Genomic DNA, 72089 nt, shown 5'->3' on the forward strand with positions numbered 1-72089 from the left:
TAATTATACTGTGCGCACACACACACACGCGCACAGCACACACACACACACTTAAAACCACCTGCCTGACATTGTGTAGGTCCCCCTCGTGCCGCCAAAACAGCTCTAACTCGCATCTCAGAATAGAACTCTCTACAGTATAGAGTATATATCGAAGTATATCATATCAGAGCAGTTATCTGTGTTACCGTAGACTTTGTCAGTTCAAACTAGTCTAGCCATTTTCTGTTGACCTCTCTCATCAACAAAGCGCTTCCGTTCACAGAACTGCCATTCATTGGATGTTTTTTTAATTATTATATTGCACCATTCTGAGTAAATTCTAGAGACTCAAACCAGCCCATCTGGCACCAACAATCATGTCACAGTCTAAATCAGAGATCATTTTTTCCCCCATTCTGATGGTTGATGTGAACATTAACTGAAGCTCCTAACATTGTGAGATGGTTCACATCCTTGACTAAAGGGGGTGAAAAAAAACAATCTGCCTAAATTATTGTTGAATGCAATTTTTCCACACTTGTAACAAAGAAAATAATATATTTTCTTAATCTTCTGTCATTGCTGTCCTTGCTGCAATCAAAAAAGTATTTGAAATGACTTATCACCTCACTTATCAAAAGTTAAGCCTTTCAAAGATATACCTCGGTGTTACAAAAATGATTAAAAACCTATTTTTAAATCTGTATCTGCATGATTTTATGCACTGCTGCCACATGATTGGCTGATTAGATAAATCACAAGGATGTTTGTTGGTGCCAGACAGGTTGGTTTGCGTATTTCTGTAACTGCTGATCTCCTGGGATTTTCACACACAACAGTCTCAAGAATTAATGGTGCCAAAAACAAAAAAACATCCAGTGATGTGGCAGTTCTGAGGATTGAAACACTATGTTGATGAGAGAGGTCAACAGAGAATGGCCAGACGGTTTCAAACTGACAAAATCTATGGTTACTCAGATAACCGCTCAGTACAATTGTGGTGAGAAGAATAGCATCTCAGAATGCCATTCTGAGATGCAGGTCGATGCTGTTTTGGCGGCACGAGGAGGACCTACACAATATTAGGCAAGTGGTTTTAATGTAGCCCATCGGTGCACGCATGCACGTTAGGCTAGTGTACTTAACGTACATCAGTAAGTCAGACCAGTCTATAAAAAGTTTGTCAGGAACAGTCAGGCCAGTCTACATAATGTACGTCAGGAACAGTTTATGTCAGGAACAGTCAGGCTAGTCTAAATAAAATGTATGTCAGGAACAGTCAGGCCAGTCTAAATAAAATGTATGTCAGGAACAGTCAGGCCAGTCTAAATAAAATGTATGTCAGGAACAGTCAGGCCAGTCTAAATAAAATGTATGTCAGGAACAGTCAGGCCAGTCTACATAATGTATGCCAGGAACAGTCAGGCCAGTCTACATAATGTATGCCAGGAACAGTCAGGTCAGTCTACATAATGTATGCCAGGAACAGTCAGGCCAGTCTACATAATGTATGCCAGGAACAGTCAGGTCAGTCTACATAATGTATGTCAGGAACAGTCAGGCCAGTCTACATAATGTACGTCGGGAACAGTCAGGCTAGTCTACATTATGTACATCAGGCTTGTCTACATAATGCACGTCAGGAAGAGTTAGGCCAGTCTACACAAAGTATGTCAGTCTAACCAAGTTGCACTCTCCCTTAAGTTTTCTTAGGTCTAAATATATATCTCTTCATTGGTTTGGATGGCAACAGTCATGTGGTCCAATTAAACACCCCAAAAATTTGCCAAACTTAATTTGAACACAACATTTTTACTTACCGATATAATTTGAAAAGGACTTCATGTCTTTTCTAGACAGCTATTCTTCAATCAGTACTTCTGGTGGTCTGTAACAAATTGTGGGGCCAAGTGTTTCTGGAGGGCCTCTGTATTTGCATTTTAGCACAGTGCCATCTACTGGGCAGTTTCTTTAAACACAATACTTTTTTAAACATCAATTTCAAGTCCTCCTCACCAATGTTCACAAAGTAACTACTCTTTAATGTCTTTATTAATTTAGAATTATTGCATGAAGCAATAGACATCTGATTAATCTGCTTTAGACTTTAGTTTAACAGTCATCAAAGTTGAGCTTATGTGTGATAAAAAAAACAACACCACAAGTGAATAGTAGTGAATTTTATTTTTAATCAACTTCATTTCAGACACTGTACTGCTTCATCTGATCTTCATACAGCTGCACTGTTAAATGGCAGCTGGACTGTAAACATGATGGAGTAGTTTATGGCACGCTGTATGACTAACAAAAGCATTGTCGTTCAAAATATTCCTTTGATTTTTATACATTAATTATTAAAAAATAGTGACACTTTTTTTCCTGCATATTAGCTGATTGGACAATAGGACATTTAAACATATGTAGCTACTGTTATCTGCTAATAACACACTGTTTATATTAAAGCTATCGAGACGCTTAAGTCGGAGGATGTGATTCAGTTTAATCACACGTCTCCTTAAAGACATGCAGCAACCAGGTGTTCTAGTTTCTAATCTTATTTCCCTTTTAGACTTTCAATGTATCATGACTATATGACTAAATGTACGTGGTTTAGATATAAGCAAGACATATTAAATACAGAGATTTTGAATGTTTTAGTGTTTTTTCACAGTTTTAAATGACTTAGCAACACAGCAAATGAAAGCTAGGTAATTTAAGTTATTGACTACAACTTGAGTTTATAGCAAGACAGTAATTCAGTTTTACATTCTTGCATACACAAGATCACACACCCCCCCCCCAAAAGAAACAAACAAAACAACAACAACAACAGCAGCAACGCACACAAACCCACCCACATTTACAGGAATGCATTTACATTAACAAATATGAAAACTTCTTTTGATTCCGTTCTATTCAGTTCTGACCCCGCAGTAAATTGAAGTTAACCGTTAACTAGCTTTCATCATTACATGGTCATATGTTCTGGTAGTACATAAGAAATATCATCCCAAGGATGGCGGTATAAACCCTGTTTTAACCTCTTCTGATCCAGATAATGACCTGGAAAAAAGAGAAATGGTTGTTTTCCTTCATCACTGAACTCTCAGACAGATATCACATACAAAACACTACAAAAACACTTATTTTATATCATGCTAATTATAATCCACTTATAGACTGACCCAAACCCTAAAATACTTTGCAATTTTTATAATAATATTAAAAACATTATTTGATATACAAATCATTTTCTCGAATGAGGTGTCCCTGTAGGTCCCAAAGGGAGGTTTTGTCATACTTGGCTAATGTCCGGGGATGAATGTTACTTAAGAGCATAGTACACACATACCTATGAATCCCATGCTGCGACCCAAGACAAATATTCCATTCAGTGCTCCAATCTCCACAAACTCATCTGCCTCATCACTGTACATGAGAAACAGAGCAAGTGAGCGAGCGAGAGATAAGTGTTGTTTACTAAATAAGTGAGGACTCATTTATTAGATTTTGTTGCAGTAAAGGTCTGGAATCTTCACTCCTGTTTTACTGACCGTGTGAAGCCGCCACAGGTCCTCAGCAGATCCACAAATGCCACTCCAATAAAACCATCAACGTTTAGGATAAGGTTTGGTTTCTGAGGGAGACATTTTACATGGTGTAATACAATAGTGAAACAGTAGTACTGCAGTAAAGCCTGATAAAACAGATGTTCATAGACATTCCATCAGCAAAACACAGAGGTGTTTGTACCTTTGAGGTGGTGATTTTCTCAACCTCCAGAGCATAGTCGAGCAGCTGAGTGGCAGGGAAATTCTGTTTCACAAAGTCTTTCAGGATCTGCACTCGCATGTCGGGATTATTGATCTGAGAAACAAAATCGATCAATCAGCAAAGTTAGAAAACCAAAAATGTAAGGAACACTGCAAAATTTCTCACATGTTTGCAATATTTGAAAAGTATGTAACTTCTATGCCACTAGTGTCACCAAACAGAATTGCAAAAATAAACAGGCTTCTCGAATACTCCACCTGCCTACCACTGGTCAACCAATAGATAGCCACGCCCTAAACTCACACCATGGGGTCAAGGCATGAACCAGACTCGAATCCATGTTTTCTGCATGGGCATCACAGAGGCTCAATGTGTGCCAACCAGTTGCCCATAGCTCCGACTAATGAGTGTGTGTACTTACTGATTTCACCCTGTGTCCGATGCCCATAATGAGTTTGCCATCTTTCTTCATTTTGTTGACAAACTCCATTGGCAGCATGCCACTGTCAAATGCCTTACTGAACTGCTTGGCAGCAGCATCCAGAGCACCCCCAAACCGGTCCCCCTAAACACACACACAGGGCCAGCAATTTAAACTATGCTCTTTTTATACAAAACATATGTTGAAACAGCCTGTATGCAAGTAAAACTGCATCATTCTTACTATGGTGAGGAGTCCAGAGGTGAGGCTGGAGATCAAGTCTTTGCCAGCACGTGCACACACTATAGTGTTATGAGCTCCAGACACAGCTGGGCCATGATCAGCTGTCACCATCAGACACATCTCAATGAACTGACATGCATAACGCGGCAGCCTGTGACCATACAAACACACATGAAAATCCTAAAAGACTAAAGAAATGTAACAGGTGTTAGTAAACTGGTAAAAATACATTTACATGGTAGTATATGACACTTCTATGCATCTTGGCAGTATAATTTGTTGTACTGCCTTTAATTTATGAATTTAAAATGACTGCATTGTATCAATAAGAATCACTTAATAACTCTCAAGTAAAACATCCAAACACATTATGGTAACAAGCATTTGGAAGGAGTTTCTCACATACATCCATCATATCGCTTCTGAAGACACTGATTTAAAATCACTGAAATCTTGTGGATTACTTTTATGCTGCCTTTATGTGCTTTTAGGAGCTTCAAAGTTTTGGCCTTTATTCACTTGCATTGTATGGACATACAGAGCTGAAATATTCAGGAGATGAAAGAAAGTCATACATATCTGGGATGGCATGAGGAGTAAATGATGAGAGAATTAAAATTTTTAGGTGAACTATTCCTTGTCCTACAATATTAATTTTTCCGTATGTAAAACTACATTTCTTATTTTTCTTTTTGATTTAGAGGAGATATTTTCACCAAAAGAGTGAAAGTGAGAAGAAATTATAGAGGATTTGAAAATGCAAACAGTGTGGAAATGCACACACCTCCTTTGGAACCAGAGCAGACCGAGGGTTCCTCCCAGTCCCATCTCAGACTTGAACACCTCAGTAATGGGCATACCAGCATAAATGAGCTCCTGCCCCCTTTCATCACAGATACTAGTCATGAAGGACGCCGGTTTACGGATCAGACCTAGCTCCTACAGAGGTAGAAACACATACAGATCATGTTTAACCAGCAGTAAGACCATTATAAGTGAGGATTTTTCTGCCAAATGCATAATACTTCATACTCACACGAGCCCAGGAGTAATCCATTGGCACTGTGGGCGGAGGGACCTCTGTGGCAGGCACAATCACACCTTTGGTGACCAGATTATCATAAACAGATCTACAAGATATAGAAAGATTATGTGGCCATTAATTACCATATGCTGCTGCCATAAATAACTCCTCAATATTCCCCAAAACTCCACTTCTGTGTGAGTATGACTGTCAAAGTGCCACGACTTACTTGATGACATCACCCAGTTCATCAAAGCTCTTAGGCACACAAGCTCCAGCCTCTTCAAGAGCTATGTTTTTAGCAACTGCAGTTTCAGATGCCTGGTTGGCACAAGCTCCAGCATGGCCAAACTGGACCTAAACACACAAACCATGCCAACAAACAGCCAAAATATTAACTGGACTGGATAGTTTGAAAGGGTTGGTTTAGAAAAATTTGTTCTCTTATCTCAATTAGTCATTAAATGGACACACATCAGCATTAAGCCTCTCATCAGAAGTAATGCAATAGCTCCATTTGTCATGTCATTAGATATCACAAAGTCATACACACCTCAGAGGAGAACAGGGTGGCACAGGTTCCAATACACCAGCAGACTACAGGTTTGGTGATTCTGCCCTCTTTAATACCCTTACAAATCTTGTACTCTTCATTTCCTCCAATCTAACAAAAAAAGAAAGTGTCTGAGAGAGACTGATGCAGAGAAGACCTATAAGAATCAGTGTATTCCACAAACTAATTTCATTTATGAAATGAGATACATAGTAACTAGTAACAGTAACTAACCTATGACACCTACAGACAAGTCTGCTAAACCTATGATGTGAACTTGATTAATGTTATGGCTACCTAATTATTGTTTGCACAAAGGCAGATCAAGAATATTTTTGTAACAATGACACCTTGCATTCAATCTTGCATATGACTATAATTACTTATTACTCATTTGGTAACAAGGTCTTCACTTCTGACTTTGACTGAAGTTAGATTGTTATCTTCAGTTAATCTCTTCAACGGACTCTGAATTATTTATTTTCCATTATCCATATTGAGGTCCAAGCTGTTTTCCACTACAAGACTTTAAGTGGCTGAATAAATGGTTCACTCACCTCTCCAAGCACAACGATCATCTTCACTCCTGGTGTGTCCTGATACCTCAAAACGTGATCCATAAACACAGAGCCTGGATACCTACAGGAGAGACATTGGGTTTAAACTCAAAATCACTGATTTTAAATTAAGTTTAATTATTTCATAATTCCAAAGACGCAAACACACCTGTCTCCTCCAATGGCAACTCCTTCATAGACTCCGTCAGTAGTGCGTGAGATGATGTTGTTGAGCTCATTGGACATTCCTCCAGAGCGAGACACATAGGCAACACTGCCTGGCCTGTACAGCTTAGAAGCCAAGATGTTATCAAGCATTCCACCAGTGTTACCAATCTTAAAACAGCCCGGTTTAATACCACCAACCTGCAACACACACATATACAGTACATTCAGTCTCCAGTGTTTCATGTGATTAATAAGCTATTTAAATGAGGACATATCATAGATAGACAGAAAGACAGACAGAGTCCTGTTTTACATTAATTCGATCCATCATCTATCTATAAATCCATCTACAGTTTCCATCCATCTATAATTTCCATCCATCCATCCATCCATCCATCCATCCATCCAATTTCCATCAATACATCCATCTACAGTTTCCATCCATCTATCTATCTATCCTTCAATACATTCATCCACATACATACACTATCCATCCATCTATTTGAGGACATCTCTAAATGTCCCCAAAGGGATATTGTCAAATTTACCTAACTTCTGTAATGTACACACGTTGAGTCTTACAGTCTTACCGTTGCAGGGCCAATAATGGTGACTCCCTTCTCATCTGCCATTTTGATGATCTTGCGAGTCATTGCCTCTGGGATCCCCTCAGCTATGATCGCTATGGTGCGGATCTGCACATAAATACAAAAAGGTCAACAAACAGATCACAATGGTTTTTCAAAGCTAATTTAGACCAGTGTTTCTCAACCTTTTTTCTGCCACGGCACTTTTTGACTAAAAAAATTCTACGGCACACCACTATACCACATAGGCTAACCATAGTCAATATTTTTCCTTTTCAATGACTTTTCTATGTTTTCTGTCTGTCTTAGTAGCGCGTTTACTTTTAATGTTTGAAATTCGGCTGTGCAAAAACATTTAATAGAAAAAAAAACAAACCATATAGGTAGGCTATACTGTGTGAGGTCACAGATGACAAGAGCGCTAAATGGGTAATGAAAAAAAACAACAGATTTGCTTCTTTTCTCATTTGCCACAATAAATTACAGGGATGCAAAAGAAAAAGGAGAAAAAGGTAAGACTACCACTGGTCCACGGACATTTATTCTGGGGATATGTTTTTAAGAATAAGCTAAAAGCACCAATTCCAGCTATTTTAGTGATTTACGTTTATATTTTTGCAGAATTAGCTGCAAAATAGAGTATTTTGGTTAGGCTTGCTTCCGTTTCACAAATCTGTTCAATTTTATTAACTGATTAGTTCTGTGACCCCTTCTGGAAATGTCACTAGGTGGCAACAAATGAGCATCTTATGTGCTATGAGTGAGTCAGTGAATCATTTTGAGTCATTCATGACCGAAATCTACCAAAACACTTTATAGTGTTTAAGCATTAAAAGAAAAGCAGATCTATAGTCTTCCTTCAGTCTGAGCATTATTTTTCATCCAAAAAGACAACAATAATAGTGTTACCTTCTCCTTTATTAAAACTTGCAAGGCTACAAATCTACTCACTTCAGTATAAGAATTATAAACACATCAGATCTACAGTATCATTTTCCTGCAGTAGCCTATTTAAACTGCAGAGCATAGCTTTTATCAGAAAAGACCACAATAATCACTGGTGTCTTATGGATTACTTTTATGCTGCTCCCTATATGTGCTTTTTGGAGCTTAAAAGTTTTGGCCTCCATTTACTTGCATTGTATGGACCTACAGAGCTGAAATATTCTTATATACTATATTTGTGTTCAGCAGATGAAAAAAAGTCATACATATCTGGGCTGGCATGTATTTTGAGTTTCAATAATGTTCTTTCGTCTTTGTAAAGCGCATTTCACATGAGTTGAGTCGAGGTGTAAACGCTCCGTTCAACACCAGCATCAAGCACCGCATTGCGCTCCACATGACAAGAGTTGCAGAAAGTGAATAAAACGAGTTACGAGTTTGCCACTTAAAGTGGGAGGTGTGCACAATAAACATTGAAAACATGTATTTGGAAGAGAGAAAAAAAGGCTTACAGTTGCTTTGATAGCAGAAATTAATAAAAGGACTCATTTATGTTGAGGTTGAAGCGTTTTCTTGGTGAATTTAAATTAGTTCAATAACTGGGGTCTCTGATATTCGTAAATGATAAGGTAATATTTAATTAAAAGAAATTATGAGACTCTTCACTTCAATGTCTCTTCACAAATCTGGACAGTTTTTAAATATTTTTTGTTGCTCTCAAAGACATTATGTGTGTGAAAAACTCTTTGGCGTAAAGTCACTTCATAGACTTCAATGTCACGAGAAAGACCCTTAATAAATATAAATAATAATATAAATAAAATATAAGCGTATAAATATCACTCACTTTTGCACATTAATCATTGCTCTTCACAATCACAAGTGACCGATTATGGTTTCAAAACAGCACATTTCTCCAAAAGGTCTGGAGTTTTATATTAATAATTTTATATTATTTTTTCATGCATTTATTTATTTTGTGGAATTTTATAATCTTTCACAGCACACTAGTGTGCTAAGGCAGAGTGGTTAGGAAACACTGATTTAGACTGTTTCCATGTCTATGCTAATCACAGACCTGTGTGTAATGCATGGTCTCCAGAGTGCTGTCGTAGGCAGAACGGAGGGAGGCGAAGTTGATGAGCACATCCACCTCTGGATGTTTCTTCATGGCATCAGCCATGTTTTTATAGACTGGCAGCAGGATCTCCTTATGACCCCAGTAAAACTTCTGCTTATGGTCTCCACTGATTAAAAAGATAAAAGACGTCCAGTATGTATAAATTTGTGATGGGTCTTCAATGGATGATTTACCATATCAATAGGACAGGATGGCCAATGTTGATATAAATATGCAATTGTGATATACCACAATTAAACAATAGAAAAGACATAAACAAAATTACTGAAATGTAATGTTTATTTAAATTACTGACAAGTACATTGACAAGGCTATTGGTAGATTAAATATAGGCCAGTTGATTGTCCTGGCTTATACGTCTATAACTAGACAAAGTGTTTTGTTCAAGACCACAATACTAAAAGAGAAATCAGGCCTCAATAACTTTGTGTGTAGATTGCCCCTAATTGACTCAAACCTTCAGCTATATAACAGGTTCTTTCTTTCAGACAGAACTCTATATAATGCCAGTTATCCATGCAAGATTGTGTCAGACTACTTTAAATTTACTGGGCAAGACTCACGTGAAGGGGTAAACCATGGCTGCTACTGACGGCTCCTCACGGGAGCACACGTAATCAAAATCCAGCATGCCCTGCACAGCACGTGTCTGCATCCCCCACACTATGGCCTTGGTGTGGTTACTGAACAGAGTGGTGCTTTTGACTACAGAGACAAAGATAGAAAGAGATAAAAAGTTAGATATTTCAGAAAAGTACTGTATGAAATGTAATAGATCAGATGTCAGTCTCTGCTGCTTAATATGTTCAGAATAGCCCTGAACACACTGAATGACCTATGCATCATAAGGATTTTAATATAGTGTTATTAATCTGTAATAAACCACTCGAAAAAAGCAATCATGCAAAAAAGTGGCAAAACAAAACAACACGATAGCTGATATAAAACAAATATATCAACAATCAACTAAATGTTCCCAGATAAAGGCATGAGGGTACAGAATGTTCATTATATCAGCCTTATAATACTCTACAATTCATGTGACCAGAGCTAAAGGCTTTTAAACTCAGTAAGGCCAATAGCTTTTTGGAGTTAATTTGAAGAACTTTCAATCTTAATTTAGAGACAGAACTATCAGTTTTCTAAATCTCATTTGTTGATCATTAAATCTTCCATCATTGGCCTGTAGAGGGAGTCCACACAAAATAAATCTTATCAGTTTTTACTGTTATGCATCTTCTTATGAGTGTTACTAACCTGCTGGAACTCCAGGTCGAGTCTTTTGAGCTGAAGAGCTTTCTGCTCCAGTCTTGACTTCAGAGAAAGAAGCAGATCTTGTGGAGGCGGGAGTCTGAAAGGGCCAGATTCAAAGAGAAGGTGAGAGACATAAAAAGAAAGAGAATACTCATTTTAGGAGGCCAAATGCAGAAGAGCATTTTTTTTACTACGTGCTAATTTAGGAATGCATATTTGAGAGTGCGATCCAGAACGCAGATAAAGCCCAGACATAAACAAATAGTGAATCAACGGTAAAGGGATAGTTCACCCGAAAATTAAAATCCTGTCATTGTTTACTCCCCCTCTTGTTGTTCCAATCCCATATGGCTTACTTGCTTCTGTGAAACACAAAAGGAGATGTTCGACACTTCATTGGTATCAGTTGCCATTGACTTTCATTGCATCATACACTCACCTAAAGGATTATTAGGAACACCTGTTCAATTTCTCATTAATGCAATTATCTAATCAACCAATCACATGGCAGTTGCTTCAATGCATTTAGGGGTGTGGTCCTGGTCAAGACAATCTCCTGAACTCCAAACTGAATTTCAGAATGGGAAAGAAAGGTGATTTAAGCAATTTTGAGCGTGGCATGGTTGTTGGTGCCAGACGGGCCGGTCTGAGTATTTCATAATCTGCTCAGTTACTGGGATTTTCACGCACAACCATTTCTAGGGTTTACAAAGAATGGTGTGAAAAGGGAAAAACATCCAGTATGCAGCAGTCCTGTGGGCGAAAATGCCTGGTTGATGCTAGAGGTCAGAGGAGAATGGGCCGACTGATTCAAGCTGATAGAAGAGCAACTTTGCCTGAAATAACCACTCGTTACAACCGAGGTATGCAGCAAAGCATTTGTGAAGCCACAACACGCACAACCTTGAGGCGGATGGGCTACAACAGCAGAAGACCCCACCGGGTACCACTCATCTCCACTACAAATAGGAAAGTGAGGCTACAATTTGCAAGAGCTCACCAAAATTGGACAGTTGAAGACTGGAAAAATGTTGCCTGGTCTGATGAGTCTCGATTTCTGTTGAGACATTCAGATGGTAGAGTCAGAATTTGGCGTAAACAGAATGAGAACATGGATCCATCATGCCTTGTTACCACTGTGCAGGCTGCTGGTGGTGGTGTAATGGTGTGGGGGATGTTTTCTTGGCACACTTTAGGCCCCTTAGTGCCAATTGGGTATCGTTTAAATGCCACGGCCTACCTGAGCATTGTTTCTGACTATGTCCATCCCTTTATGGCCACCATGTACCCATCCTCTGATGGCTACTTCCAGCAGGATAATGCACCATGTCACAAAGCTCGAATCATTTTAAATTGGTTTCTTGAACATGACAATGAGTTCACTGTACTAAAATGGCCCCCACAGTCACCAGATCTCAACCCAATAGAGCATCTTTAGGATGTGGTGGAACGGGAGCTTCGTGCCCTGGATGTGCATCCCACAAATCTCCATCAACTGCAAGATGCTATCCTATCAATATGGGCCAACATTTCTAAAGAATGCTTTCAGCACCTTGTTGAATCAATGCCACGTAGAATTAAGGCAGTTCTGAAGGCGAAAGGGGGTCAAACACAGTATTAGTATGGTGTTTCTAATAATCCTTTAGGTGAGTGTATATCCATACAATGAAATTTAATGGTGTCTGAGTCACCATTTGTGTTCCACAGAAAGTTCAACAGAACTGGAGCAGCATTAGTCTAGAGTACATTGAAATCATTTTCATATTTGGGTAAACTATTCCTTTGAATGCTACATTTACCAGGATGTGTTTCTGTCATTCAATGCGGTGACACTTAGACATGCTCTTTAAAATTTGCTCTCTAAACACTATACAAATAAGGAAGAGGAGAAAAAGGAATTTATTTCACTGAAAGACCAGGATCATCTAAATGGCATGCTTGAGGTTAGGAGAGGTTTTAATGCAAGTAAACTCAAAGTAAGACTGCTACGTGCACACACAAACAATCACTCACTGTGGCACCGCTGCTAGAGTTGAGAAGGAAGTTGGCAGTGTGGGCGGCACCGCGAGGCTGTGTGGCGATTGGTCGGTGACCTAGTGCCATTCCGACAATAGCGGTCATGTGGGTCTCAGTGCCAAACACATGAATGGGGATCCCAGTGGTCTTTCCTACACGCACGCACAAACACACACACACACACAAACAAAAGAAAAAAGAAAAAAAAGAAAAAAGGCATTTCAATGACTCCTCGTACACTAACAAAGTTACACACAATGTGCACATGAACACACTCACCAACTTCCCCCATCACTCTTAAACCTTCCTGGTAGTTTGGGCCGCCTCGTCGGACAAATATCGTAACCTCATGCTCTTTCAGAGGGTTCTGGTAATCTTTGATAGCCCTGACAATACCCTAATGCATGCAAAAAAAGTTACTCAAAACACCAAGCACATAACTATCAAATATAAAAGCTTAGTTTGAATGTCTAACTGATCCAACCTTGAATGTTGCTGCCACATTAGTGAAGTTGGCAATGCTGCCTCCAATGATCAGGACTTTACCTATACAACAAAAATGAAGAATGAACACTGTTTGAGACACAGATGCAACTTGCTATTTCAAACATGTGCACATGCTGGTGGACATACCATCGGGGTGTTTCTCGCGGGTCATGAGGGAGAGGATGGTTTTGGCGTAGTCGTAGGTCTGCTGCTCACTTGGAGCCCCTGAATACTCGCCATAATTGGCTAGTTCAGTGACTCCACCCAGATCACAGATTGTGTCACTATAAGTGAGAACAATGTATTATGTTCAAGTGTGGACTTGTATACAGAAAGACTTGCTAGTCAGCTGCAGGTGATATTAGAGGGAGGGACATTCTCAATCTAGAGAATTTTGATTGGATAAAAATCTGTAGTGCAATAAGAGTAATAGTTTTCTTTTTGTCCATATTACCAGAAGAGAAAGATTGTACATTTTAAATGTTTTGACGACTTTAAAGTTTAGTTCACCCAAAAATGAAAATTTTCTCATTTACTCACCCTCATTACATCCCAAGTATGTATGACTTTCTTCAGGGGAACACATTGGAAGAAAAATATATACACGTTTGGTTCAAGGAATGTAAGAAACTCTTACATCAACGGAAGATCGCTTTTGCACTGATGTTTCCGGCCAAACTGAGAATAAACACCAAGGACGGTAGCAAAGTTTTTACATGTCCCAAACTGGCACTCTCTTTATATTAGTGGACTGACTCGCTGTTCAGTAACTCCATTGTCTGAGGAAGCTGGGAGCCATTTTTGCATTGGCTCGTCCTACCGGCTGGAGTTTGTTTTGTGGAATAACACTGCTTCGGGACAGTTGTGGAGGAATCTGTTCAATATTTGTGCTTCTGCCACCTGGAGTTTGTTTTTGTGGAATATTTTTAAGGGACATTAGAATGATTATGTCATCTACTGTACTCATAACATTCAGCTCACTGGTCTCTCGGAGGGAACTGAACAGATTTATATCACTTTGAATTTGTTTTGTGGAGGAACACACCTTCCAGACACTTCAGTGAATGAATCTACTTCTTTGTGTTTGTTCTGCCTGTTGGCTGGGGTCTGTTTTACAAAGTATTTTGCCTCACAAAATTTGTGCAAAAGCACCAGACTTGAGCAATCCATCAGCAAAGTTGTCACGTGACTCTCGTGGGCGTACATGGACTTTGAGTATAGTGGGATCGATGCCGGTTGGCACTGTCGTGTGCGGGGGTTAATGCGTACGTTTTTCTTTTTTCTGTTCGTTTAGTTCAGGGGGAAGTTCGGGGATTGATTGTTGCACTAATGGGGAATGGGTCTGTATTATCTGGTTTTTGACACCCAATTTATTTATTTTTTATTATATAAAAATATCAAATGTTAATATGAGTGGATTGTCTCTCTCCACATGTAATGTGAATGGGATGGGGCACCCCATAAAAAGAAGGAAGGTTATTTCTCAAGCGTAACAAATATGATATAGTGTTTCTTCAAGAAACACATCTTTCCCCGCAGGATGCTGAACAATTTGGCAAGATATGGGGTGGACATATTTTCTTTAGTGCTGGCTTAAGTAAGAGTATGGGAGTCATTATACTGATAAATAAATATCTACAAATCAATTGTCTTAAACAGTGTAAAGATAAATTAAGAAGGGTCATTGCTGTTTTAGGAGAAATAAAGGGGCAAAGTCTGATTTTGGTTCATATTTACGCACTTAACGCTAATGATCAGGGCTTTTTTTAATAGATCTTGAAGGGATGTTACAAGCCGCTGGCACCCCTCATGATATAATATTCGGAGGATACATTAATCTATTGATGACTCAGTCCTTGGTCATAGTGAAGCAAAAGTGTGCAAGCCCCTAGAGTAACATTGACGGTTCACATGATGTGAAAAATGTGTAAAAGATATTTGGAGACTTTTGAACCCATCTGGTATGGACTATACATAATCATCAATTCATAAGATTTATTCTAGAATAGATTATATGTCTAAATCCCCCATTTCATCGGTTGTTGATTGCTCAGTTGGAAACATCTTGGTGTCAGATCACGCCCTGGTGTGCTTGGAGGTGTTGCAACATATGGAGAAAAAGAGATCATTTAGTTGGCGCTTTAATGTATTCCTTTTGCAAAATCCTGATTTCCAACAAATGTTAAAGGCTGAAATTAATGTCTATATGGAGACCAACTGGTCCTCAGTGGGCATGGCTTGGGAGGCACTTAAGGTTGTTCTTAGTGGTCGGATCATACAGTATGCCGCTTTCATCAAAAAATCCAAAGCACAAGAACTCGTGGAATTGAAAGGGAATATTAAAAGTGCCGAAGCATAGCTGAAGTGCCAAATGTCATCTGATGGCCTCAGAGAATTGACCCGATTGAAATACAGATAATAATATTTTGTTGCGGAAGGTTGTGTTTTGGCTATTCAGGGCAAAACAGTCATATTTTGAGTCTGGGACAAAGTAGCTTTTGGCTAGATATATAAAATTATTTTTCTACCATTCCCTCAGTGATATCTGCTGGTGGTGAAATTTTTACCATTGATAATTTAGCCATTGATAATGCCTTTAAAGTATTCTATCTTGATTTTTATAGTTCCAAAACTTCGTCTACTGATGTGGAACCATTAGAACTTCCTAAATTGACGACTGAGCCAAAAAAAAATCTCTTGATTCTGAGATAACCTTAGAGGAGATTGACGAGATAATTAAGGCCTTACCTACAGGCAAGGCTCCGAGGCCAGATGGTTTTGCCGCTGAATTTTTTAGATCTTATGCTACAGAATTATCTCCACTTTTGTAAGAAGTTTATACAGAATCATTAAAGAACTGAAATCTTCCGCCAAACCATGACACAAGCCTGGATCAGTCAGATTATTAAAAAGGACAAAGATCAAGCGAGTGTAAAAAGTTATGATATCTCTTATACAAATAGATTAGGTGCGGTTTATTCGGGGCTGTTGCTCTTCTGATAACATTAGGCGTTTCATCAATATCATGTGGTCAGTCTCCGGTCACTGCCATCTCACTTGATAGCATTTGATATGGTAGAATGGGATTCTCTTTTTAAGATTTTGGAAATATACGGGTTCAGGAATACTTTTATTGGATGGATTAAGTTACTTCATAGACACCCTGTAGCAGTGGTACAAACAAATGGATTTCAGATTATTTTACTCTGGATAGGGGCACTCGGCAGGGTTGCCCTCTTTCTCCATTATTATCATGAAATTATTATTATTATTATTATTATTATCATTTGGAGTGGTGGTGGCATAGTGGACTAAAGCACATAACTGTTAATCAGAAGGTCACTGGTTCGATCCCCACAGCCACCACCATTGTGTCCTTGAGCAAGACACTTAATCCAGGTTGCTCTGGGGGGATTGTCCCTGTAATAAGTGCACTGTAAGTCGCTTTGGATAAAAGCGTCTGCCAAATGCATAAATGTACATGTAAATCTGAAACCATTAGCAGCCACGATAAGAAAGGAGGATGATTTTCCAGGAGTGGTGGCGGGAGCTATGGCGCATAAGCTTTTGCTTTTCGCAGATAATAGTTTTTATCCTTGCCTTGCCTCCACAGAATTATTAATTCCTTTTCCAAGCTCAAGATACAAAGTCAATTGGTCTAAATCTGAAGCTTTGGCTTTAACAGCATACTGCCCAGTAACAGCTTTCCAGCCGGGCACCTTCCAGTGGCCCAAACAGGAATTAAATATTTGGGTATTTTATTCCCAGCCAATTTGTCTGATTAATTTAGTTAATTTTGAAAAAAAACTTGAGAATTTGAGTCATCATTTTGGGATTCCCAGATCTCAGTTTTATAGGTATTTACAGCTGCGCCACATGCTTTGTACAGTTTTTGGGAGTGGCAGTGGTTTTGTGATTCTTTGCCCTACTCTCTGAGGAAAGAACACAATGACACACACACATAAACAAAAACTAATTAGTCTCCAAATTGTCTCTCTCGCTCTATCTCCTCCCTAAATCTACAGACCGGGAAAGAAGCATAAGTGAATGATAACCCTCCAGATAATAATATATCAGGCATGGATGGGTAATGTGATTTCACAATCACAGTAAAGAGACATGCAGTCTGGCTCACACAGGTATCTGCTCCATCTCAGAGTCGTTGGTTGACAACAGTTCTGCACATTACCTCAATCTGTCTCTTACAATAATTTTCCTATTCCAAGCTACTCATAATATTTAGGAGCTATATTTCATGCGTCTCTCAGAATATAATTTATTCTTGATATTATCAGTTTAAACTGAGATTATTCAAGTCATATGTAATCTAGAGACACAATTTTGATTGGTACCTGTACACGACAGAAGCTCCGCCCCCTGCCACCATAGTCCAGATCCGTCCACGTGGGTTCAAAAGAGTGAGTTTGAGGCTGGCACCACTCTTAGCATCTAAATCTGCAATGTATGCCTCCTAAAGGAACATTTAAAAAAAAAAAAACATTTATGCTAGGCCAAGTAAGTGTATGGTATGCACACAATTTGCTAATCTTTTTACTTTAAAACCTTTTTACTTTTGAAAAAAAAAATTCCCAATTGTGCTAAAATTACAATAGCTACTAAATGTATTGTTACTACATTAAAATAACACAAAATATCTTTTGGATCTCTTTCAAATAGTGCAAGTTTTCAGAAGCTTTGTCTTTTTAATTCAGTCCTTTTTTGAAGACTCTGGTGGTCATACAAAGTCAGTTTTATTATAGCAAACATCCGTATATACTGTAGGTTTAATATTTTAGAGGTAAATATGGATAACATTGTTATTTTTTGCAAGGGTTTGACGTAGCTAGATAAGCACCCAAAAATGTCAAAAAGGATTAATTCTGTTTACTGTGCATCATTTCTCAAGGCACCGTTAATGAAAATGCCAAGTGGAAGAAACCTTAAGAGTGTGTTTTCCAAATATTTCATTAAAGAAAAAAAAAGAAAACAAAATCCCGTCTTTTACTCAACTGCATGATGGTCCAGACCAAACCAAAAAATGTCGTTGGGGACTGGGGCTGTCAAGCTCCAAAAAAGGTCAAAAATTTCCATAAATTAGTCCATGTAAAAGTGGTCCTTATCTACTTTCATTGAATGGAAAAGAGCAGCTTGGATATTAGCTAAATAACTTGTTTTGTTTTTCACAGATTATTTAAATAAAATAGGTTTGGAACATGACAGTGAGGAGATAATGACAATTTATTTTTGGGTGAACTTTCACTTTAAACCAACAAGCTTCCCTGTCAAACAAATCTGGATAAACAACCAGTTAGAAAAGAAAAACAGTTGTATCTGTTGTTTATGTATAAACTATGATTTTATTCAAGCTAAAATCAGTCTGTAAAAATATAAAAATGAAACAAGTGAGTGTGCAACCAATGAAACTAGTTGGAGCACCATAAATATTTGTCAACATGTGTGACTATTAAGAAGAAGACTAAAAAAACCCACAATGAGTAAGGATAAGAGATGATTCACTCTGCCTTAACGGACTCATCACTGTAATACAGTTCAAAGTCACTAAACACATGTACACCATGATGCCATAAATGATTAATGAAGGACTGCCTCCAATTAATTATTAAATCATATTCTTTTCAAGAGAAAGTGAAAGTAAGCAAACACAGCAGAATCAGAGTGGTACAAGCTTTTTCTGAGGAGTCAGCTAAAAGGAGAAAGTGATTAAGTCTGGCTTTCTTTTCTTTTCCTCTTCAGAATGAATGAATGATCGGATGGCATCTTTCATTGAAAATGTGAAATAGTAAACAGATGCCTCAAAATGTTTCTGGACACTGAAGCCACACTTAAGTATAATGTCTTTCCGTTGCACAAGATATTTATTAAATATTTATTTAAATATAGCACAAACACACTTAAAGCAAAACATTAAAAAGACCTTGGTTAAGATTAACTGTAAAATTAGTTAGTTCTGAGAAAAGGTCCATAATTTTATTGCCAATGTATATATTTTAAAGTGTGGCTAAAATGTCCAAATAATTTTTAGTGCCTTTCTATGCATCTGCATGTCATGGATAGTCTATTGATCATGAGCTCTTTACCTCAGGATAGGCCTCTCTTCCAAAGGGAGGGGGAAAATCCACATCACCCCATTTGGCCTTACACAAGTAATCAGCTGTAGCATCGATTTTAGCAGCCATGTCCAACACAAACACTCCATTTTTTGTGACCACTGACAAAAAGAAAGAGAGTGTTCATTCATGCAACTTACGTTACCATTTCCATTGATTGCGCAGAGGTATAAGAGACTTTTTGTGCTACAAATTGAATATTAATACAGCAAAAGCACTGCATTTCCTCAATAAAACATGAATATATGGCAAGGATACTGCATGTTCACACTGGGATGACTTAGCAACTGGTACATGTGTGTGTATACAGAGAAAAACATAAAAAGGAAGCTCAGTTCACAACACCGCAACAGATGCTGCAGGGTACACAAGAGATTCTTAATTAGTGCCTCATAGTCGCCATCAAACAGCATTCATGTTAATTAATTAGCAATCCATTACCTTAATGTCTCCTCAAAAATATTCTATGATGTTTTTCACATCAGGTTGGATCATAGCAAGACTATTAACACCCCATGAAATCGCTTGACAAGCGCAGTTTTCGTTCTTTAGGCAGATTTATAATTGGTGTCGAACTTATGCTGTAGCTCTCGGTAGTGATTAACACGGTGCATTGTATTTATCGTTCTGCATTGGTGTGTTTGCGTTGTTCTGCGAGTGCACAGCCGTGTGCTAGTATATTGAGAGAAAATACCTGCATTTCTGAAATAATTATACATTTTATAAATAAACGTCAATAAAAGCAATGCAATTTGAGAATTCAAAAGCATTTATTAAATTAGGTAGCATTAAAACCAAGTTAAAAGTATTTGAACATGTTGAGATTTAAGTGCATATAATTTATTATACATGTTGTCTGCAATGTAAACAGAAAATAAATCAGGCATATACGGAATGCTTGCTCGAGTTGCTTAAATAAATATTTAGTCGTACTTTGACACTCTGTTCTGAAAAAAAACCAGAAATAATTTAAATAACATTATTTAATTACATTAAATTAATTGATAAGTACTCACTTGACCAACAATTTTTTTTTTGATGTTTTAAAGCAGGATTTTACAAATGCATATAGGCAATATAAACTACACTGAACAGGTTCTTTAATCCGCTGAAAAATGTAGGGGTCAGTATTCTTAACATATAAATATGATTTACTGTAAACCATACTGTGTCAAACATTAGGGTCAAAACATCATACAGATCAAAAAGTTCTCAAGTAGAATAGAATGAATAGTCACTAACATACCAAATGTGTTATTTTTTTATATTTTTATCTCATTTTATACCAATAAGGAATAGCCAATTCCCACTACTTAGTCGGTCCTCATGGTGGCGCAGTTGGGGGGTGGAGGAGGACGACAATCTCAGTTGCCTCTGCTTCTGAAACAGTCAATCCGCTTATCTATTTACATGGCTCACTGTGCATGACACCACGGAGACTCACAGCATGTGGAGACTCATGCTACTCTCCAAGATCCATGCACAACTTACCACGCGCCCCATTGAGAGTGAGAACTACTAATCGCGACCACAAGGAGTACATTTGAATTCCGGTCGACGTTAAACATGTGAGGCTGCGAAGTCATGAGCTCTGCAGGCAACATTAAACAGTAATTTCAGTGTGCAATATACAAAACACAAGAATTACGAGGTCACCCTTTAGCGTGGTAACAATAGTGGTGAAATTATTTGGGCTACTGAAGATCGTATACACTAATTCTTATCTTTTAATAATGGCTAGTTGCGAAAAGGCCAAAAAGAGTGGCCAAGCTAGTGCCTTAAATACTGCTAGCAAAAAGGCAGCAAGCGCAGTTGATTCATTCTCCCCGGATTCTGTCGACAAGATTATGACGCCGATTGGATCTTTGAGCATGAAAATGGATACTCAAACGGCTGCCCTCCGTCAAGAAATAGCATCCATCCGTCAAGAGCTGGAGATGACTGTCAGTTTTCTGCAGTCTTCTAAAGCACAAAATACCAAGCGCATTGATGATCTAGAGTTCAACTGTCATGGCCCTGGAATCTACAGTGAAATGCATGTTTCAGAAGTGTGTAGTTTGACTGATAAATGTTTACGCCTACAGAACATCCGCCTAGTTGGAATTGAGGAAGGGAAAGAAGAGAGCAATCCACGGCAGTTCTGTGCGACTGTGTTGAAGCAAATATTGGACCTCGAGGACATTCCTTGTCTAGACCGCGGCCATCGCACACTGGCACCAAAACCTAAAGAAGGGGAGAGACCCAGACCGTTCATAATTCGAGTGCATCACGGAGACGTCAAGGATCGCATTCTCTGCCTTTCTAGTCAGAAGCAGCAGCTATTCTACAATGATAAACGTGTATACATCTTCCCAGATTTTGCTACGGAGGTCGCTAAGAAGCGAGCTGCTTTTACAGATGTTAAGCGACTTCTTAAGAATGTTCCTGACATCAAATTCGGCCTCCATTTTCCAGCTAAACTACGGATCACGTTTAGTGGAGAAAACAACACCGTTGATGACCCTGAACTGGCCATGTCTTACATAAAGGAGAATGTTCTACCACCTGTTTGACCAAGATCAGGTAACGGTTGATCAGGTCCAAACGCAATAGCCTAACGTTACCTCCATCGGTTAATAACATGGGGCAAGGCCTTAACAGTGTGTGATAATAATATGTCGTTGTTCAATCTTTCTGGTAAATTGTTTTGTCTGGATTAGATTTACAAAAATGTCAGAAATTACAATTAAAAATGAATGCATGTAAAAATGATTGTTGCTTGCCATCTCATAATTGTTAAGTCAGTGTTTGGTGGCTTTACGTTCATAAGTGTGCATAGGGCCATCCAATAGGTGGAGCCGCATAGTTGTATGTTGTAGGCCACTCATTAACAACATGCCCTTATGTTTTAATGGTGGATAGTCTCCTGTGTTACGCATTGTGCACAATTTTCCCCTTTTTCAAGAGGAGTCATTAAAAATTATTTCAGAAGAAAATAATTGTAAATTATTTTTTACAAAACAAGACCATTTTGTTACATTTTTGGAGTACAATAGGATATACAAAAGATGGCCTCAATGCTCAAGGCAAAGAAAGACTTACAATTATATACATGTAAAACAAATTTAATGGGGTCTCTAATAATGAAAAAAAAAAAAAAACAACATGAGCAAATAAAATTCAGCAAAAAAAAAAAAAAGAAGTGGGTTCTGCTTAGTCATCCAAGTGTAATAAACAAGAGGAAACCAAGTCACTGAGTGTCAAGTGCCAAGACATGGAGAAGAAATGAATCAGAACCACTGGTAGATGCAAAACTAATGTCAACCATGTTTGGCTGAAAGCTGAGGTGGGGTGGGATGCTTTGGAGACTCACCAAGAGGGTTGATCTCCAAGTATGTAAAGTACAAGTCTTCGTACAAGTTGAACAAGCCCACCAGGAAACTAGTTAACACCCTGCAAAGACAAAAACATCTCATTGTAATATTCAATTAATACAGTGGTGCTGTTTAGTTCTAAAACCAGGAGGAGAATTTTCATGTTTAGAAAATAATTTTTGGATTTATGAATAAAATACATTCTGTGCTTGACATTACTTAATGAGACTCTCATTTGTATCTATAACATAAGTTCCATTCAATTATACCTCAAACCAGAATTTTTTTGTGCTTTAAAAATGCAAGCTGCTAACAAACTGCTACACAAGGAAGGACTATAACAGTTGTCCCATTAACTACATACAATACTACATACAAAGTAATCCCATCACGGTCTTCTTCACACACCCAAAGTGCAATTGTGATTGACAGTGTAAGAACGGTCATTTAAACTATATTGAATGAAAAAACTGACTGCAGAGAAAACAGACCGTTTGCGTACGGTACTGACGCTTGATTTAGTGGCAGAATCAGATACGGTTCGAGCCCGAACAGCTGGTGTTTGGGGTAATGAGGGTAAACCATAGAGACAGGGAGGAGAGCGAGTAAGAGAACATCATCCGTCATCCACCTCATAAATCAGTCCATAGTCCAGAGGACACAAATTACACAAGAGGATAAATGAGTCACTGGAGACAGAAAAAGGGAGTCATTTGTGGGATGACAATAAATGTACTCGTAACAAACAGCAAGAGACGAAAAAAGATTAATTAATTGATTACCCCAATAAATTAAGTGGAGTTTTGTGGTTTTTAGTCCATCTCTACCCGTAAGGGCATCTTTATGCTAGTGTACACCTAAAACTTTAGAAAATATATATTTTTTGCAGACATATGCATTTAAAAATTACATATATTATTATTTAATTACATTCCCTGCTTATTTTATGTCATTTCAAAATGTAACCTTTATTGCATGACAGTTCGTTGTGTTGCCAAATCATGAGGTTAAAACAAAGAGAAGAAACAATATACCATAACATACATTCATTTATTCTCTTTCTCTCTCACACACACTCACACTATCAATCTGTGATTTGTTTTACATTTAATTTGGAACTAATAAGGAGTTTTATTTAAAGTTCAATTTTTAGAGTGCTGCAAGAGCTAGTTTCTCATGTCCAGTGCATTAAAGAAGACTTTGTGGTTCAAGTTCAATAATAAAAAGAAGAATCTTAAATCAGAAATATACATTTTGTTTTACTCCAAAATAAGTGATGGAATTCAGTTTAAATAAATAATTGCATTTATGTTGTTATTATCATCATCATTTAAAAATTGGATATTGGGGAATCCAGCATCCATACAACACACAAATGCCTGTTTTACCCATTCTCCATTTATTCCTTAATATAAATACTGAAACACAAACTAAACGAAATCATAAAAAAAAAAAAAAAAAATACACTATTATAACCTTGGTTCATTGATGTGACAAACCTAAAGCCTATTGTTTTGTTTTTAAACGGATGGACCTTTCAATATATCCCACCCAAACTTCCTATAAAGATGAAATACATCAACACATGACAAGACTACAAAACTACACTTGTCAAGCAGGGTTCATAGTTAATTAAAATATACAAAAAACTCTCATGCCACAATATCTTGTTTGTGAGGGGAGTTGTACATGTTATTTTTCCAAGTCATAATTTCTTGATTATAAGAGAGTAAGCCTGAGAGAGAGAGAGAGAGAGAGAGAGAGAGAGAGAGAGAGAGAGAGAGATGGATATGGGCCAAAGCTGCCAAACAGTCTTCCAGTCAATCTCAATGTCAGCCAAGACAGTGAGGCCAGCCAGTCCCATCAAAAGGACAGACAGGCATGAAATATGTGACCTGAATAATACTAGGGATTGGGTGGAGTCACAGAAAGAGAACAGATTTAATTTGTGTAATGGATCGAAGGGACACTACTGCCAGCATACTGCCATAGCTGAGTGCATCTTGGTTGCCCGTTAGCCCTCTCTCTCTCTCTCTTTCTCTCTACTTTGCTCACTGTCATCCTGTCCTGCTCTGTAAAGTCTAAGAACTGCCTGCTGCAGTGTCACAGTTATTTTAACCTGCCATAAAAATAAACATAATTAACACACAGACTCACCTTATTTAGGACTCCAACAGCCCTAAATATCAAGGATTTCCTTTAGATTCATCAGCTATGAGGCTGTTTTGTTCTGAGAGATCAGTTTAACTTAATCTATGGAGAGTGTAACTGGAATTCCTGACTCTGACTGGTCAATTGTGGCATTGATTGCTGGAATATTTTTATACTAACTGTATTTTTGACCGTTGTCCATGGCAACATAACATGCTACTTTCAGGTCTCTCTCCATTTGTAATGTTATCAAAACAGCTGCCTAGTAGCAAAAGCTGTAGTAAAAATGCTTTCAATATAAATTTAGTACGAGCAAACCTTGATAAACCATGATAACTGGCAAGACGCTTGAGATCAAGAAAACAAACTATGCTTTGCATAAGGGTCCTGATCACCATCAGGTTTATTTTGCGCTAATGACCGGCTGACTGTACATTAATCCTTACCTTACATGTCTGTTTGCTTCATTTTCACACACTATTTAGTTGATTCTGTCATATTTCAGCTTTTTAATGTCTCACTCACTCTTTCTTGTCAGCAGGAGCATGTTGGAGGAGTTGACTCTTTACTGTGTCAGGGTCAATCTTCTCATCCACTCCCACCAAGAGTTTCAGAGCTTTGGAGTCCACATCTCCCACATCCACACCTCCCTCATGATGGAAGAGCATGTAATCGCCCTCTCGCGTGGCGTAGATACACACATAAAACTCCTCCTCCTGAGGAACCGTGAGAGAGTGATAGATAAAATAAGTTAATAAAATTTTTGCCTATGCTGTTCTGAATTTGACAGAATTCGAGAAACTGACCAAGTGTAGTAAACCATTAAAAATACATTATAATAAAAAGCAACATATCCATAACTCTTACTATAAAAATGTATTTCAACTTTCATGCACTCCTCGGGTAATTCTCACCTGCTTGTGTGCAACAAAGGGCTCAATCAGGAAGTTCTTAAGAATGCCTTTAGCCTTCCCCACCTGAGAGACAGAGAGAAATGGTTTTTAAAAGCGTGCATGGTTACATACATGTTAAACATCAAAAACTGCCATCGGGCTAAAAGCTTCTCTTAATAATAAAACATTCAATGAAAAGAATTATGTAAGAGACAGAATAACGAGGCCAAAGAGGTAAAGAGGAGAGGCAGTATTCAGACAGTCTAAAAGGCTTTGCGCTGGACACTTGTGTTGAGCGCTGGTGACTGGACCTCAGAGACTCAACGAGACAAGGGAAAATTTGATAGATATATAGTTGCAATCCCACCCACCCCACCACCACCACCACACACACACACCTCATTTATGGTGCAGTCACAAGAGCAGGCCAAAAGGCCAGTTTATGTAAATCAACTAGAGAGAAAAAGCAAGGCGATGTGACATTTTAAAGAGAGGGACAGAAAAATAGAGAGATGACAGGTGAAAAAAATGAAATGCTCAGTGGAGAGTGGGAGAGTCTCTAGGGATCATGACTAGAGCAAATGAAAGCGAGAGTAAGAGACAGAATATGCAAGAGTGAAAAGAGAGAAGTGTTTTTAAAAGAAAGCCTTGCAAAGAAAGCCTTGCAGAAATGGATGAAATGCATGCAGAGAGCAAAGCAGAAAGACAGAGAAAATCAGGACAAAAGAATGATGTGGAACAATATGTCACAGAGTCGAATGAGTAGAAATGCTTTGATTCTAATATCACTGTGAAGCATGAGGATGTGTGCCTGCTGTGTGACACAATCTCAAATTCAAAGAGTAATTAATCTCTCATTTTCATATATACCTTCTTGAATATGTTTTAAGGCCCTCAGGTAATAACTTCTTCAGAGTATTAGATGAAGAATAAAAACTGCACACGTACAGGAAAAACTAAAATGCGCACACACAATGTGAATGTGTTCACACAGTTCCAGGGAAACAAGATGTCTACCACGTCAGCAAAATAGAAAAGATAAATTAAAGGAGGATTGCATTTGTGTGCATCCTCACCGTTGTCTCCTTCATAATACGGGGCATGAGCCATTCTTTCACATCTTTCAGATCCAGGTTCACACCCACCAGTCCCAGCTTTCCCCGGCGCTTGATCAGCTGATCCGGCTTAACAACCAATCGCTGGAAAAAAAACGATATAAACAACAATTAATAATAATGGGGGGGGGTGTTCCGGCACCTCCGATTAAAAAAATGTAATTAAACAAATAATATAGCAGTTTGTTCATCACTTCATTCTTTTTCCTGCAGGCAGACTCCAGACCAGTTATGATGTTTTTAAGTTTTGATGCATTAAGTCTCCACGTTGCTCAAAAAACACCTTTAAAGTTCTTTAACGTTAATTACATGAACATTATGGTTCCATCTAGTCTGGTCCGATATATTCTCCACTGCTTACATATCTTCCTCCACTGCCCACTTCTATTCCAGTTAGATCACAAATTAGCTGTGTTAAGGCCCAAACATACTCTACGCAAGTACGTGAATGCAGACACATGTCATTGCGTTGTGAAATGTGAGAGCACAATTCATAACCTAATGCAAGTACGTGCTGTATTCTCAGCGTTACCACAAAGGGCGATACAACAGATTTTCTTTTTTTTCAACAACTGTCATGGCAGAGCAGCAATTTGAAGAGAGTCTTACCGAACAAGGTAGATTATATAAACTCTTTTCAGCAAATATAACAGTATACTCCTCAACTGTCGACTCCACCACATCCAATTTCGTGGCACCTAAAAACTCGCCCTTTAATAACCTTTTTCAAAACTTGTTTCCAGACAGAAATAAAAAAAAAAAATTAACAATTATATATACATATACATTTATACGGGCCTGGGTAGCTCAGTGGTAAAGACACTGGGTACCACCCCGGGAGTTTGCTGAGTGACTCCTGCCAGGTCTCCTGAGTAACCAAATTTGCCTGGTTGCTAGGGAGGTTAGAGTCACATGGGGTAACCTCCTTGTTATCGTTATAATGTGGTTTGCTCTCGGTGGGCACATGGGGAGTTGTGAGTGGATGCCGCGGTGGATGGTGTGAACCCTCCACATGCGCTACATCTCCGCGGTAACGCGCTCAACAAGCTACGTGATGAGATTCGTTCTCCGCCACCATGAGGACTTGGAGCACATTGGGAAAATGGCCATTTCTAATTGGGAGGAAAAGGGGAAATTCCTTTTTTTTTTTTTAAATAGGACTTTAATTTCGTTTTTTCAGAAAAACAGGGGGGACAAAATCTGAATCTATGTGGTTACCTAATTAGGCCTGCTCTATAGCTGTCTGAGTCTCTAACTGAGAGAGAGAGAGATGAGTCATATCTAATATCATTACCCTCTGGGCTCCTCCATAAAGGTGATTAAGAGTGCTTTTACAGCAGAAACTGAGAGGCTGTCCCTGTACTGTCATTTCTCTCATGCTCACTTTAGCTCCTTTAATAGCTCCTGCTAGTGTGGCAGAATACCAATGCCTTAACATCCTTCTTTCTCTATATCTATCAATATGATTTCCCTTTTTACCCCTCATGGTGTATTCTCAGCATAACTACCATGCATTGAGTTACCTGTGCTGTTAGTGGTAATTCTCATAATGTAGTTGGTTATAGTAACAATGTCATTTGGGGTGGGTGGGTGGGAGGGAGGGGGGGGGGTGTTCAGAAGAGATTGTCATGATGCCTCTCTAGAACTGTTACCAGGTCACATGAAGGTTATAGATCCAGGTTAGGTTAACAGTTTTCTTACCTCCGTCAGAAGCCAGGGATGATCCTGGACCAGCCGCTCCCAGTCGGTTTCTGCAGTCACATTGGCATAGCGGAAACGGTTCTGTACGGCAGCTGTAGTGCAAATATGTTTGTAGAGGAATTCCTTCCCCGTCTGCTCAGAGATGGCTTTAGCTGACATGTTGTTAAATCACTGCAGAGAAAAAGACACAGCATCTCAGAGTTTCATTTGCAACCAGCCATATGACCAAGAGATGAAAGATGGAAAAACAGCTTTCCGACCGCTTCACAACCCGGCAGGAGTTGTGTGTACAATCTGCCCAGTGCAAACATTTTTTTTTATCAAAACAAGCACACCAACAAATAATTAACAGCTTCTGATAGATCAATTGATTTATTTTGATGGATTTGATTCGTCACTCCTTTAAAAACATGCAGATGTTACTACAGCTCAAAAGGCCACATAAGTGACATATATAAATCACTGATCTTTCCTCAAGAGTAAACAGGAGGAATGTAATATAAAGACTTCAGAGTTCACAGCCAGTTTGCAACATGCAGCCAAGTTTCCTTATCGTGTCCGAATTAACCACGACATAGACCAGGAAGTCTGGCTGAGTAAAAGTAACACATTTAAAGACCTTATGAAATCAAAACGGGAGATTTGTGGCTTTTGGTCCAAATAAACTAGAAGAAAATTTACTGATATTCACTTACTGGAAAACAGACCAAAACTATTGATGAAAGATTCTGCCTTGCACCTGGGAAACTCATACCTCCGAGTTGGGCATTCGTTACAATGACCCCAAAAACCCTATAAGTACTCACTACTAGATATGAATACCATTTTAATTCCCATTCTCAGCAAGAACTGCTCTAACAAGAAATTTTCATACTGCACATGAGTGCATTTGTGACTGGCAGGCTGAGGTCTCATTCTGAGGACATCACAGCTGCCTGTCTGAACCCTGTCAGAATGTGTAGTACCAGGCTGTCAGTGAGGTGACCTTTTAACCTTTGCCTGAAGAAGTCAGGAGCAAGATAAACTGGTCAAGCAAAGAATGGAAAAGAAGTCAGATCTGTATTTTTCAAAACAACACTGACACCATACAGAACCAAACACTCATAAATATACACAACAGTTAGTTCCAGTCCTCGAATCTGATTGGACGACAGTGCTGATGTAGGGCCATATCGCACTCTTGCTCGTGATATTACTTAAATATACACACACACTGTATATACTCTCACCATCATGCAATTATCTAATCAGTCAATCATGTGGCAGCAGTGTAATGTAGAAAATCATTCAGATACAGGACAGAAGCTTCAGTTAATGTTCACATCAAACATCAGAATGGGGAAAAAATGTGATCTCAGTGATTTGGACCGTGGCATGATCGTTCGTGCCAGATGCCAGGTTTGAGTATTTCAGTAACTGCTGATCTCCTGTGATTTTCATGCATGATTTTCAATAATTTCATGATTTTACGGTCACCTTCCTGTCAGCTTGAAACGGTCTCGCCATTCTCCGTTAACCTCTGTCATCAACAAGGCACTTTCGCCCACAGAACTGCAGCTTGCTGAATGTTTTTTGTTTTTCTCTTTACACTCTAGAGACTGTTGCACATGAAAATCCAAGGACAGCACAGTTATAGAAATACTCAAACCAGCCCGTCTGGCACTAGGGATGTGCACGAGTAGTCGAATATGTGTTCTGAAATAATTATTTGAATAGTAAAAATACTATTCGAAATTCGCAAAGTTTTGCTTTGCTGGCCAAATATACACTGCATGTTAAATCCTGAACACACAAACTAAAACTGGCAGTTATAACAAAATGCACTGGGTGGCTCTGTTCTGTGTGGACACAAGTTGATCACATTTGTTGACCATACGGTTCTGTCAGTACGTTCAGAAAAAAAAAAAAAGAAAAAAAGAAAAGGGTTTTTGTGAGAATGTGGCTTACAGAGAGAAAGCTGGGTTCCTGTTTAAATGTACTGGATAAGCGGTGTACATTTTATTCTCATATATGTGCAGCTTGTTAGAAAGCAATGTCCCCGTAGCAACGTAATTCCTGCAACACTTCTGTAAAAAACAAACATGGCATCCGAGAAAGACTATGCTAGCTGAGGTAAGGGACATTCCATCATTTAAACTGGTGTGTATAAATGAGCATAGTTTACGGAGCACATGAATATGCTTGTTTTTCCTCAACAAAAACATGACATGAGATACAATATAAACATGATAACTATTATATGCAGAGTGTTTATACTCATCGCGTACATTAACTGCGTCAGTCTACTTTAGCGGTTTCTTTTTCCTCTCTTAATGCTTTCAATCTATTATTTTTGTTGTTTTCATGCATTGCTATTTTAAATATAATTTTTTTTAAATTATAGAAAAAAGACACAGGACTTGAAATAAGCTTGTTTTGAATATAATTAGAAGGTTGTTTTTTTTTTTATATATAATTTTTTTTTTATTTTACAACGCCTCTCTCATTATATTACCTTTATTTAAATAACAGAATATTCAAATATTCGTTTTTTGAGCTCAATTATTCGAATACCCAATAAATAAGGAATGCCCATCCCTAGCACCAACAATCATGCCACGGTCTAAATCACTGAGATCACATTCTTGAGATCACATTCCCCATTCTGATGGTTGATGTGAACATTAACTGAAGCTCCTGACCCACACCTGCATGATTTTAAACATTAAACTGCTGCCACAAGATTGGCTTATTAGATAATTGCATGAATAAGTAGATGTACAGGTGTACATAATAAAGTGGCCGCTGAGTGTATTTTATTATATACAGCTGTTGCACCCCAACAATCCTCACAAGCAGCAGCACTGACTGAGAACCGCTCACTTAGAAGGAAGCACAACAGATTACAGGAATCTTGAGATGCAATTTTCAAAGTTTCCATGTAATAATGGCATTTTTTTTTCAAACTGAATTTCAATCCAAATTATATATTTATTATAGACCCTGCATTTTATATTTATAAATATATGAATTATTATGCATGCTTATATGAATCACGGTTTCCTCTACAGTAGATAAAACACAGTGTTTTTTGTTTTTTAATGCTGCACAAGAGATATCAAGATCAACCAAAAACAAACATCTAAATTAGAGGAATTACAAACTTTTATTGAGTTAATGTACAGAATTGTCTGCTGACAAAACAAAATTCTTTATTTGCCATTTCGTTATTTCCATTTTGACCATTCTACAGTAATTAAGACAATGAAATCCAATACAGGACATCTTCATCACACTGCAGGATTCATAAAATGTCTTCATTTTAAATCAGAAAAATGAAATCTCTTTGCACTTTCTAACATCAAGGACAAACAAGAACGCTCCAAGTAAGGATGTTCTTTTTCTCCATGTTGTTCCTTTTAAAAAAAGTACCTGTAATCTCATACTGTGTTTCACCCTTCCCCTTGTCTAATTAGAATTGATGTGGATGGATGGAGAACAGAGCGTTCAGACCTTGACCGGAGCAATTTACTAATGAACAGAGAAGACCACTCCAGCCCAACACCCTTCTTGCACATTACCCATCTAAAAAGATGTCTTGTGTGTTATCCGAAATTCAGAATTAAAATGTCATAAAACAAGAAAAGTGGTCTCAGATCAGGTGTAGCTGTGATTTTTTTAAACCTCATTCTAAGGCAGGGAGTTAATGTGCTGCATTCTTATGAAGCAAAGTACTGTGTTGTAACAAAGCCAAAACCTTGGGGCAATTAAACCAGATCCATTAAAGGACGGTTTAAAATGTAACCTCTAAAAAGACACGGACAATTCAATAGAGCTAGAAGATAATTTATTTTGGTTTGATAGCTGAATAAAATAAGTTTGGTTGTATTTTTCCCCTTTTTGCACATCTGTTGTAAACTCATAATTTTTAGAAATTCTGCTCTAGCCTTGTACTATTCAAGAACACAATTAAACGGTGTTATTGTGGCAGTTGTGTTGATTTAGCCCTAGAATTATTCACTTCTGCTTGATATTCTCCTTTGTAAATCACATTGGATTAAGTGTCTGCAAGCCAGCAGGATCTGACGAGTCACTGGTTTGGCCACAGTGGATTTATAGGCTAGTGGTGGAGAAATGTAATGCAACACAAAATTACCAAAGATAACTAGGTAGACTTTTGAAACCAACACTTCAGCTAAGATTACGGTAGACCTTCTATAATGACCAGATGATCAAAGTATAAACGCATCATAAAGCATTCATTTATAATACATTGCTAAAGTGTTACATGCAAATGCAGTTTTTCTAGCATCCACCTTTAAATCTGTATCTTAACATGAAAATTACAACATAGCATTAATAAAGAGCTCTATCCTTGCTGTGAGTAGAGGTTTAAATTTGCATCCAACCCCTTACAAAAATACACCATGGTAGCAATAGTTTCCAACAAAATACCAGTTACTAAAAATTACTGTTGTACAGTAAAGCTTACACAATATCATGTCATTAGCCATCAACACAATCAAAACAGCTTTGGAGGTATTCTATATGGTCTTAATTACCCTACATATGTATTTGTTATTAGCAGTGGCAACAACTGTACTAAGGTAAATTATGATATTACAATGTTTTTTTATATATATATAAGGGCCAAGAAGGAAGACGGGCAAGAGAAAGAATGGGAATGCATCTCTAAATTCAGTGGCTAGTCTCAGCTACAGCATCCGATGCACTTCATAGTGTCCAAGTACACAAAATTGCACACACAATTACCAGTTGGTCTCTGGCCAGTGTGCGGACAACACGCTCATACTGGGACACAAAGCTGGTTTTGCGTCACAGAAGTGTTATAGCTGATTTATGACTGCGTTTCCCCTCACTCACAATAACATTCATCACATCGGAAGGATGCTGGGATACGCAGCCAGTGACAAACAAAATATATTGATCATATTACACTCTACATGCAAACCACACATATATGTGATATGTCAGCGGTTTCTGTATTACATTTCCTTTTCTCTGAGGATGCTGAGATAATAACTCCAGTTCTAAAGACAGTCTATTAATGGTATAGCGGTCACAAAAATGCAGCCAGTCTCCAAGCCCACAGAAATTTAAGTGCAGGGCGACTGACGTTATCCAAATTGATTTTAGTCCTCACTGATTATCTGAATTCATCTTAAATGCACAAACGCATCTCCTTCAAATACCATATCCTGTCTGCCACATCAAATGCTGTCTGTCTGAACCACCCATCTCCTTCCTTACTCATAAAACTTAAAGTAATGTTTTGATCCAATAGAGGTTGTGTGCAATCAATGGGATTTGTAGCATAAAGTGTTATGGTAAGGCACTTGCAATGGAAGTGAAAGGGGCCAGTCCATAAATATTAAAATATACAAAGTGTATTTTAAATGGCGAACACTACACTAACTAACTTATATGCTAACTTGATTTTTGTGTACTTAAATCAGATATGAATAATGGATATGATTAATAGAGTCTTAGTATTGCTCTTCCTGCACACACAATTACAAGTTGGTCTCTGGCCAGTGTGCGGACGACACGCTCATACTGGGACACAGAGCTGGTTTTGCGTCACAGAAGTGTTATAGCTGATTTATGACTGCGTTTCCCCTCACTCACAATAACATTCATCACATCGGAAGGATGCTGGGATACGCAGCCAGTGACAATCTAAATATATTGATCATATTACACTCATAAACCACACATATATCAGATATATAGCGCGTAAAATTATATTTGTAACAAAGTGTTATGGTAAGGTATTGCAATGGAAGTGAATGGGGCCAGTCAATAAACAATAAAATACACAAAGTGTATTTTAAAAGGTGAAAATTATACATGTTAACATTATTTTTGTGTAATTTAATCACTTTATTTTCTTATTGGTGTAAAGTTATATCCATTCTTACATCTTTGTTGTCATGACGATGTAATGCTGGTCAACTCTGTAATGGTAGATGCTGTAATGCCAATAAATCACTGATTTATCAAACTAAACTCATGTTAACACATATATCGTTTACATCTTGCTGCTATACTTTTGAAACGGTGTGTATTTGACATTTTATGCACTGGCCCCATTCACTTCTATTGTAAAAAAAAAAAAAAAAAAAATGACTAAGGCGAAATATTTTTTGCGTGGTAATCTCAATGTCACGATTGTCCTGAACTCCGGGAACAAGGAGTAGCGTTTTAATGCATTTTGTGTGTTTTGGTTTGTTTATCAATAAGAAAACATGCAATTTACACTTCCGTATACGTGAAATGTGTTACATGGACCATTCATTCATAAACTCCTAAGGTAAAGACCAGTAAAACCTGTCTGTAAAACCGGACCTGTCATCACGTGCGACTGTTTTAAGGGTTTAAATGACAACTAATTACAATAAACATACATAAGCTACGTCAGAGTTCGTCATGTATGTTTACAAATTTTTTTTCTTTTTTTTTTCCTTTTTTTTTAAGAAACAAAGCTGTGACAACGTATCTATTATACATTTTTACGTCCGAATGATGGACTGCCTTCAGTATTCACTCTTTATATTATTAATAAAATGAACACATAATTTCCTTACCAGTCTAACGTATGATCCCGGACAGCAGGTTTTCTCCTTCCAGCAAGAGGGCCAACGTACAGTGTGTTGACAGTCGAGATATGTTTGCAACAAACACTTTTCTCTTCCAGACAGCGTGGCCGTTCACTCCCTCTCTCACTATACTGTCATCCGTTCCTGCTTGCTCTACGCCGACATCTGACGATGGCCTTGGCTGATCTCTTCTTCCTCTGATTGGCTCTCGCCATCCCATGTTTCACAGGTCACGCCCACTTCAACGGTGAACTATTAATCTATTCGGGTTTGATTGGCTAATTCCACGGCGTTTGGCCAATCAGATTGCACCTTGAGACTGCCTTGTGCCTATTGTGTATTAGGCAACGCGCTTTTATCAGCCACAAGTTTGGAAAATGACCCAAATGTGAAATGTGGACTGAGTTTTGAAAGTGGCGATTTCTAAAATGGATTGCCACAACATTTAAATGTTGCCAGACGAATAAACAGTCACAGCCAGTGAGTGCACCATAGTGGCATATACTCACATACAGGTTATATTGCACACGGTACCGTTTTGTTCATGTCGTCTTGTACTTACACTCATAAACTAACACATTGATAGCTGCATGTGACAGTCAGCTATGACTGATTTAATCCACGAGTGTGCTTAAAGGAACAGTTCACCCACACAAGAAAATTCTCTAATTATTTACTTACCCTCTTGCCATCCCAGATGTGTATGACTTTCCTTCTTTCGCAGATCACATCAAAGATATTTAGAAGAATAAAGATCTTTGTTGGTCCTCACAATGCAAGTAAATTGGTACCAAAATCACAATAAATTCAGCATAAAAGTAATCCATACGACTCCAGTAGTTAAATCCATGCCATTAGAAGTTATATGATATGTGTTGGTGTAAAACAGATAAATATTTAGGTCCTTTTTCTTTTACTATAAATTATCCTCCCTGCCCATATGCAAGTAGAGTGCAAATCGCCACAAACAATAGAAGAATGTGGAAGTGAAAGTGGAGATTTATAGTAAAAAAGGACTTAAATATGAATCTGTGTCTTACCCATACTTGTATAACATCTGAAGACATGGATTTAACCACTAGAGTCACATGGGTTTCTTTTATGGTACCCATTCACTTGCAATGTGAGATGAGATACTCTTCTAAAAATCTTTGTTTGTGTTTTGCAGAAGAAAGATAGTCATACACATCTGGGATGGCATGAGGGTGAATAAATGAGAATTTTTTTATTTTGGGGTGAACTATTCCTTTAAGCGAGGAAGTATTCGCCTGGTCATGTGATTCTATTGTAACGGTGATGGCCTCCCTAACATAAATACATTATTTTAAAGAGCTCTTCGGGCGCCAGACAGGATTATTCCCGTCAAAAATTAGATTAACCCAGGATAGCAAAAAACAAACAAACAAAAAAAAAAACAAAGAACCACCTGTTACACGGGCATCCCCCATAAGTTTGCCCTCTCCAGGTAGAATAAAACAGCTTTTACGAGGCTACTGATCTGACTGGAGGTTTTATCTCATTTGCTCATGATTTAAAAAACTGTCAAATGTGTCTTTCAAAATTACAGTTCATTTCTTAAGGATGTAAAAATAAATATCTAACACAACTTTCTCATTGAGGATAAAATGAGTGCACCGAACATATATTACTTTGCAAAAATTTTAGGCAGTTGTGAAAATATATAGTAATTATGTTCTCAAAAATAATGCCATTAATATTTTTTATTATCAATAAACAAACCTAAATACATATTTGGTTTGAAATATATACTACTATGCATTTAAAACAGCACAAATAATAATACTACTTTATAGGACAGCAATAAGTTTCACGCTCAAAAATAAAAGGAAAACCCAAGTCTAGAACCATTTAAGCAACAGCCTTTCATTTTCACAAACAGTTCATATTGGCCAAAAAGACTGAGATATAAATTATGCAAAATAAAAAATGCAGAGACAGTTTCTCCCCCTTTAACATAAGCTCTCTTTTGCACAAAAGTCTTTTAAATTTGAAACAATCTGCCCAGATAACATCAGAGTGATGTAGAATAATCTCTCTCCAATGAAATATCTGGTGAACGAAAGTCTTGGCCTTTACAAAGGGCATTGCAGCTCTGGCCGTTGCTGCTAATGAACTTTTTGACTTTGCGGTCCATGGCATCATCAGGTAATGGTCGGTTAAAAAGCTCCAGCCAAAGAGACATGACGCAACCTGAATTTACAAAAAAAAAAAAAAAAACACGACATTGCACGCTTCTGCCATTGATCGCTGGCGGTCAACAGTGTTTGCAGATGTTAGACATTGGTGAGGAGATGAGACCATAAGTTCACCAGCCTGGAATAGGGGTCACTTTGTGTGGTTACAGTTAAAGATTACAGTAAAATAAACAACTTTTATAAATCGGTTCCAAACTAAGAATTTAGTGTTTTTCATTCTACTCTGTGGTTCATAGTTGCAAATATTTTTCTTTTAACACTTTTCGCCACAACAATTTAGTGAGTAGCAAATATTAAAATTTTACATCTGAAGGCAAAAATTGGTTTGCATTTAATTGTCCTACATCAATTTACCCTCAAAGTATATAATATGAAGCACAATGAGACTTCATACACTTAACATCAATGTGTGGGGGAAGGAATATTTACACCAACACACAAAGCAAAATATTTGTGTAGAAGACTGACAATTCAGTTCTTACAACTTGTGAAGCTAGTCACAAAAAGGCCGAAATATCTTGGTTTTATATTTTAGTTTTTAGAGCTGTCAATCGCCACCTTGTGGCAAAAGTCAAAGTGATTCGGACTCTCTCCAGATGCACTTCTGCTGCCAATAGTTTTACTTATACTTACAATATTTATACATCATGAGACACTAAAATTGTAGTTACTTTTCCAGCATTTTAAAAGAATGTTCCATTAACGCAGAAACTGGCAATGGGTAAAGGCCACAGTTATACTACATAATCTCAATTTGGGCTAAGAGAAAATCAGTTTTGAAGGGGAAAACATCCAAATTATACAGATTAAGCATGCAACCACATGTTTAGAACAAATCACAATTCACTAGGTTCACTTAACTCTCCAAAAAAAAAAAGACAGGGATGTCAGAGCCAAGCACATTCCTTTATTAAGTGTACAAAATCAAATGAAAAACAAGGTAAGTGCAAAAACATAGTGCCTTGATGTCAGAGACCTAAGATAAGCATGGCTTCGGCCATCTAGAAACCTACAGAGGAGGAAGGCACCAGAGAGATGCTCGTCACAGTATTCAGAGTGCACATTTTTTCAGAACTGATACAAGCGTAAATGTAATTACACATGTGAATACACTTGGGTAAGGAAACAGCTGATTGTATGGATAAATTGACAGACATGGTATGGGTATGTGTCCGCCGATATTATGGGCTATAAATTCAAAAGGTGTCATCCTTGGTTTGACATACACTGTTAATGGTAAGACAGCTCAGGAGAGAACATTCAGTTTCATCCATGGACACACACACACACACAATTTAGCCTAAAAACACATCTCGCAGGCAGTATGCAATTTTGCATGAAAAAAACAAAAAAACATGGTGAATTTATGTGATTGCAAGGAATAAGAAGAACAGTGAGAAAATGTTGGCATGCACACAACAGATCATTATCAGTGGTAATAAAAGATTAATAAAGATGCAGCACACATTCATGGAAATTTTCATCGTGCAAGTCGTATCAGATCCTTAAAGGCTGAAGAAAGAGAGGGACATTGAAGAGGCAAGCTAAACTAACAAATGTATGCTCTTTACCAAACCTCAGCTTAAGTTCTTTTGATGAACGCACATTTAAATGGATCAAAACTACCACTACTTTTTTTTGCATGAGATAGATTCGTGTTAGAAGTTTAATGTATTTAGAGAATCTAAATCGTCTAAAAAGGTACAGCAAAACTAACTCAAAGTGGAGTTAGAGCTGTATAACAAGACTACTGATCAACAAGAAATGAGTCGGGACAGGGTACAGTTGTGCTGAATCTAAGTGTAGGGAAGACCGATCATGAACACACCTGTGTGAAGGGAACAGGGATGGTGTGGTGGCCAAAGCCATGTGAACTAGCACCTAATGCAGATTGATCTATTGACCTTAAGGCAGATACTAAGGCCTCTGAGCTCGTGTTGCCAGACAAAAAGGAAAAAGGCACCAGCTAAGAGAAAGCTGGAAGCCAGCAGGTTGCTTTGGAAATGTCTGGTCTCACGTTGCCTGCCAAATCATCCTAAGCCATCCCTGTGCATACACTAAAGCTGCAAAACATACACTCAATCCACCTACACGCATGCAAAAACAAAACATCCTACGCAGCCAACCGAGGGCGAGAGCCCTTTGGAAATGTTTCTCCCCCTTTCTTCTTTCTCTTTGCACTCACAGAATGGTACACTTTTTCTTTTTCTTCTCTCCATCCTTTTTGCCCTGGTCACAGGTAGGCTTGTCATCAGAGAAGCTAGAGAAGGTGGTGTCTGCTGTAATTGGTTCCCTCAAGGCAAGGAACCAACGGCCCTCACCCAGGTAGGACAAAGTACCCATCTCCATCTCTACCTGGGTGACCTCCTTGCCTTCTTTCTGCAGGGCCAGGATTTCCAGCAGATCAAAACCGGTCTGAATGGTCTCCGTTCCAGCAGAGCAGCCTAATGTGACGTGGGCACGGCTACCAGCTGGGAGAGCCTCAATGCTGGGCAGGAGGGATGTAGGAACCTTGTCCTTGTCTCTCCCTTCTGGCCATAGCTTCATCTGAGCTTCTGTCAGCTCCACACGGGCCCCAAACGTACGAGGGGTCACAATGAGAGCAGTGACGGAAAGCTCGTCAGAATTGCCAAATGAATCCTTGACCACCTACATATATATATATAAAAAATAAAATAAAAAGTCAAATGGGTGTAAATCAGAAATTTGCCAATGCAGCTTTATATTTATTATTCTTTAAATGCCATATCAGTATCAATGGCTGTTTTCATGGCAAGATCAAAGTAGTTTAAGAAAACAAGACAAACAGCAAACAAATTTCTTAAACATAAAACTACATAAGATCTTTCAATATGACCAGTTTATTTTATATTATGGTCGACCCCTTTATGATACAATGCTTGAAGGTAGAGGTAGACCGATGTAACCGTTTTACCGAATAATCGGTGCCAATAGTTGCATAGATTTTTGCAAAGCCGATAGTCTTTTTGTGATCAACAATCAAGTGGGGATTTGCTGTATTATAAATCGCTCATTAACAATATTAATTTATATTTTTATCCTCAAAGTGCACATTTTGTTATTTTTTTTTAATTAGACAATCATTTATTGAAGTGAGGGCCTACAAATAAAAGTGATTAGAAGGAAAATGCCCTGTCAGCACTTACATTGTGCCTCCAGCTTCATATATTATGAATAATAATCCTCATATGCATTTCACCAGATATATACAGTTGTGGCCAAAAATATTGGCACCCTCGGCAAATATGAGAAAAGGTGGCTGTGAAAAATATATCCTTATGGTTTATCCTTTTGGTCTTTCATTTCAAAATATTCACAAAAATCTATCAAACAATTCCAAACACAAAACAAGTTTTATTTTTGTACAAGTTGTGTATATATATATATATATATATATATATATATATATATATATATACATATATCAATGTGTGCGTGACAATTATTGCCACCCTTGTATTCAATACTTTGTGCAACCTCCCTTTGCCAAGATAACAGCTCGGACTTTTCTCCTATAAGAATTTTTGGCCGCTCGAACCATCCTCCTCACTGTGCATGGAGACAATAGACACGTCCTCTTTCAGACCGATTTGTAAAACCTCCCGTTGATTGGCACCTCTTAATATGTTGGAAATGGGTATTTTCAAATGCCTTAGCTATACAGCCACTTCTCCATTTTGTAAAGCTCAACCTTTTGCTGTATATCAGAACTTTCTTCTTTGGTCTTACCCTTTGTGCTGGATGACTAAGAGAATGTGGCCTGTGTGTTACCCCATATCTATACCCATGAGAAACAGGAAGTCATGGCTGAACAATTTCATGTTCCTTGTCACCCAGGTGTACTTACTAAAAAATAAAAATTAAATATGAATGGGTATATTCTGATATGTATTACTCATAAGAATTTCTAGGGGTGCCTATAAATGTGGCAAATGTTTTTTTGTAAAAAATATTTAATTTTGAGATTCCACCCCCCTCCATTCAATTATAGGTTCGATTTTTATGAATATTTTGAAGATCAAAAGATTAACAATAAAGACATTTTTCACAGCCTTCTTTGCTCATTTACCAAGGGTGCCAATACTTTTAGCCACAACTGAACAAAGCCCTTCATCTGGTGAATATATTAGGCAATAAAAAGATTAATTTAGTAAATACTTCAATATAGAACATTGTAACGGCGGCAAGTTTCCGTCCTTTTAAGAGTCTGCGTTGTGTTATGGGCTTCTTCATAGTAAAAAAAAAGTCTATGCTTCAATGGCTTTTTTTGTATTTATTTTTAAGTTGGAATACATAAAACCAACTAAACCTATATAAACATTTTTTTTAATAGCATTTTTAATAATAAAATGGTTTTTTTTGCAAATAATGCATTTCAAATTTAGGAAACTCCTACTCCTCTTTTCCCTTAGAGGACAAACTTGGCAGGGCCTCTTCAACTGAATTCAAATGAGAATAGAAGAAGGACTTCTCCCAAGTGTTTTGAAATAGTTATGTAGTTCAAGGTATGTCAATATGTAGGTATATTTTTTTTATTATGATAAAATAAATAAAAAAAAAAACACATTTACCTTTGGCTCTGCATGATATGGAACATGGTTTTGTATCCCATGTAAAAAGACGGCTTGTGTGGAACCAACCTGGTCTTATGGAATCACGTTACGTGGCTCATTGCACACATCACGTCAGTTTGCTAGTAAAATGACTGCTAGAACAAAGACTTATTTTCTTTCACACAAATCACGAGTTAAAACACAGATTCATTAACACTTTTTGCTCTGTTCCTTACACAATGCTATTTTATGTCATCAAAACCTTTACTATAGCTCAAGAGTCTTAAGGACTTACATTTTAAAGTTTACATTACATAACCACCTACATTTACAAGCTTATTTGACCGTGATCAAATTGCAGGGTAGCTCGACCAATAGTGTTACACTTGCAGCGAGGTGCAAGCCAAGTGTCATAGAAGCACCAGAAAATTACATGGTTGCTTTAGCATTTTGTGTTTTTCATGACACTATCGCTTATTTTTATTGTAGGGAGGTAGGTTTTGTTTATGTAAAAAACAAGAGCAGTAACCTTAGAGATAACTCGCCTAAAAATGAAAATACACACCCTCATGCCATCCCAGATGTGTGACCACATCAGCCGAAAACAAATGAAGATTTTAGAAGAATATTTCAGCTCTGTAGGTCCATACAATGCAGGTGAATGGGTGCCAAAATTAAGAATCCCCAAAATCCACATAAAGGCAGCATAAAAGTACTACATACAACTCCAGTGGTTAAATCCATGTCTTCAGAAGTGATATGAACAGATCAATATTGGAGTACTTATTTTACTATAAATTTTCCTCCCTGCTCAGTCATTCTTCTATTTTTGGTGATTAACATTCTTCATGTATATCGCGCCCTACTGGGCAGGGAGGAGAATTTATGATAAATTATTTAAATATTGATCTGTTTCTCACCCACACCTATCATATTGTGTGAGAACATATGGATTTAACCCCTGGAGCCTTATGCATTACCTTTATGCTCCACATGTGGACTTTGGAGCTTCCAAATTTCGGCACCCATTCACTTCCATTGTGAGGACCAACAGAGATAATATATTATTTTAATTATCTTAATTTGTGTTCTGCAGAAGAAAGAAATTCATACACATCTGGAATGCCAGGAGAATGAGTAAATCATGAGAATTAAAATTTTTAGGTGAACTATCCCTTTAAAAACATCGTCTGTTTGGGAGAATATTTAACTTTTAGCGGCACTCAGTGGACATTTCACCTCGGAACTCCTGTAATGCGCATTGACTGAAACCACGTGATGTAATTTTGCAAAAAAGGTTGCCACGGTCAATTCGTTTTCATGAGATCAGGATTTATGGAATACTGACCTGAAGCTCTGCATACCCTTTTGCCCCCTCTTCTTTGCCGTAGTCACAGAAATGTGAAGTGCAGTGGAGGGGCTTTACAGTCTGAAAGTACTGCTCAAGATCGACCTCTTTCTCTGCCTCACCAGTAACTAGAACAAATCAGAAAATCAGCATTAACATATCTGCAAAAATACAAATACAGAGAATCAGGAATCTACAGGAAAAAAACTCACATTCACTGATGTGCTGTTTGAAGGCCTCCAAAGTGTCCAGCGTCTTGAGGAAGTCCATGGTTGCGCACTTTATCCGCTCTTCTTCCTCTGAAAGCAGGAACCAGCCAAAGAAGAGAGGTAGCTCTGGTTCTTTCTGCTCCGGCTCTGCCCCTTTTGGAAGCTCCCCTTGAACCCCCTCAGCATCTGATTTTTGTACCTCATCTTCTTTCGTCTTTGTCTCCTCACCTTTGTTGAGTTCTTCTGGCTTAGCATCATTCTCAGCAGTGGGTTTGGACTCTGCCTCTTTGACAGGCTCCACCTCTTTCACAGCTTCTTCCTCCCGTGTCTCGGATTCAGAATTTACTTGAATCTGTGGTTCCTTAGACTCTTTCTGCTGTACTGGCTCTGGGGGCTTTTCCACCTCAGAAGGCTTCTCAGAAGACTCAGCAGGTGGGGTTTTCTCTGGACACTTCTCCACATTTGTAGGAGTTTCTGTGGTTTTCTCTTTTTCTGGCAATTCTGCAGAATTTTCCATCACTGGGGTCTTGTCCTGTGAAATCTCCTGTTCAGGGGCCGTTTCTGGTGATCCTGCAGTTTCTGAAGGAGCCTTAACTAACTCTTCACATTTGGCCTCAGTCTTCTCTTGCTCTATCGCCACTTCCTGTGTCTCAGCAACAGCCTCTGGAACTTCCTGATTCTGCTCAGCTTCCATTGCTACACAGCAGGCTGTTTCTGATAATTCAATTAAAGCAAGAGTAAGTGTGAATGCACTTCATAAGATTACAGCATCTGTAGAGTTAAACTATGGCTCTCTGTTGAATTACATGAGATCTTGAACTAGATGGTGTTAAATTTTTTAATTGCATGATATCTAAAACTAGATGGTGTTAAAATGTTGAATTGCATGAGATCTAAAACTCGATGGGGTTAACATGTTGAATTGCATGAGATCTTAAACTAGATGGTGTTAACATGTAAACAAGGGGTTAAATTAATTTTAGCTCGAGCAACACTGGGTAAAGATTAACAAACTGAACTGTCAGTCTATCTTGCAGCAAACAGTGCAGAAATGCAAAGCATATACTCCTGAACACGGCAGCTCCAAAAAAGGACCACTTCTTTAGACCCTTCACAGTATACAGGCTCAATGTTCATAAAAGCCAAAAAGGGCATTTCTTATAACTTTGCAGTCGAGTACTCTAACGCATAAAAACTAGAAATTTAGAATTTAAGTTCAGCCTTCAACCTCCGAACTGTTTTTCTTATGAAAAAATAAGCAATATGCATACACAACATCTAGTCAAAAATGGCAAAAAAATAAAAGCAAAAAACTTTTGCACTCACACATAGAAACAGACACCAAGTCTTCTGAAACGATACATTTACTCTAAATGACAGAATAAAACATTTTGGGACATCTATTCCTTTAACAACATCATGCATTGTATGTAATGGCAAGATCTAGCTGAGAGAAGCAGTTTCATTGTTGCCCATGGCAAGCAAAGGCACAAAGGAGAGTTAAACTACAATATTTGAGTAATGCTTTTACTAGTTGAATATTTAAAAGCAGAGTGCTCGATTAGGCCTACTCGTGCAAAGCCAAATGCTTTCAAAGAAACATTTTATTACACACAACACATTTCAACTTTTGTGCAGTCTCCAGCTCTTGTCCTTGCAAGCAAATGTGAGACCAACACCACTGTGCATTTTAAGTGAAATCTGAGGAGCCATTTAACTGCCAATGTAAAAGCTGCTTTCTCTCTGACCTACCGGTACTCCTTCCCTTCTTCCATATTTCAATTTCTGTCTTCCATACTTTTTTCCCCACTCTTTTCAAGAGGCCCATGAAAGCTTCTATATATAATTGCATAACTTAATGTTGAAAGATCTTGTATAATTTCACAGATGATGTACCATCACCTCGGTTGCTTGAGATGTGCTATCAGACTTCATTCTAACAAGCAGAAAGTAGGATGTGAATCACTGATCACGTTTGATGCCAAAGGCCATGCGTTCATTGCGAAACCAGTCACTAGTTGTCATCACCTAGGCCTGTGTTCCCTTTTTAAAATAGAACAATGCAAATTTTTAAAGCTTAATCAAATAACAAGTCTTCATATTTCCCAGGCGAAACAATTCACACCTGATGGTTTAAAAAGGCACCTTAAACTGCCAATGAACATCAAATGTCTCCTTTAATGTCCATAGGCTGGATTTTACAACATCGCAAGCAAAGCTTTAATGGAATATTTCACCCAGACACGATGGTGGTGGTGGCGCAAAAGCGTTTGCTTTACACCAGATGATATTTTATTATTTGTCTCCAACCCAACTAGATCCATGCCTTGCCACCACAGAATTATTAATTCCTTTTCCAAGTTCTTGGGATACAGAGTTAATTGGTCTAAATCCGAAGCTTTGTCTCTGACAGCGTACTGACCGGTAACTGCTTTTCAGCCAGGCGCCTTCCAGTCGCCCAAACAGGGCATTACGTATTTGGGTATTTTATTCCCAGCTAATAACATTTGCCCTCAGTATGGACAAAAGCGTCCAGTGTGTTTAATTCGGACATTAATTTATATGTTGCCTTGAGGCAACATGACTAAACCCAAAGTTATGTATTAATAAATCCCATTTCTACTGGTCAGAGTGGATTGTGAAGGATAGGCTAATACACTCTGTGACCTATATGAGAGTGGAGTGTTGATATTTACATCTTGCCATTGTAGTCTCTAGGCAAGATTATGATTTCAAATTTGATTATACTTTCTAGTGCAGAGGCAACCAAATGCAGAAATAAAATAAGGTGCACGGGTCGCATTGCTGTAATAATAAAAAAAAATGTCTAGAAGCCATTAGATTGCCGCTATGCATAATCTTTATATTGTATGCTTAATATTATGCAAGTTTGAATCATAAATCACACTTATAAATGGAACGGTGATGCGTCTTTTACAAAATATTATACTCATTTATTCACATTTTTATCTTTTGATGTCCATTCAGTGGCACGGCAAAGAACATATAGATCTGCTACTGAGTGTTGGGTGTGACCCATCACAATAATCAGAATCAGATTACACTTCATCACTTTATGAAGTTATGCAAGGAATTACGCTTTAAAGCTATACAAATATAACTTCTGATCCGTTATTACTTGCGTTACAAACACCATTTTAATTTGATCAAAATGATGGCGCTTCATTTTATTTTGTAGATGTGCATGTGCAAGCTGAGTGCACGCATCAAGTGCAAGTGTTTTAAGCACTCTCTCCTATGGAGTGTCATCACTCAAATGGCACTGGGAAGCCGGCAAATAATTTTTCTTGTTTCCACAAAATATTATAACAAACCAATTTATTACAGTATACTTCCCAGTGCTACAGAGGATGTTCTGGAAGAGTATGCTTGGTTCGTGAGTGTCTACTCAAACTTTGTTCGGCCATGCGCACGACAACAGCTCTACTCAGTTGTATGATGGGAGGTATCAGTACATTTTAACAAGAAAAAGTACATAAAGTATCTACCCTGATGTCAATCCTTTAATAAATGAACATTAACGCATAAGGGGAGTGCTTTCTAACATTACCTAGTTGAAACCTCTCTACAATAACAGCAATATTCTAATATTGGCTATGGTGTTTGAGCTCCGCTTCCTTTGACACGAAGCGGTCTGCTATAAAAGTGCGCAAACACCATTTGTTCAGAATTTCTCACCGAGAAACAAGGAACGCGTCGCTCGTATCTCAAGAACTCTGAGTCTTGTAGCGCGGCTAGCATTTGCAATGTCTCGTTCCCTTCATTTCAGGGAACCCAGGTTACATACGTAACAGATGTTACCTTACGTCGCAGTACACGACATCATTAATGCATACGAGGAACAAAATCCCACACGACATTCCTCAACGTATGCTTGTAGCGCCCGCACAGAGCATAACAAACGCAATGCTTGTTCCTCATCCAAATTTAATGGAAGAGGGAAGAAGGCCTGAAGGTGAACCACCTGCTTTGACTGTGGCTTTTTAAAGACCAGGGCCAAACTCCAGACATGAATTGTCTTGATAGTGCATGGAAGTCACCAACCCATTTTACTGAGGCCAGGGCAGCAGTAGTGTGGTCTTAAATGGAGAGCATGCAAAATTCTAAAGAGTCTAAAGGCTGGAAGTGGGATCCTGAGAGAGCTTTTAGGACTAAAGTCCAAAGTCGGGAAAGTAGCCGGCCGAGGTGGGTTTAATCGTTTTGTTCATTTAAGGAACTTTAAGACTAAATCATACTTGCCTATAGTGGTGCCGGCTTCAGGTGCGTGATACGCAGATAAAGTCACCTTATACAATTTGAGCATTGACTGAGTGAGTCCTGCATCTAAATCACTCTTTATAAAATATGGGAATTTCATGTAAGGGGCAGCTTATTGGATCTTTGACATGTGAGAGACACCAATCAGTGAACACATTCCATTTTAGTACGTAGAGGCAACTCGTGGATGGTGCTCTGGCCTGTAAAACGGTGTTCATGTTTGTCAGTTCTGGCACATTTAGCATGCTCCGTTCAGGGGCAACACATGCAGGTTCCGCAGCTTGGGCTGGGGATGCCAGATTGTGCCTTGGAGTTTGCATATGACAGAGTTAATCGGGCATACCGGGGGAAATGCCTATTTGTAATTTGCTGGCCATTTGTGGGCCATTGCGTCCGCTCCCAGTGGGGCTTGGGACTTAAGAGTACCGGGGGGACAGTAGGTGTTCCCTACTAAGGGAAATGGATTGATTTCTGCTTTGCCATAAATTTCCCAAATTCTCCATTCACCTGGTATCACCACTCTTTGAATGTCTCTGGATAAAAGCCTTGCTCATCCATTTGCTTGAGGAGCTTGGCTTGAAATACCTGGAGCACTGCCATTGCGTGGAGTGCTGATCCAGTTTGTCCTGCAACAGAGTATGATTTTTCAGCCAGTGCGGACATCAGTCGACATGGCTTGGAAGGATGTATGGGGCGTAACACCCACACCCTGCTACCGCCACCTCCACAGGGGGTAGTTGGGCATAACCGTTTTCCTCCCCATGATCCATATTAGAGAGGATGGCATCACTGCGTGAGCATGCTGAGAAGGGCGTGCACCAAGACTTAGACAGTTCATTATGAACTTCAGGGAAGAAAGGGGCAGATCTGCAGAACGCATCTACTTGATGGCATCCGGACTACAGGAACCATGTGGAGGAAGTGTAAGTGTGATCACTAAGAATACAGCTGATATCAAGATTTATATTGGAAAAGGAGTTACATTTTAGCCCTCTCTCACCCAAATTCAATTGTACCGCTTCAGAAGAAATGGACTTAACCACTGGAGTCGTACAGATTACTTTTATGCTGCCTTTGTGATTTTGGAGCTTCAAAGTTTTGGCCACAATCCACCTGCATTGAATGGACCTACAGAACGGAGTGAGATATTCTTCTAAAAATCTTAATTTGTTCTGCAGAAGAAAATGAATACAAAACACATCTATCCAAAAGAGTGAGTAAATGAGCTAATTTTCATTTTAGGGTTAACTATCCCTTTAATTTCACCGTGGACACGGTTCAGACTTTGAAGAAAGTATGTGAAAAAGCAGAAGCGGGGCCTTGTTTTACACGAAGCTGTGCTGTAAGGCCCAAATGAGTCCTGACTCACACCTGCACATCATTTGTGTCGCTTATTTTATAGCACTGTCTTAAAACTTAGTGAGCTGCCTAGACAGCAAGCACCAACTAAAATCAACGGTTTTATGCCCACAATGCCGTCCGAGGAGCGAAACAAACAGAACAGAAGGCAAAGTGTCTCGGAACGCGTTTTTTAAAAGTTGAAGTTCCTTTTATAACTGGCGTCTAAAAACGCGTTCGATGTGAACGCTCCCTAGGCAGCCCAATATGATTTGAGACGCAACCTTTGTGAGACCAAATTATATTTGGACACGCATCCTAATCTATGGAAGACAAAGAAAGCTTCTTCCCATCTTCTGCTTTATGTCAAGCCCAAAGAAAAAGCGGCGAAGGTCCGGAAATTTCACACGCAGATAACGGTACGAGACATTGCGCACAAGATTTTTCGTTAACTAGGACGAAAATGGGTGCGCCATTCCAAGAGAAATGCGGAGAGCACTTACTTCAACTAATGTATAAAGGCCGTAAAAGCTTGTGAAGAAATAAAACGGTTAGATGAACAGCTTCAGTTTGCGGTAATAATCCGTAACAATGCAAACCCAGCGATTCGGGGAGTGGCAGTGTCCAGCCACGCTGCATAAAGACAAAACAAATCAGCGTGCCAATGCCACGCACAGCGGGGAAAAGGGAGCACATGTCATAAATACCAGAGTATTTTGGGGGGTTTTAGCTAAATGCTGTCGTTTAAAGTCAGATGAACATAATGAATACGTGCACAAACTGCTTGGTTTAAAATGTGATCTAAAAGATACAAAAGTAGCTATAACGGGAAAAACAATTGTTCACGAGTGCACAATGCAAATGCAACTCACTTGATTACAACGTTGGCAGATGTATGAAAAGCTGTCACCTTTCCCCGGGGCTGAAGCTTCCAAGTGCCGTACAGCCAAAATTCCACGTTTCTCCAGAGCCCTGCGCAGAAAACCCCGCCTGGCTGAGCACTAGCGATAATAAGGAAACAAAACGGAAACCACTGGCACTTGAGCACGCTCACTGCGTGCACGGCGGAGCGGGCGTGTGCACGAAAGGGAGAGGCAGATGAAATTTTGTGAAATTTTAAGCGCGCTCCCGCTACTTTGCACTTTACTAAATCGTGTTCCTCATTCTGCACGTCAGCGATAGACATTTGACTTTACAGGTCAAATAATACACGAGTTTAACAAAACAAATAATGGTGGCCTAGGTGCTTTAATGAAATTATAGGCTTCACATTTCTGCCTTAAACCCCCCAGGAATTGGCCTTATTCACTTCCATTGTAAGTCCCTCACTGTAACCTCGATTGGGCAGTTCCTTCTCTTTTCCCCCTATTTTTTAAAGGAGGGACGAGTCGAAATAAAATGTTGTGGTAACCAACATCATGCCATAAAAGTGTAGATTGAGTTTAACTTTAATACTTGGACACAGAATATTCCTTTAACTAAAATAATTTATAAAATAAAATAAAAAGACTAATCCTATATCTAGTTAATGTATTTGCCTTAATGTTTGTGGAGCAAAACACTGAGAAGTAACTAACCGATCACAAATTGTGTACAGTTCTGCAACTTTTGAACAACAAAAGGACATTTTAAATATTAAAGAGATCCTAAAAAAGGTCCAAAGTTGTTGAATGCTTTCTATGCCATTCTGGACTTCCAACAGACTCAGTGAGGTCCAAGTTATCTTAAATGAAGAATCAGTAACACTTTACAATAAGGTTGTTAACATTAACTGACAATGAATACAAATACATACCAATAAATACTAATAAAACACTTTTCAATAAAAAAAAGTTGTGCTTGTTTCTAACAATGAACAATTGTATTTGTGTCGACAAACATTAACAAAGAATAATAAATGCTATTGTTAATTGTTAGTTCATGATACCTTATGCATTAACTAATGTTTACAAATGGAACCTTATTATAAAGAGTTACCAAAGATTCTTATCATTTTATGGTGGATTTGTAGGAATTAAAATGAAGTAGTCATTAATCATCAATGTACTTCTAAATAGCAGGAAATGGCTTTAAAGTCCTGAGAAAGCATGCTTACAGACTTGGAGCATACCAAGATACACTTTTACCAGCTGCAGTGTGCAAGTTTTGTCTTGTTGATTTCTGTGAGGGGCATGTGAAATGTATGCAGGATTGCTACAGTGATGTGTTTTGACATCTCACTGATAAGTTGAGCAGGTAAGAACCGCTGCCTTGTCTTCCTGAAAGAAAGTAGGCTGACTGCAGCTGCTGTGGTGTGTTTGCGTATTTGAAAACTATAACCCACACAAACATACTCTCACACACAAACTGGCAGTTTTTCATAACCTGTCATAGGACTGATACTTGTCTTGGATTTTGTTGATGATTAGTTGTCAATTAATTGGTGATGAAACCTAAACTAATGTAGTGTAATGTAGAATTTTGATTTCAAACCCATGTTTTCAGTTTCGACTAAATAAAATACTTCTCTATCAGCAGAAGTATTTCAACACAAGGTACATACTGCAATGATCACATGTGTGTGCCCATTGCAAAACATTAACAGTGGGCAACATCCCTTGGACACTGGTATCACAAATATCAAGCATGATTTGTTTAACCTATGGAACTGTGTCTTTATTTATGTAAAACTATGCAAAATATATTTTTACCCATATGGAAACATGGACAGAGAGGGCAGTCATAAAACTCAAACTAGTCGTTAACCAATGACAGCCGAATGCAATCCAACACATTGTTTCTCACGCAGAAATGATTCCACTGGTTGTGCATGAAGGTTAGTAAGGCTGCATTAGTTCTGCCTTGTCTTGGAAGTGGATTCAGAAGATTGCAGCCATATTTTTCAGGAGGGTTTCTCGTGTTACTGAGTCACTTTTTGCCTTGCTTCACGAAGAGCCTGGAGGGTCAGAAAATGAGGAATGGATTGAAGTGAATTAAGAAACAACAATGAAAAATAAGCAAATATGATATCAGAGGGGAGGATTGCAGACAAGAAAATGAATAATGATTCTAGGCTCTATTATGACACCACAACTAGTAATGAAAAATATTCTAGCACTTAGACTTGTTTTAAATGAGGCACAAATACCTTATTTCGCCATTAGTGTCAACAAAAGCAATTGCAAAATTTCTAGAGTAATCCCATCGGCTTCCATTGATCAGACAAAACAGAATAATCCCACTCCAAACTCACACCATTGGTTGAGCCAATGTTGCTATGTCAACCAAATACAGCAAACAAACAGAGCATTGTTTTGAAAGCAGAGAAATCAACATGTGAATGGTTTACTTACAGACTCTGCATATTTAACTGGGAAGTGAAAAGTATTTAAACATGGAAAAAAATTGCACACTTCACCTTGAAATTGCCATTCTCCAATACTACTAGTCAAAAGAAATTCAACCACCCCTAAATGAAATGAAATCTGATGTTGTTTAGAAATACACAAAAGAGTACTGTAGTGATAACATTCTAGTAAGCATATGGCCATTCTTCACCTCTTAAGACTTAGCCAAACTAACAATGACTGGATGTTGGTTTCCTGTGATGTCCACAGAAACAAATGTATATATCCTGTGTAAGTCATTTTAATGTAGTTTGAATGAGATAATAGAAAAAGAGAGAGGCACATGAAATAGAGCAATGGATGAGGGAGAGAATGAGAGAAGAGGATAGGAATGTCTGTGTTGACCTTCTGGATGGCTTCTCTGGCAGAGTCGTCATGCATCAGTTTTGCCCGGTCCAGTGCCCTCTCAAAGTGTAACACACTGGCCTTGTTATTACCCAGCTTCACTGTGTGAGGTTACAGAATTATATTAATGTGCAGTGTAGAATAGATTAAATATTCAAAATGACCACGTTAACTGGAAAATTGAATTATTAAAGGAATAGTTCACCCATAATTAAAATGGTCATCTTTTACTCACTCTAATGCTGTTCCAAACCGTAAAAACTGTATGTCAAGCTCCAAAAGGATGAACAAACAATAAAAGCGAATTAAAAGTAGGCCATACAACTTGTGCGCTTTATTCCAAGACTTCTGAAGACATATGATAACTTAGTCTTAGGAACAAACCATTATTCTCTTAAAATCTTGCTTGAAAGCCATTATCACTATTCACTTTTATTGTATGGAAAAGACCAGCTTATATATTAAAGGGATTGTTCACCCAAATACGAAAATGCTCTCATAATTTACTCACCCTCATGCCATCCCAGATGTGTATGACTTTTTTTCTTCAGCAGAACACAAACTATAATTTTCAGAAAAATATCTCTGCTCTGTAGGCCTATACAATGCACATGAATGATGATCAGACCTTTGTAGCTCCAAAAATCACATAAAGGACACAAAGTAATCCATAAGAATCCAGTGTTTAAATCCATATCTTCATAAACTACATAATAGGTGTGGGTGAGAAACAGAAAAATATTGAATCCTTATTTACTCTAAATTACCTTTCAGATAAGAAACTGAAACTAAACAGGCAAAAGAAGGGTAAAAAAAAAAAAGAAATAAAGACATAAATATTGTTCTGTTTCTCACCTACACCTATTATATCACTTCTGAAGAAATGGATTTAACCACTGGAGTCTTTTGGATTACTTTTATGTTTCCTTTATGTGATTTTCTGAGCTACAAATATCTGATCACCATTCATGTGCATTGTATGGACCTAAAGCTGAGATATTCTTCTAAAAATCTTTGCTTGTGTTCTGCACATCTGGGATGGCATGAGGGTGAGTAAAGGATAACAGAATTTCATTTTTGGGAGAACTATCCCTTTAACTCCTTTTGTTTGTCTAAAGATCGTCATACAGGTTTGAAACATGATGAGGGTCAGTAAATAATGACAGGATTTTCATTTATGGGAGAACTATTCCTTTAATGGTCACAGGGTGTATGACTTCCTAGGCAGTAATCTGGGCAGTGTAGTTTGTACTCACATTCTACCTGTGCCACTAGCACACTGGCATTGAGCTGCCATTTCCCATCCCTGATGTCATCTGCAGCCGCAAGAGAGCGGGATCCATAATCTCTTGCTTCAATGTAACGCTTCAGCTCCAGGTAACAGCAACCGATCTCATGGAACAACCAGGCTTTCTCTAACCCACTACATACTAGAGGAACCTTCTCCTCCCAGCTACACCAACACATACATAAACACACACATAGATCATAACATAATCAAACTTAATGACCATTACATCAGGCATGAGCATATATTTGTCTGTGTAAATTAACACCAGCAAATACAAATTAATTAAAAGAATGCACTTACACCTCTATAGCTTGTTGAAACTTTCCGATGCGTGCATACACACGGCCGATATTGTCCAGAGCTCTGGATTTGCTGTCCATGAGATCACTGTGGAAAAAATAAATAAAAAAACAAACACACAAATAATATGTTCTTAATTGTTGTTCTCTAACCAACAAAAAAGACAAACAAATCAGCAAAAGGTCATTTTCTTGTTCTCAGTGAAAGCTCACCCTTGCTTAGCCAGCTCTAAGTCCTTCTTGTGATGATTCAGAGCCTTATCCATTTTCCCAAGATCCATCAGTGCATTACCTGAATGGATCATAAGTAAGAGAGAGAGAGACTCTAAACATGGAGTTTGGCTATGCATTCCTGATTGTGGTGCATTGATATTTTATATTTAGGTACTGTAGGTATAATTTGGGAGATCTGATTCCAGAACATTTGTACCAATGCAGCTGTGCAGGTTCCCAATCACTTCTTTTTTATTAGGCAGAACCCCATCAGTCCATCCCTGCACTGCCTTCATGAGCTCACGGGCCTTCTTCAGGCTGCTCTCTGCCTTACCTGCACTCAAGGCTGTAAATGGAACAAAAGAACATGTAAATACACCATGTTTACAGAACACATACATAACCACTTGAATAGGCTATTGGAGTGTGTTGGCAGTTGCTTGCATAACACCTAACCACTGACCAATCAACTGTAAGATTGAGGCTAGACTTTGGCCAGGGTAAAATATTTATTTGATCATTAATTTTCAACGGAAATAGATTGGTATAAAAATTGTTATTTTAGAAAAGAAGGTTTTAATTTAATGGTTAAAGGTAAAGTTATTTAAAGGAATATTCCTGGTTAAAAAAAAAAAGTTAAATGTGCTGTAAGCAATTTCTTTCATGGAAAAGTATGCAAAAAGAGTCCTACTACCTTAAAGACATTAATAAAATAAGTGTCCTGAGATATCTCACTGGTTTCTGTGATGCTTTTCATCTGTCAATCATTTTGCTTGTTCTCACAGTGTTGTATTTGAAGCGGATCATTGAGGCTATGATTCATAATGTTTGTCAGTTGAGGGTGCTATTGTGCTACTGTTGAATTTGACAACCACATGAACAAAAAAATTCTGCTCTTTTGCTTGGTTTTGGTCTCAAAATGATCTTTTAAGGACGGAGTTTAGAATGAGGGCCGTGGCTAATTCATTGAAGATTCAGAACGCTAAAATCACTTACAGCACCTTTAAGCTCAATCAACAGCATTTGTGACATAATATTGATTACCACAAACAATATTTTTAACTTGTCCCTTGTTAATTTAAAAATTGCAGTTACAGTAAGGTACTCACAAAGGAAGGGAATGAACATAAACATTAAAATACACACAAAAATCTATTTAAAAACGTATAGCCACAAGACCCTCATTTTTATCACACTAGAGTCATGTTAACATATTCAATATGATTTTTGAGTGATAAAATCACTAATGGGGTAATAGGGCATTGCCTTGTGAGGTTAGTTTCAAATTAATGTTAACATGTATAATGCTTACATCTTGTTTTTATACTTTTGATACAATGTGTCTTTTAATGTTAATGGACTAGCCCTATTTAATTTCATTGTAAATTCACTGCAGTTATTGAATCTTTTTTTTTTTTTTTTAATAAACAAGGTACAAATATTTTTGGTGGCAATCAACATAATGAGACAAATGCTGTTGACGTAGATTAATTTGTACTGAACTCTGAATATTCCTTTAAATATCTCAAAGTATATATGTAAATAAAGACTGAATATACATCAACTGATGGTCCTTCACAACATCTCGTGTTATATGCAACTCAGTGGACATCAGTTGTAGCTCAGTTGAATACAATGCACTGCATGTGTCCATTGTAAGCATTTCGTATGAGTTCTGCCCCTTATCCTCAGATGAAAAATGTCTGGTACACAGAGAAGTAGATAAAATCCATCAAAATATCGTTTTGTGTGAGTTATAATCGGAGTATGTGACTAGGAAACTAAAGCTGTGACTTTGATCTCTCTGAACTCTCCAGAGGTTCACCTGTGTCAATTTCCTCTAGGCTGGTGAGGACATGGCGGGTGGGATCAGAAGGGGGTTTGTGAAGAGCACGACTCCACTGCTGCTGCATCAGTTTTCTGTCCCGCTGGCGTGCGTAGATGGGCTTCTGCTGCTGCCAGAACTCCGTCCGTGTGTCCAGATATGAGATACAGCCTTCAATCAGATCTTGCACACGCTCTCCAGTTCGTATTTTACCTTTTATGAGATCTATATTGGATCAGATAACAATTCACTATCCTGAAAACACAGCTACACACACACACACAACAACAACAACAACAACCGCCATTCGCCACTAAGTGGCGGTGACATCACCATGATGTGCACGTTAAGTGTCGAATGCCCACTGGCAGGAGGTCACGGGACAGATCCAACAGGTGTCACGGGTCGACTGACTGAGATGACTGGCTGATGCACCACCTGTGCCCCCTACTGTGCCAACTGCTGATACCAGTCATCTGCAAGTCCACTCAGCTCCACATCCTCCTCTACCACATCACTCCATCTCTTCTCAAGCCTGTGCCACGCCCGCTTAGCCCCCTCTATCCGGCCGAACAAAAGCTGTTTAGGCATGCGGTGGCCGGGCATGCGGGCTACATGACCCAGCCAATGCAACCTTGCCTGCCGGAGGAGCTCACTGATGGGACTTTGTCCACATCTTTCAAAGATTTGTGAGCTCCTCACACAATCCAGCCTGGTTAAACCCAGGATGGATCTTAGGCAGGCCAGCCTAAATGTTTCTAACCGGCGAAGATGTTACATTAGGGGGTCCACATTTCGTAAGAGAAGGGAGGGAATGACCGTGGCTGAGAATACCTGAAGCTTCGTGCGGAGTGACAAATCAGGAAGCTTCCACACAGCATTACGCAACCGATGAAAAGATAATGCCGCTCGACTAATTCGGAGTGAGACCTCTGCTGTCAAACCGGAGCTGGTAATAAGATCTAGGTCTTACACACACACACACACACACACACACACACACACACACACACACACACACACACACACACACACACACACACACACACACAAAGATAACCACGCAAAAACAGGTTTCACCTAGATCTGCAATACCTATAATATCAGAACAATCACACAAACCCTCATCTTGAAGAAGTTTCTCCAGGTACTCTCTGTCGCGGTAAAGCTCTCCTAGAAGTTGCTTGGCTGTTCTTTCCCTTTTGGGCATCTTCTGGCCGTGCTGTCTTGGTTCCTTCTTGTGAGAATCAATAAAATGCTTTTGACGAACCTTTAGGATCATATACAACAAAGAAATACATGTTACTTACTTCATGTATTTACTCAAATTAACAAAAATGCACACACAAACAGTGGTAGGATGTACGAGGAAGGCAAGAGGTGTAAAAAGAGAGAGAAAAAATAAATAAACAATACCAACTCACCCCAATAGATTTGTGAAAGTAAGCCAAGTCTCCTTTAGTCTCCAGCTTGACAGAGGAAGGACCTTTGGAATTAGGAGAGGGAGATGGACAATGATGCTGACATGGGTTTTGAAATTGTAACATAACCAAGGTTTCTCAATTGAGAAAATAAAGTCACTTTGCAGTGTAACCAAAATACAGTATGACCTCCACATTTTTCATCATGTTATGTCTAAGATTCCTTAATGACTTACTCCCCACAGAGTTGCCAATTGCCTCTTGAGCTTTCTGAATACCCAGTCTGAACTCCTGAAGCTCTGGACGTAGCTTATGGCCTCTGTGATAGTAGACCAATGCAAACTCAAAATCGCCCATAGTGTACAGGGCCTCTGCCTTTTGGTACAGACCCTACAGGAGACATGAGGATGAAATAATAGAGTCACAGGTTGCCTGTTAGCAGAAGCTTTTCATCCAAAGCAACGTAGAGTTATGAAGAGACAAAACACCCAAAACAAACTCCAAGGTCACAATGGTATTGAGTAGGTTTCTGATTATTCATCATGCTTTTGTTATCACAATCCCTCAGTAGTTGATCCTGGCATTGGTGATGGGAGAAAGGTGCCCAAAATCGTGCCTCCCTTGCCCTGCGCAGAGCTCTCAAGATCACAATGGAAGAAAGGTGCCCCAAATCGTGCAATCCCGCCCCTGCACAGAGCTCACAAGATCGCGATGGAAGAAAAGTGCCAACAGGCTACTCAGCCTTAAAGGTTCTAAATGGTTAGGATTATGGATTTTGTTGATGTTGATATTCATTAAGGGGGGGGGGCGCCATGTTGGATCTCGCCAAGGGCACCATGTTAGCCAGAACCGCCACTGCAAGCCCTTCATGTCTTGGCATGCTTTTTGGTAATAAGCCAGCTTCTTAACATTAGGTTGTTGCCATCATAAGTTTCTTACACTTACTAGAAAATCTTTTGATTTGAAACATAATAAATATCAGAACCAAAAATGGAAGAAGGTGATAGAATAGGCCATCTAGATACACCGATCAGCCACAACATTAAAACCACCTGCCTAATATTATATAGGTCCCCCCGTGGCACCAAAAGAGTGCCAAGCCGCATCTCAGAATAGCATTCTGATATGATATTCTTCTCACGCCATTCTCTGTTGACCTCTCTCATCAACAAGGTGTTTCTGTCCACAGAACTGCCACACACTGGATATTTTTGGCACCATTTAGAGTAAACTCTTGTATGTGAAAATCCCAGGAGATCAGCAGTTACACAAATACTCAAACCAGCCTGTCTGGCACCAACAATTATCAATGCAATTATCTAATCAGCCAATCATGTGGCAGATACTGGTCAGGAGCTTCAGTTAATGTCCACATCAACCATCAGAATGGGCAAAAAATGTGATCTCAGTGTTTTGGAGTGTGGCATGATTGTTGGTGCCAAACGGGCTGGTTTGAGTATTTCTGTAACTGCTGAGGGGGGCACGAGGGGGACCTCCACAATATTAGTCAAGTGGTTTTAATGCTGTGGCTGATCGGTGTATTAGTGCCCTACTTCTGTCAGAATTGTCATCAGATAAAGCAGTGTTTCTCAACTGGTGTGTTATATATATATATATATATATATATATATATATATATATATATATATATATATATATATACACACACTATAATTTATTATTATTACTATTAAGACTAGCTACATAGACCTAACCATGTTAGCCTAATGATGAGCCTTTCCTCCTGTGTAATATGTATGTTCTATTTGAATGATATTAGAAACAAACAAGATAATAATATGCACATATAAATAAATATTCTCTTAAATTGTTAAAAGGGGAGAGAAAACTTTCGGTCGCTTTTGTTGTTTATGTCAACAAAACAAATAGTCACTTGATGCATGGCCTTATACTTGAAAACCAAGAACAAATCTAAGCAAGATGAAAGGAAATGCAACTCAGGATACATTAAATACAAGTTATGCTTTTACTATGATGGGGTACCACTTGATTTCCAATGTAAAATCTGTCCTGAAGCAAGACCAGTTGAGAACCACTGAGATAAAGTACTATGACGCCCCCTTTAGGACATTAACTACATTGACCTATCTTTACACTTAGCTGAACATCAGTTGTTTTTTTCAAAACCTTCAAATATACATCAAACAAGGCTCCAACACATTAAGACAAAAAAACTCAACTAAGCTTATCAGGTATTAACGTAATAACAGGGGGGAAGAGTGAAAAAAATATATTCATTGGAGGCCAAAAGCTTGGAATATTGTACAGATTTTGCTCTTATGGAAAGAAATTGGTACTTTAATTCACCAAAGTGGCATTCAACTGATCACAATGTATAGTCAGGACATTAATAACGTGAAAAATTACTATAACGATTTTTTTTTTTTTTTTTTCAGAACTTCTTAAACTAATTCAAAGAGTTCTCATCAAATGACACAGCAATGACAACTTTGCAGATCCTTGGCATTATAGCTGTCAGAATGCAGGTGACACTAAGGTGACATTTCACCCCACACTTCCTGCAGCACTTACTATAGATGTGGCATGTCGGGCACTTCTCACGTGCCTTACAGTCTAGCTGATCCCACAAAATCTCAATGGGGTTAAGATCCATAACACAATGATCTGTTGTCAAATGTCTGTGTTTCTTTGCCCACTCTAAACCTTTTGTTTTTGTTTTTCTGTTTCAAAAGTGGCTTTTTCTTTGCAATTCTTCCCATAAGGCTGCACCCCTGAGTTTTCGCTTTACTGTTGTACATGAAACTGCTGTTGAGTGGGTAGAATTCAATGAAGCTGTCAGCTGAGGACATGTGAGGCGTCTATTTCTCAAACTAAAGACTCTGATGTACTTATCCTCTTGTTTAGTTGTACATCTGGTCTTCCACCTCTCTTTATGTCCTTGTTAGAGCCAGTTGTCTTTTGACTTTGAAGATGGTAGTGTACACCTTTGTATGAAATCTTCAGTTTTCTTGGCAATTTCAAGCATATTGTTTAAAAAGAAACAACTTTCTCTAGAAACTCGTCAGTCAATCATTGTTTTAAGGAATGAAGGTGTATAATACACCTTCATTCCTTAAAACAATGATTGACAGATGAGTTTCTAGAGAAAGTTGTTTCTTTCTTTGCCATTTTTTACCTAATATTGACTTTAAGACATGCCTGTCTATTGCATACTGTGGCAACTCAAAAACAAACACAAAAACAATGTTAAGCTTCATTTAATGAACCAAACTGCTTTCAACTGTGTTTTATATAATGGCAAGTGATTTTCTAGTTCCAAATTAGCAATTTACATGAACACTCAAGGATAAGTTGCTAGAGTGATGGCTGCTGGAATTGGGGCCTTTCTAGATTTGATAAAAAATGAAGGTGCTGTTTTTAACATCAGTAATGTCCTGACTATACATTGTGGTCAGTTGAATGCAACTTTGATGAATAAAAGTACCAATTTCTTTCCATAAGAGCAAAATGTGTACATTATTCCAAACTTTTGGCCCCCAGTGTATATCCTATATATTTAAATAAAACATGTTATTTTTGTAAACCAAAGTTAGGTAATACACTCCAAAAAATGATTTATAAAACACTGAACAGTTGATATGTTCTGTTATGATCTGTTGTTTCAATGTCATTAGTGCAGAAAAAGTAACTGTTTTGTTCAAAAATAAATATAAACAATATAAAATCAGCTGAAGGATAATAATCCTTCATAATCTTAAAATTTATTTATTTTGCTTTTGGTGTAATTTTGTATTTTAGATAATTTGTTCCATCCATCCATCATTCCATCCATCCTACTTACATTCTGCAGATTGCAACATCATAATGAACTCTTGTGCCATGTTCACATTGAAAGCGTTTTTGCATCCATCTGCACTTTTTTAAAATATTATTGTTGTCCTTTGTGAACATGAGCTTGAGACAGATGCTGCGGCCATTAAAAAGTACTTCATGTGTTTTGAAGAGGCAGAAAAAAATAAGAGTAGTCACACATACCGTGTTCATTTTAGGACATTCTCAGACCTCGGTATCAGTTCAGTTCTCAGACATCAGACAGAACGGCATTGCACCTCAGAATATAAGGGTTCAGGTCTCAGGAAAAACACTGTCATGTCTAAGTGCAATGTCATTCTTGTGCAATAAGGCATCATATCAAACTGCCTCAGACCTAAAGACATCAGACCAAACGTCATCAGACCAAACTGCCTCAGACAAAAAGGCATCAGACCAAAAGACATCAGACCAAAAAACATCAGACCAAAAGACATCAGACCAAAAGGCATCAGACAAAGCAGTCTCGGAAAAATTAATTTTATGCCTTTTGTGTAGTCTACAGATGACATATTTCTATATTATTGTATTATACAAATATAGAGTTATATATTGTAAATGTATGTTCTCATGTCTTTTTTGTTAGAAGGGCTGTGATAGGTTATTGGTTGCCCTAGAACTACACAATGCACAAGGGAGAGCAGTTTGTCTAAACTGAATTCTTTTGATTTTATTAAAAATAATGCTTTATTTTATTTCATTTTGATTTATTTAAATTATATTTTTGTTTATTATTGATGTAAAAAAAAAGTCACAATAACCGCCAACTTTGTTTGATTTTGAGCCACCCCTTTCATTGATTAAGATGGAGAACAGAGTAATTTTAAACTTCATGAATTTGTCTTTTCATGACTGTTGTTTAGATTTTGTTGCTTTACTACTGAGGATAGGATGATTATAATAACTATAATAATGATTATTATTATTATACTGTGTTTATATATTTGTTTCCACACAGACATCTTCAAATTCTGTTGTTGGATGATACAAATTTTGAATCATTAATTTAACATTAATCATCATTATACAATCATTAATTGTATTTTTAAAGTGTCATATTTTATAACTTAAGCATCAAATGAAGAAGTTATCCTGTGATTTACTAAAATATTGTGTAAGACAAAGCAAAAAATGGCAACTAAATTGTTGTTACATGAAGCTTAGCTTCATATACAAACTCTGCTATTAAATTATAAATTAAAAGCTGTGCATAACATCCTAATATTTTATTGGTGCATGGTTGAATGTTGTGAGTACTTGTTACTGAATGAGAACACTTGAAGAAGTCTCTATATTCCTTCTTCGGACAGACACACGAACACAAAACAGTTTGCACTCTAATTTTAATTAACTAAACATTTTGCACATTGTATAGTTCTGTATACTTCTGTATATTTTGCATATTTTCTACTATATTTTATGTATTCACATTATATTTCTTTATAGTCTACTATATTTAATTATTTTATTTATTGATGTGGGTGTAGGTCCTTATTTCATTGTTGGTTCTGTTTGTTGTTACACTGTGGTCATTATATTTAATCAGTTTAGAGGTGCTGTCTCCTTCAGCAATAATGATTTAAAGACTCTTTTCAAATTTAAACATAATTCATAAAACTAATCTGGATCTCCCAGATGGGGCTTCTAATTCAATATGATAACACTCTGAATATCATTAGCAGCAACATAACCTCAAGAGACTACAGAAATAATACAAATGTGTACACACAAGATAGGCCTATATGTTAATTAGTATCAGTCAATGCATTGTTAACAAACAAACAATGAACAATAGTATTTTGATCAATTAACATTTAACATGCACTCAAGGCAAACACGAAAACATCATATTATTAAATACATATTATTATTATCATCATCATACTATCCTCAGAATAAAATGGTCTGATGCCATTTGGTCTGATGACTTTTAGTCTGATGTCTTTTAGTCTAATGTATTTTAGTCTGATGCCTTTTAGCCTGATGCCGTTTGGTCTGATGCATTTTGGTCTGATGCCTTTTAATCTGATGTATTTTGGTCTGATGTCTATTGGTCTGATGTCTTTTAGTCTGATGCCATTTGGTCTGATGTCTTTTGGTCTAAGGCCATTTGGTCTGATGACTTTTGGTCTAAGGCCATTTGGTCTGATGACTTTTGGTCAAAGGCTGTTTGGTCTGATGCCTTGTAGTTCAATGTCTTTTGGTCTGAGGCCATTTGGTCTGATGCATTATTGTACGAGACTTTAGACATGACAATGTTTTTCCTGAGAAATTAACTAGTCTGAGTAACGATGCCGTTCTACCTCATGTCTGAGAACTGACACTGAGGTCTGAGTATGTCCTAAAATGAACAACGTACTCACGTCAATTGTCAACACACCTTAAAGAAGTCCTTGTTGTCTTTGAGGGATGCCTCGGCATCGTTCAGCGCGCTCTCTGCATCTCCCAGCTTCACATAACACTTGGATCTGGCCACCAGACAGGTCTTTTCACCCGGCTGCAAACTTAAAGCCTTACAAGACAGCAGATGAGACTTATTCTATCCCAAGAGACTTATTTACGCTAAATACCGATAAACCACTCAGTTTAGACGATCAATTGTATGAATAAAGGTGTATTTCCTGTAAAGTAACAAACTCATTACAACAAGTTATTACTAGCTTACCGCGGAGAAGCTCTCAGTAGCTTTAACATATTCTCCTTTGTGAAACAGCTGGTCACCTTCAGCCATATAGGTGGTAAAGGTACTCTTCGGTCCTTGCTCTTCTCCGTTTTCGAACATGTTATCGTATTTTTGTCTGCACTATATTAAAACCTTTCAGTACAAACAGATATTTGTTCGAGACGGTCCTGTTCTCTGTATCCTAGCAACGGGCCTAACAAAACCCAGGGGGGCCAATGAACTGCGAGAGGAAATTTGATTGGCATACTAACAAATATTACGTCATTCCGATACTATTTCCATTTATTTTTTAATTTTACCCCTGGCCTAAATTATAAATCTATTTATTTTTATTCAATTTAGTTTGATATTTTTGTATGAACCATATAATTTTCACTCACCGACCACTTTATTAGGAACACTTGTATATCTACATATTCATGCGATTATCAATCAGACAATTGTGTGGTGGCAGTTGAAATGCTTAAAAGAATTCAGATACGGGTCAGGAGCTTCAGTTAATGTTCATATCAACCATCATAATGGGGAAAAATGTGATCTTCGTGACATGAACCGTGGCATGATTGTTGGTGCCAGACTGGCTGGTTTGAATATTTCTGTAACTGGTGATCTCCTTGGATTTTTACACACAACAGTCCCTAGTCTACAGAGAATGGTGCGAAGAAGAAAAAAACATCCAGGAAGTGGCAGTTCTGTGGACGGAAATGCCTTGTTGATAAGAGGTCAATGGAGAATGGCCATAATGTCTATGGTAACTCAGATAACCACTGTGTACAACTGTAGTGAGCACAATAGCATCTCAGAATGGTCAATCCTTGAGGCAGATTGGCTACAATCAGAATGAGCTTTATTGACAAGTGTGCTCATGTATTAGGAGAAACAAGTGCACACAGAACATTATAGTGAGACAAAATATAAACAAGGTAAGAGTATAAAGACCTACAAAAAAAAAAAAATACCAACATAGAATGTCATTTGAACATGTGGTAATATATGTGCAAGGTAGGGGTATGTATAGTTATTTAATTAAATGAGTGATTTTACATATGTACATGTTATATTTATACATTATTGCACTACAGGAGTCCTGAAGGCAGTTAAGTTATTCATGTGGTAAAAGGCCTAAGGTTAAAAACTGTTCTTGTGCCTGGATGTCCTGGTGCTGAGTTCTCTGGAGCACTGGCCAGAGGGCAACAGTTCAAAAAGGGCATGGGCAGGGTGTATGGGGTCCAGAGTGATTCTACCTGCATGTTTCCTCACTCTGGAGACATACAGCTCTTGGAGGGTGGGTACCAATAATCCTGTCAGCAGTCCTGTTGTAGTTTCCTTCTGTCTGAATCAAACCAGAGTTATAGATGTACACAGGACAGATTCAATAATGGCCGAGTAGAACAGAGTCAGCAGCTCCTGTGGCAGGTTGAACTTCGTCTATGTGGGTGTCCCACTTCAGGTCCTGTGAGATGGTAGAGCCCAGGAACATGAATGACTCCACTGCTGCCACAGTGCTGTTCAGGATGGTGAGGGGGTGATTTCTCTTGATGTCCCCTATCATCTCCAATGTTTTGAACGTGTTCGGCACAAGGTTGTTGTGACAACAGCAGAATACCACATTGGGTTCCACTTGTTAGCCAAGAACAGAAAGCTGAGGCTGCAGTGGGCCTGCCGTCTGCATGTTGCAGCAGAAATCGTGATTTGTCAGACCAGGTGTTTTCATAATAGTCTATGGTCCAGTTTTGGTGAGCCTGTGCCCACTGCAGCCTCAGTTTCCTATTCTAAGCTAACAGTAGTGGTACCCGGAGGTGTTGTCTGCTGCTGTAGCCCAACCACCTCAATATTTGACATGTTGTATATTCAGAAACTCTTTTCTGCATAACACTGTTGTAATGTGTGGCTATTTAGGTTACTGCCACCTTTCTGTCAGCTTGGACCAGTCTGGCCATTCTCCTCTGACATTAACAAGGCATTTCAGTCCACAGAACTGCCTCTCGCTGGATGTTTACCATTTTCGCACCATTCTCTTAACACTCTAGAGACTGTTGTGCATTAAAATCACAGGAGATTAGCAGTTACAGAAACATTCAAAGCAGCCCGTTTGAAACCAATCATGCCGTGGTCGAAATTGCTGAGATTATTTTTTTTTCCACATTCTTATGGTTGATGTGAACATTAACTGAAGTTCCTTACCCATATCTGCATGATTTTTTGCATTGCACTGCTGCCACACATCCCATTTTTCCAAGTAGTAATAAAGAAATTATTTCCCCCAACATAAAAGAATGATATTTGTTTCAGCAAACATTCTAAACCTCTTGAAGATCACTTGTGAAACTACAGCATTAAAAACATTCCTGGTTGGGCTAAACATAAATCACTATAAAATGTGCTACAGAGAATGAGCATTTGGTGAAGGGGGAAAACAGAAAGAGGCTTACTTTATTTACATGGCTTTTTAAAAACGGTCCATAGTCAAGACTGTTCCTGCATAGTGAGCAAAGTCAGCAAGGAAAGTGTCTTACAAATGCACTGTAGATCTTTCAAGATGAGCAATTTGAAGGTATTCCAGACAAATGTTTCATTGTTAAATAGTAAACTGTCAAATACAGTAAGTGAATGCTGGAGCACAACAAATCAATTAAAGGCTTTAGTTAAAATCAGAGGAGACAAACAATTGTGGCTCACCGACCAAGCCCTCAACTTACATGGATCCATAACATACACAATGCAGCTTGTCTGATATCCAAAACAAGTCCCTCAAAAGGCTCTTTAATTCAGCAATGGACAAATCAATGCCATCCAAACATTAGTCTCTCTCTCTCTCTCTCTCTCTCAGAGTTTAACCTAAAAGAGTTAAGATCCTAGTGCATCTAAAGATGCTTCATCCTTCCAAGGCTCACATCCAGCAAATTTACAATAAATATACATATCAAAAAAATGTAAGTGTATTCCATAGTTAAAAAAAATTAAACAGTCATAAACTATCAACACAAAAGAAACACTTTACATTCCAGTAAAATGTACAATGCAGCGAGGGTTTGAATGGCAACATTGACAATGAACTTTACAGAGAGGGGTGTGGCCATTAGGTGCTCAAAATGGCAAACTTTAACGCACTCTCTTCAAATCTCTGTATGCAGTAGTCAAACAATCTGTATTGGTTTACCCAAATCAATGAGAGAGTACACCTGGCCTGCATTAATAATTTCTAATGAGTTTTGGCATGATGCGCTCCCATTCAAATGGCAAATGTTTGCTGAGGTCTTTTAAAAAATGGTTTACAATGTTGCATAAATATAATCTGTGGAATTTTGACATTTTTAAACAACCTATGTTCACTAGCAATAATTAATACCTGCATTACTCCATATTTTTTTTTTTTACTGACGTCCTTTGGATATAGATGATTTGGATCATTTTGTGAACTGTAAAATATGCTTGTGGGGGGCTGTGTATGGGATGACAGGAAATGAGACTTGAGTACTAATGGTCTAGTTTACCCCATAAATGGATGTTCTGTCATCATTTACTCGCCCTCATGTCAGTCCAAACCCCTAGGACTTCATTCCATCAATGAAACACAAAAGAAGTTGAGCACTATGTTATTATCAGTCACCATTCACTTTTATTGTATGGATGATGCAGTGAAAGTGAATGGTGACAGACTAGCACTTGACATCTTATGTGCTCCATGAAAGTCATACAGGTTTGGAAAAACATGAGGGTGAGAAAATAATCATTTTGGGTGAACAATCACAAAGTACTCCTATTCAGTGTCTGGGAGAAACTGTGGATTTGACGAAGGCATGTAGGCACCTTGAAACATTCTGAGTAAGTTCTCCCACTTATCAAATACATCATCTTAATATGTGGTCAAGGCTTTTGGAAATGGAAAAATTCACCAAAATATTAATTTCTAAATGTTCTTGAAAATATTAAATGTGAAGATGGTGATGCATTTGGATGATTTAAAAAAACAAACAAAAAAAAAACTAGAGCTGTATAACATGGGCTAAAAAAGGACACCTGTCAAAGAGAGCTGTGCAATGAATCACGTTTGTCTGGTACAGAATGGTCATGCCCTTGCTGTTGTTGTCTTTGTGCAAAAACAGTAAAACAAGTCAATGGCACAGACGCACGTCCAACTGTGGGGCCGTGCCCGTTACACAGAGAGCAGGGATGGAGGGGAGCAGTCCGGGTCAGGGGAATTCAGAGGTTGTGGAACTACTGCATACATGCTGGAAGCCAAGTTAACCAAACTGGAAGAAGAAATTTCCAGGACCAGAAGCTGCAGGACAAAAAAGTTATTAAATTAATATGAAAATGATCAGAAATTAGGAGAACATTATGCATAATTAATGATCCACAAAGCACATTAGCTGTAGAGCATATATTGTCATTATTATTTGCAAAAACTTTACTTAAAGATGAAGTGTGTAGTTTTGGCACCACCAAACAGAACTGCGCACACACACTTTGTTGATCGTTGAAACGGATAGTCCTGCCCTCTACTCGTGGCATTGGTTAAGTTAATGTGGTTGGGTCTCATGAGACAGGGCGCTCAAAACAATTTATTTTCATAGCGCCACAGAGATAGTTAACAGTTTTGGGGAAAATTGACCTACAAATGGCTTACTTATAGAGGTCTCGGCAAATGGGACATCATTTTTACACCAAAAAGGTTACACACTTCAGCTTTAAATGCCATAGCAATATATACTCACCTTAAGGATTATTAGGAACACCTGTTCAATTTCTCATTAATGCAATTATCTAATCAACCAATCACATGGCAGTTGCTTCAATGCATTTAGGGGTGTGGTCCTGGTCAAGACAATCTCCTGAACTCCAAACTGAATGTCAGAATGGGAAAGAAAGGTGATTTAAGCAATTTTGAGCGTGGCATGGTTGTTGGTGCCAGACGGGCCGGTCTGAGTATTTCACAATCTGCTCAGTTACTGGGATTTTCACGCACAACCATTTCTAGGGTTTACAAAGAATGGTGTGAAAAGGGAAAAACATCCAGTATCGCGGCAGTCCTGTGGGCTGAAAATGCCTTGTTGATGCTAGAGGTCAGAGGAGACTGGGCCGACTGATTCAAGCTGATAGAAGAGCAACTTTGCCTGAAATAATCACTCGTTACAACCGAGGTATGCAGCAAAGCATTTGTGAAGCCACAACACGCACAACCTTGAGGCGGATGGGCTACAACAGCAGAAGACCCCACCGGGTACCAATCATCTCCACTAGAAATAGGAAAAAGAGGCTACAATTTGCAAGAGCTCACCAAAATTGGACAGTTGAAGACTGGAAAAATGTTGCCTGGTCTGATGAGTCTCGATTTCTGTTGAGACATTCAGATGGTAGAGTCAGAATTTGGCGTAAACAGAATGAGAACATGGATCCATCATGCCTTGTTACCACTGTGCAGGCTCGTGGTGGTGGTGTAATGGTGTGGGGGATGTTTTCTTGGCACACTTTAGGCCCCTTCGTGCCAATTGGGCATCGTTTAAATGCCACAGCCTACCTGAGCATTGTTTCTGACCATGTCCATCCCTTTATGGCCACCATGTACCCATCCTCTGATGGCTACTTCCAGCAGGATAATGCACCATGTCACAAAGCTCGAATCATTTCAAATTGGTTTCTTGAACATGACAATGAGTTCACTGTACTAAAATGGCCCCCACAGTCACCAGATCTTAACCCAATAGAGCATCTTTGGGATGTGGTGGAACGGGAGCTTCGTGCCCTGGATGTGCATCCCACAAATCTCCATCAACTGCAAGATGCTATCCTATCAATATGGGCCAACATTTCTAAAGAATGCTTTCAGCACCTTGTTGAATCAATGCCACGTAGAATGAAGGCAGTTCTGAAGGCGAAAGGGGGTCAAACACAGTATTAGTATGGTGTTCCTAATAATCCTTTAGGTGAGTGTATTCTGGCCACTAAAAAGACAGGGTTTTATTGTATATGGCCATGCAAAGGCAAAATGTAAAACATACAAACTATGCTCTGTTTCAGAGAAAACAAAGTTACATTAACTAGTGAAATCCACAGCAAAACCAAATAACATTAAGGTGATTTTTCAGTTTTGCCTTTGTACAGCAGTATAGTCTGAATATGTGATAAATGGATGATTAGGAGTAAAAGTTGTGCCTTACATGAATTACCTTCGAAACTGAACCCACCAGGACCACCAAAGAATGCTTTAAAAATGTTGTTGGCATCAAAGTCTGAAAGAGAACATGCACAAAAAAAAAAAAAAACAGACAAATGCTAAACAATTATTATATGCCAACACAGAGCTAATAACATTCAAAAAGGGGTCATGCCATGAAGATTAAAATATTAATTGTATTATAAAATCATCCTGAAATAAAATTACATTTTAGAATTCAAAAATTCCTCACCATCCCAAAGACCAATTATTGTTTCCACCCTGCAAAAACTCATTTTGAACACCCCCCCCCCCTCCACAACATACATAATCATCACAGTGAATTTTGAGAGCGAGACCACTGAAAGTTGCACTATTTTTACTGTAGTTTGCTTTTAATCAATGAAAAGATTAAAACTTTGAGATAGGTAGCCAGATGTTTTTGTGTTCCTGCTTGAGGACAGAGCCTTCTGAAGGAATGAGTGATTAAAACAAAGCGTCAATTTGGGACTATAATGTTTTTGGAACATTTTCTCTGTGGACAGCACAGTAATGCTGATGAGTAATGAATGTAATTCGGTTTAAATTAGTTTGTTTGATTTGCAAGGAATTTTTTTAATTGCCTAATATCCCATGAAGAAATACATAATTCATCACAAAGTATCGTTTTGAGATTAAATTATGTTAGAAGAACACTGAGCACGAAGAAATACTGTGAAGTATACACTAGTAAGGCAGCCAAGCTGTCTTAACTGTCTCGTGTTAGCAAGTATGTCATGTATTTCAGCCGAAATGAACACGTCAGGACGCCCTTTGCACAGTCATTAAGTGGCTATTCAATCACTGGAGACCATCTTCACCAGTCGACAGGGAAATAATTTGTGCGGGGGAATCCCCACCCAGCGAACATCTATTTGTCCACATGGAAAGCGTATTAATGTGGACAGCAATAGGGGAACACCACAAGTCCAGTGTCACGTATTCTCTTTACAGCTGAATACAGATGCACTGTCGTCAAAATTAGATTATCACCAAATCTTGTATGCCTGTTAATATAATATTGGGAAGCAACAGTGAGCAGACTTGCACTGGCGGGAGGGTGTTCGCTCAGCAAAAATGTTAGCCAATCAGAACAATGGCCGTTTCTTAAAGCTGTAGTATGTTTGAACAAAGCGTTTCATACAGGAGGGCTTAACAGGTTAGAAAAAGGTCATGTAATACTACACTATGACTGTTGTTTGTGCAAGAAAACTACACAAACATTAGTGAACCTCAAGAAAGAAAGATAAAAATCTTAGAAGAAATTAGTTTATCTTTAGCAAAGGCTTCATTAACACAAATTAAATTTACAAAATGACATGCCATCGTTTTAATTTAACTTGTTAATAATAAAACTACGTGTTCAGTTGTGTATTAATTTGATGCGTTATCATAATTGGTTTTTAAAAATTGTGAAATTTAATTGGCATTACCTTCTAAAACTCTGTTCATGCAACATCCCTATTCCACCCTATATAGCATTGACAGAAAAAGAGTATAAGTGTGAATTTGTGTAGGGTACAG

At 38.2% G+C, this 72089-nt stretch overlaps 4 protein-coding genes across 8 annotated transcripts in view; all 4 read right to left on the bottom strand.

Moving 5' to 3' along the window:
• Positions 1-2147: 2147 nt before the first annotated feature.
• LOC127647543 (ATP-citrate synthase) lies at positions 2148-35236 on the bottom strand. The gene is made up of 28 exons (XM_052131836.1): positions 35080-35236; positions 28493-28663; positions 26753-26875; positions 25698-25760; positions 25309-25499; positions 22632-22711; positions 19250-19380; positions 17504-17622; positions 13299-13435; positions 13150-13211; positions 12945-13062; positions 12663-12817; positions 10653-10746; positions 9959-10100; positions 9333-9501; positions 7313-7417; positions 6724-6920; positions 6555-6636; positions 5998-6108; positions 5674-5801; positions 5457-5550; positions 5205-5359; positions 4421-4571; positions 4178-4321; positions 3736-3849; positions 3537-3619; positions 3335-3411; positions 2148-3045 (listed from the first exon to the last, which is right to left on the bottom strand). The coding sequence occupies exons 2-28, from the start codon at positions 28649-28651 to the stop codon at positions 2951-2953; spliced, it is 3279 nt and encodes a 1092-aa protein (XP_051987796.1). The 5' UTR covers positions 28652-28663; positions 35080-35236; the 3' UTR covers positions 2148-2950.
• A 2958-nt stretch (positions 35237-38194) lies between these two features.
• LOC127647861 (2',3'-cyclic-nucleotide 3'-phosphodiesterase-like) lies at positions 38195-50116 on the bottom strand. Of its 2 annotated transcripts, none has more exons than XM_052132364.1 (4): positions 49965-50116; positions 43442-44152; positions 43230-43357; positions 38195-39956 (listed from the first exon to the last, which is right to left on the bottom strand). In XM_052132364.1, the coding sequence occupies exons 2-4, from the start codon at positions 44130-44132 to the stop codon at positions 39489-39491; spliced, it is 1287 nt and encodes a 428-aa protein (XP_051988324.1). In that variant the 5' UTR covers positions 44133-44152; positions 49965-50116; the 3' UTR covers positions 38195-39488. The 2 variants fall into 2 exon arrangements, with proteins under 2 accessions (XP_051988324.1, XP_051988323.1); XM_052132363.1 differs by having other exon boundaries at positions 49927-50094.
• Positions 50117-51703: 1587 nt separating this feature from the next.
• On the bottom strand, positions 51704-64533 carry LOC127648229 (outer dynein arm-docking complex subunit 4-like). 3 transcript variants are annotated; one of them, XM_052132807.1, is made up of 12 exons: positions 64352-64533; positions 64067-64198; positions 58071-58224; positions 57838-57899; positions 57536-57683; positions 56414-56638; positions 54806-54934; positions 54589-54667; positions 54377-54463; positions 54042-54238; positions 52786-52886; positions 51704-51989 (listed from the first exon to the last, which is right to left on the bottom strand). In XM_052132807.1, exons 1-12 carry the CDS (start codon positions 64466-64468, stop codon positions 51954-51956), a joined length of 1467 nt encoding a protein of 488 aa, XP_051988767.1. In that variant the 5' UTR covers positions 64469-64533; the 3' UTR covers positions 51704-51953. The 3 variants fall into 3 exon arrangements, with proteins under 3 accessions (XP_051988767.1, XP_051988768.1, XP_051988769.1); XM_052132808.1 differs by having other exon boundaries at positions 64067-64190; positions 64352-64512; XM_052132809.1 differs by lacking the exon at positions 56414-56638.
• A 293-nt stretch (positions 64534-64826) lies between these two features.
• The window catches only part of LOC127647407 (dnaJ homolog subfamily C member 7-like), a 35247-nt gene continuing 27984 nt past the window's right edge, over positions 64827-72089 (bottom strand). Inside the window, exons 13-14 of one of the 2 annotated variants that reach the window (XM_052131621.1) lie at positions 70540-70602; positions 64827-68651 (exon numbers count right to left, since the gene is read on the bottom strand). In XM_052131621.1, coding sequence (XP_051987581.1) covers positions 68614-68651; positions 70540-70602 — 101 coding nt within the window. In that variant the 3' untranslated portion in view covers positions 64827-68613. Of the gene's footprint in view, positions 68652-70530; positions 70603-72089 lie in introns of both variants that reach the window. The other variant, XM_052131622.1, reaches the window with a different exon arrangement.

The sequence above is a fragment of the Xyrauchen texanus genome, chromosome 8, assembly GCF_025860055.1.
Source record: "Xyrauchen texanus isolate HMW12.3.18 chromosome 8, RBS_HiC_50CHRs, whole genome shotgun sequence".
NCBI classification, from domain to species: Eukaryota; Metazoa; Chordata; class Actinopteri; order Cypriniformes; family Catostomidae; genus Xyrauchen; species Xyrauchen texanus.

Excerpts from the sequence above, each read along its gene's own strand:
- LOC127647543 (XM_052131836.1), bottom strand. The coding sequence starts at position 28,651 with ATGTCAGCTAAAGCCATCTCTGAGCAGACGGGGAAGGAATTCCTCTAC. Across the intron at positions 13,212-13,298 it reads CCGCGAGAAACACCCCGATG|GTAAAGTCCTGATCATTGGA; the intron begins GTATGTCCACCA and ends TTTGTTGTATAG. Across the intron at positions 3,620-3,735 it reads AGAAAATCACCACCTCAAAG|AAACCAAACCTTATCCTAAA; the intron begins GTACAAACACCT and ends TGTCTCCCTCAG.
- LOC127647861 (XM_052132364.1), bottom strand. The coding sequence starts at position 44,132 with ATGGAAGCTGAGCAGAATCAGGAAGTTCCAGAGGCTGTTGCTGAGACA. Across the intron at positions 43,358-43,441 it reads CAAACAGCACATCAGTGAAT|TTACTGGTGAGGCAGAGAAA; the intron begins GTGAGTTTTTTT and ends GATTTGTTCTAG. Across the intron at positions 39,957-43,229 it reads AAGGGTATGCAGAGCTTCAG|GTGGTCAAGGATTCATTTGG; the intron begins GTCAGTATTCCA and ends ATATATATGTAG.
- LOC127648229 (XM_052132807.1), bottom strand. The coding sequence starts at position 64,468 with ATGTTCGAAAACGGAGAAGAGCAAGGACCGAAGAGTACCTTTACCACC. Across the intron at positions 58,225-64,066 it reads ACAACAAGGACTTCTTTAAG|GGTCTGTACCAAAAGGCAGA; the intron begins GTGTGTTGACAA and ends TGTCTCCTGTAG. Across the intron at positions 51,990-52,785 it reads CCAGAGAAGCCATCCAGAAG|GCTCTTCGTGAAGCAAGGCA; the intron begins GTCAACACAGAC and ends CTGACCCTCCAG.